Here is a 70,736-nt window from a genome sequence, read left to right as displayed (position 1 = left end):
ATGATTCAAAGGGACAGTGGCTTGTCCCAAATGGGAGCAATGGTGAAGTCAGGATGAATCCACATTTCAAGGTTTTCACATCCCTTCCTCACTGACTGAATCATGTCACCTTTCTGCACTCATGACTCCTGAAGTCTCCATTTGGCATCAGCAGAGACCCACAAATTGTCTATGCAAGGAGAGCAGAGGCTCCAAGCTCAAAGACTAATTTAAAAACAACAATAAATATAATTAAAAATAAAGAGGAGAAAGGGAAATGGCCATCAGACAAGTTCAAGCACAAGCCAGCCTAATCACAACTTGAAAGAAGATTGTTTATTTCACAGTTACTGTATTGGAAAAACATGTCAAGTCATTTTCACAGGAGTCTGAAACTCAATAACAATAAATGTGAAGCTCATAGAAACTTGAGAATTCCATTTTCTGGAAATTATGACATCCTCAGAAGAGATTTGTTTTACTGAAATGAAACAAAGCCAATTTTTGACATTTCTCACAAAATTTAATTGCCTGAAACATTCCTTAATTGTTTCAGCTCAATCAAGGCATTTCATTTTGTTTTGATGCATTGGAATATTTCTAGCTCATTTCACTACTGAAACTCAACATATATGTATAAAGAGAGAAAAATTGTCTTTTAAAATTAGGGTTTGGTTATATTTCTTAAATTAAAAATGTAAAAAGAAATTAGCATCCATTGCCTATTCTAAACAGGCACTTGGCACTCTACTGGTAATCAGGAGTTAGTCTGGTTGTCTTTGACAATCTGATCTCTCAGTGACCAGTTGTCCCCAGCTTCCTTACTGGTAATTGCAGAACTGAGCAATATTTATTTATCAGAAATCTGTGAGCAGTTTATCTGGATGATTGATTCCTGTTCATCTAATGCAATCAGGAGACAACATTTAGGTCAGGAACCCAAGTCCCAGGTAGGTCTCAGGCTGCTCAGGAAAGAGCTCCATTTAACCAGACTCTGCTAAAGCCATCGAGTTACAAGAGGAGTCACACAGGACTGGCTAAGAAAATTACAACCCGGAATAGCAACACTCAAGCTTTTCTAAAATCAGAAATTGAGCTGCTGAATTATTTCTAGGATGATCAATTTTTCATACTTTGAGAACAAAATATTGCCAAAATAATCAGTTAAAAAAAAAAAAGACATTTTGCAGGAAAAGCATATTCCATATGTGAATTTTAAAGACTTTTGCTGTCCAAGGGTGGGATTCAGCTCCATAATTCACCTGGGCCAATAAAATGGGGTGGAATGTCTACTAAAATTTCTTACTACTTAGTGTAAGATTTAAGAGCATCAGAATACCGAGGGGGGGTGGGGGGTTGGGACAAAGGAAGGGGAAGAGGGAAAAAAAGAAGCTATTATATTTCTGCTCTATCAGTAGTGATCAGTGGTTTAGGAAACCTGACATGCAGGGGAAGAAAACAGGAACTGACCTTTCTGTCAAAGAAGGAGAAATGAAAGAGGCAGAATGTATCACTCTGCATTCTGACTTAGGTGAGAAACAAGGGTTTGGACTGAAATAGGGAATTTAGGCTTGGTACTGGGAAAAAATAATTTAGACAACCCACAAACAAATAAGAAACACCCCACAAAAAGCCCCCTTACTGAAAGGAGCATAGGATAGACAGCACAGAAATGGGCCATTCTCGCTACATGTCCAAAAACATTTCATGCTCTCAAAAACAGTCCAAACAACCATCACAGAATAATACAGAACAGTTGATCCTGTATATTTTCTTAGTGCCCTCCATCTCTCTTTTCTCTTATGGTCGGGAAGACACAGAAAGGGAAAGACATGAATTGAGATCATACAAATTTTACAGGGATTAGCCTTGATTAAGAAGCAAAGAAGTAAAGGTATTTTCTAGAAGGGTTCCCATCCGGGGAACCACATTCCTTTGGATATCTCAATTCCCTGGGTGGCTTATCATGTCCCTGGATTTTTCACACCAGATCCTGGCAGCGATTTGGCAAGAGCAAATCATTTCTGCCCAGTATTTCTATCAGTACCTCCCACAAAACTTCCTTTGATGCTTCTGATCTCTCTGAAGGAGAGAAGAAAGAAATCCAATCCTGATGAGCCTCAGCTTGCCAACTTTGTTGCTGAACCAATGCATTATTCATGTGTTTGTGACAGAGAGTGGTGAGTTTAATGTGCAGCAATGAGCCTGGAGAGCTGAGGGGTTGTTACATGCTCTGCCTGGCTGTGCAGTGATTTCTGCTGGTTGCTGCTGCTGTGCCAGTACTCCTGTGTAAAATGTAATCCCGCCATGTCAGGACTGTTAGAGCCTCTTGTTTGCACTGCTTTTTGGGTTGTAGATCCTGTCATCACTCCATGTTCATGATATTTGCCAGTTGTAATTGTGAAACCTTAATGAGCTGAAAAAAATGTTGTCTAATCTCATTTCAAATCCCTCTGGAAAAGTAAATGCAGAAGCACAGAATTACAGAATGAAAGGAACCTTAAAGACCATCCAGTTCCAACCCCCTGCCATGGGCAGGGACACCCTCCACTATCCCAGGTTGCCCCAAGCCCTGTCCAACCTGGCCTTGGATGCTTCCAGGGATGGGGCAGCTACAGCTTCTCTGCCAATATTTCACATTGTCCATCAAGTTGTTAGAATCAAGACAACAGAGCCCAGAATAGGCTGAAGTATTTTAATTTAGATGACAGTGAAAATATAGACATAGATTTGATACCATGGTATAAGACCATGAAGAAATTTGGGATACAAGAAAAAAGCACAGGATCATCAGACTAGAGACACTGAAGAGGCTGAAAGATCCTTCTCATTGCCAGTGTGCAGGGAAAAGGGAGAATTATTTTAACAAACCAGGGAGTCATTTGTCAAAATAATAACAAAACCCTGCAATTAGGCACCAAAAACATGTAAGAAGGATGAAAACTCCTCAAATTGCTGGGAGGAGTTATCATGAGAAAGGTATTCTGCAGCTTTAACCAGTTAAGGCTGGGCAAGATTGAGTATTTCAGGGTTTTTATTTAAAATGCCACTGCACTGCCCTTCGTCACATCTGCTGGAGTACAAACCAAATAAAAACCTCTTCATACTATTATTCCTTATATTAACACAAAACAAAGGTAATATTTCTTCACCCAGCATTATTTTGACCTGCTGCATCAACTTCCACTAGGACTGTTTGAAGACCTTCCCCACAGTTCATAAAAGTTGAGCTACTGTTTTACAGGACAGTTTCTTATGCAACATGTGGTGCCACTTAAAGTCATTAATTTCCAGAGGAATAAGTGATGCTTAGTCTAACTTGCAATTCTCTGCAATATATTTCTCCATGCTGTAGCTGTAAAGGCTAATAAGGACCTTGATTGTGCAAATCGGAATAGATTAGGGTGGTGTGTTAAGACTATTTCCCTTTTGTTTAGTTCTAATAGCCCCTAGTGCAAGAAGGAGCATTACAAATCATAGGAAGTTCAAAACATGATATAATGGCACAAAATGAACCTTTGCATGAAAAACAGAAAGAGCTCGATCTCTTTAGTTCAGCCAAAAAAAAAGTTAATGGAACCATAATGAGATTATAAATTTCTATGAAGGGAAAATACACTGTATAGCAGGTGCTTTCAGTTTAGCAAAACTCTGAGTACAAATTTTAAAATGTTTGTACCAGGCACCCAAAGAATCATTTGGTTTCCTATATCTTGGAAAAGTGTCTATCTAATAAAGAGGAGGTTAATGTTGGCAAGTGCAGAGGGAAATGAAGTTAAGGCTTTTAATTGCAAGGGTAGTGAAGCACCAAAACTTATTAAAGTCACAGTAGATTCTCCATTACTGAGCAGGGGGAAGAAGTTTCCTTAAATTTCAAGGTATTGTTCAAATTATCATGAACTCCAGGAAAACTCCTGATTTCTCTGCTATGGGAAATCAAGTTAGGTAACTTCAGTTGTTCCTTCTGACCACGTGAAGTTGTCATTGGTGTATAGAACAGACTGATCAGGATCTTTCAGCCTTTGCACTGCTGTGTCTTCCATCAAAACTGCAAAAAGGAAAGAGGAAAAGTGCCACGAGACATTTGGATATTGCTGAACTGACAGCTCAGCTTCCTCCAGAGACAGGCAAATAAAAACAAATTAACCTAAACAGACTCCACAGAATCACAGAAAAGATTGGAAAAGACCCCTAAGATTGAATCCAACCATTTATCCAGCACTGCCAAGCCCACCCACTAAACCATGTCCCTAAGCAACACAGCTACATGTTTTTGGGAACACTTCCAGCATGTTCCAGCGTTATATCTAGGACTGCTAAATCTGAGAAAACAAATGCAGGCACTGAGCTCCAGGTTCCCAAAACTGGAAGAACCACCTGCTTCATCTCCTACCCATCCAGGATCACTCTCAACAGCACAGCAGTTGATTTATTCAGGGATGGGGTATATTTATTGCCAAGCATCTTTTATCGTGTGCAGAGGTTTCACTCAGCCAAAAAATCCAAATAATCATTTCCAATCACAACAGTATAATGCCCATTAAATTGTCCAGTATTTGTCAAAATAAAATTCATCCTGATGAGTTAATGTATAATATTAGGGTGATCACCGTCTTTATGCTGTCATTGTTGCTGTTCAGTGCTCAGTAAACTCAACTTTTGCTCTAAAAGCACATTTGTAAATAAACAATCCCATGCTTCTAAGGCTCCCTGAGCACCACAGCAAGCATTAAATAAGGTTGTTATTAAGGTGGGCTCCAGCACTTCTGGTGATGAAGCTGAGAATCTCCAGGCTGCGGGAGGATGAAAGCAGAAAAGATGTCACTGTGCTTTAGCCAATAGTGGTACAGACCAGCTGGTTTTGACCAGGGTAACATGAATCAGTGTTTGCCTCACCTGCCCTATGAATAACGTTTTTCCTTATACTTATAGAAATTTCCTGTATTTCTCTTCATGCCTATTTATTCTTACCATGGTCATGGGACACCACTGAGAAGAGTCTGACTGCATCTTCTTATACACTGAAGAGGTGTTTGTCCTTTCTGTGGGCAAAAATGTCTGGCCAGTTCAGAGATCAGAAGAATGAAATAGGGGGTCTTGACATCTGTGGAGTGGTTTCGTGTCAGTCAAAATAAAGATTTAGATAATTTCTCCTATGTTTGAATTACATCAGACTCTTTGAGATAATGCAGCTTCTCTGTCACTCTGAAAGGTAAAAGTGGTGGCAAGGATGAGAGTCCAGCCCTTCACCCAGTGTCTGGGCTGCTGCATTTATTCCATTTCTACGACAGCTGATGGATTTCAAAAAGCAGTCTCCAAGTTAAGAAAAGCCAGGAAAAAAAAAAAAAAACAAACTATCAGATACTGCTGTTTAACACAGATTTTACTGTTCTCCCACCTTGGAAATCAGATTTTTCATTTTTATCCAGGTGATGACACCTCCCCTTGCTCAAGTCCTGGCATTATGAGCTAAGTGTATCACTCCAAAAATTTGGCAGGTCCAGTCTTAGATCCTAAAATGGATAATAATGAGCAGCCCTGCAGATCCCCCTGGGCCAGGCACAGACAGCAAACCCTCCTTTCACCAGCCCAGCACAAGGAGCCCACTTTGCAAATCCTATAAAGGCAGATCTCCCAAAACTTTGCAGATGTACCTAGTTAAGATGTTTCTGTGGCCGCATGATAGAGCCAGTCTGAAAATCATGGCTTTTTCTTCATGCTCTCAGGACTTAACATTAACTAAGTTCTGCTCTTAATCCAACTGCTTCCTGCTTGACATTTATCTGTGGCTTTGGCTGGAAAAGTCAGCTTGCACCGTCTGTTCTGTTTTCCTGCAGGGAGATCACCATCTGTATTTGCCATTGTTTGATGATTAGCTACAAGTAGCACCACACTCTGCTTTTTCAGGTGTTTGCTCTGGAGAGAGATTCACCTCTTTCAGTGGTTTGACTTATTATAGGTTCACATTCTCATTAATCCAAAACTTTCAGGTTTAAAGAGCCTGTTTTGTCCTAGTGGTGATGGTTTCCACCCATGGGGTACCACTATCAGGAGCGACTGCGAAAATCATGTTGAGGTCCATGGAGCTGGCAAAAGTCAAAGCCCAGACCACAAACCCCTGTTTGCAAAAGATGCAATCCATTATCCTTGCCTCATATTTGTTAACTGCTCTTGGTACTAAAAAACATCAAAAATGCATATGGAAAGAAATAATAGGGGAATTCCATGCTGAGAAAAAAAATATTTCAAAAGTGTATGTCACTGTAACGCCCATGTGGCTGCTTTTAGTGTCTCTGTAGAAGAAGAAGGAAGCAAGATATGCCTGGTGAAAGAAGGTCTTGCTCAAGAGAAATGCCTTGGAAAATTAATTTTAAAAAATTAAAAGCACCAAAGTAATAAGGATCTTTGTTTTCCTTTCCTGGCAGGAAACCCCTGACTATTAAGGAATTCTTTTTGGATGAAGCTATTAAAATGTAATACAACACTCTTTTTGCACAGAAGCTACAAAACTTGCTGGCCAAGTTCTCCCTTGAAATAGTGAGAATTCTGTGCTGGTGGAATAAGGAAATATACCAGAGAATTGAAAAACAACTTTGTTAAATGTACGAAAAACAGTTTAGTGAGGTTATAACAAGAACTTCAGTACATGTTAACATATTTTGCATGTTCTGCACTTACCAGCCATGGCCCAAAGACTGAGGAAACCTTTTCAGCTCAGAGTATGAACAGCAAGAGTCTCAAATCCAAAAGCAGGTTTAGACTGAGATCCAGAACTTCTTTTCAGAAGAAAACAAAGACTATTTACAGGAGCATGTAGTGACAGGAAAAGGGGAAATGGCTTTAAACTGGAAGAAAATAAGTTTAGATTGCTTATTCGAAAAAAAAAAAAAAATTCACTGTGAGGGTGGGGAGGCCCTGGAACAGATTGCCCAGAGAAGCTGTGGCTGCCCCATCCCTGGAAGTGTCCAAGGCCAGGTTGGATGGGGCCTGGAGCAACCTGGGATAGTGCAAAGTGTCCCTCCCATGGCAGGAGGTTGGAACTCTTTGATCTTTGAGGTCCCTTCTAACCCAAACCATTCCCTTTTCCTGTGAAGAGCTGTCATCACCCTGAAGGAATGACTGGGTAAGGATTTGAGTCCTTCTGCACATCACTGGTGAGAACTGCAGGGAATTTTTTTTTTGTCTGTGCCACCATTGTCATTTCTCTCCTCCCACTCTTTGTTTCTCCTTCTTGCCAGAGTCACCAAACCAGCTCAGTAATAGACTTCTCATTTGCATATTCATTACTCAGGTGAATAGAAATGCAATGTACCGATGTTCAGGGAGCAGCAGACGATGTTCAGGGAGCAGCAGAGGGTTGTGTACCAACACCCAGCAGTGCAGAGTCCCCAGCACCCTTTAAACACAGCACCCACGTTAAGGAATTGTCGCTATCAGACACAAAATGAGTACACAGAAGATTGGTAAGTTCAAAGGAGAAAAAAATAAAGTTTTATTCGAGCATCTGGTATTTATAGAATTCCAGAGGTGACCGTGGATTGGAGGATGGCATTACCACCTCTCCAACCACACTGGTCTAAGGATCACTCAATCATTTCTCTCTACCCACAGAGAAGAATGCAAAACAATCATTATTTACATGAACAGTGCATGAGAACTCCAGTAGAAATATGTAAACATTATCAGAAGGCTAACGAAGTTTTTTATGAGAACTTTAAAACTTTCAAAAGAACTATAAAAGAAAATTTAACACTTTTAAAAATTAGGGCGACAAGGAATCTTTATTCTGCATTCGCAGCTTGGTTCCCCTCTTCTTGATGTGATGTATTCACCAGGCAGGTACCACGTGCTTACCTGGTAAACCCAGGGCTGTAGCAGCCTGAAAATTACCTCTGCACTGTGTTAATAAGGTGGAAGCATCCTGAATGTGCTAAGCATGGTCTCCTGTGAACACTGCCTGTGTCTTCACTCTCACCGTTACACTCCAACCCTTTGAGCCATTTGAGATGTGGGACACACCTGCCCAGCACTGACAGCTGGGGCAGAAAACCTCCTGGTGATGCCAAAGCTTCTGCAGAAGCACCTGGAGGCCACGAGACATCCTCAAAAGCATCTGAAAGGGCATGAGAGAGCTGTGTGTGGAGCCTGAAATATTAATTTACAGTCAACCAGGCACAGTCTTCATGGAACCATGCTGACCATATTTATATTAAGAGAGAAAATATGGGGTTTGAATTTACCTTGCATTTGTTTATGTTTGCAGGCTCCCCTACAACCTCAAAGGACATGAGACAAAGTGATCAGAGGCATGAGGGATAACCAGAGGCATTAGGAATCCACAGCTTAACAACAAAAGACCCCATAGTGGGTTTGTCAAAACTGCCACTGTTAGAACACTTCTCAGTGCAACAAAAAATCAGAGCACAGCAAAAAGCAAATGAAACTAATAAAATGAAAAATATGGGTAAGCACATAAAGGAATTTTAAAAAATGGAAATTACATGAGATTTTATGTAATCTATTTTTTTTTTAATATCTAAATCTCATCTGCCTAGAAAAGAACACGTCATCCCCATGGTTTATATTTCTCTAAGAAAAGTTATTAATCTGTTTAAACTGCTCCAGACTATAATTACCACCCTTTTCTGTGAAACCAAAGCTTGAAAATTTTTGATCTTTGGTATTATTTACTGAAGCTGTCCCTGTCTCAACAGCACTCTCATAATAAAAACGGTAATCAATATCTTATTATGGAATTTTTTTTGAGGTAAATTAGCTTTTATTCCACAGACACCTTTACATTTTCTTGTTTTCGTGAGCCTTTTCTCACTGGCTACCCACTCCCTTTTCATTTAATCTCAAGTCAAAAACCAGATCTCACAATTTATTTTGAAAGGAAGCAAAACAAATGGAATTTTCAGATGAAGAGGAATGTCTGTACAGTGGAAGCAAGAGGGACCCAGGAGACCCGAATGCTCTCATCTGGCTGTGATTTGAGAGATCTGAGACTTCATTTCAAGCTGTAGTCACCTCTTCTCTTCCAGCCATGGATGTACTGTGAAAAACCCTTAGAAACTCTGAAAAAGTCAATATCCAGAGCAGACTTCTTGCTATCAACCTGGTTTTCCTGAGTCATTATTTTCAATTAGTATTAAAAAAAAAAAAAATCTTTTTTTCTTTCTTATTTTGGTAAAGCTGTAATGAAAGAACTGCAATGTGCAACCCAAATGAATGACCAATATTTAGGACTGAACCTGTAGCAAAAATCAAGACATTTTTATTATTCTAGTTGCTGGGCAATAATGTTACAGTAAGGATACTTCAAAATTTTCAAAGAAGTCTTTATCGTGACTTTCATTTAAAAAAAAAAAGTGCAGTTTGAAACAGTCAACAAATTATGTTCATATTATTATGTAATGTGTTAAAATAATAGAAATTAAATTGAGAGTCTTCCAGCAGTAATGCAAGACTGAACTGAAATGTGATGGATGGGTTCGGAGATATGAAATTCATTGGAATAAAAGAGGTAAAAGGATGAAATGACAAGAAGAAACTGTTCAGAACCACAAATGAGCTTGATGGAAAAAGAAAATGGGAAAAGTAGCAGTCTGAAACTGCAGAGCAGGAGGCATCGTTACTGTCATGTTGCTGCTGCCTCAATCTGATGTCCAAGTTCACATGGTCTGTCAGTCTCTGGGTGCTCCAGGGCTCCTTTAAGCCAGGGAAATCAAATACAAAGAAATCAATGTCCTTATTTTGTACCCCATGGTTTTTTTCATGCAGAGGACTGAGACAGACCTGCTTTCCACCAACCTCCTGTTTCTGACTCTCTGTACCCAGGAGCCCCAAGGAAGCCAAATTCACCCCAGCACAGCACTCATGGGTGATACAGCCCAAGCATATCTTTATCCTGCACCAAAATTTCCTTCTTCTCCAGAGGCTTTTCCAAGGTTTCCCACATCACCAACTGAGCAGACAGATAAATTCAGCACCCCACTTTCACTTCTCATTCCACTTGCAAGGTGAGGCAGTCAGGAGCTAAACCCCTCCCTGCTATACCTCTACAAACTCACAACTCAATTGTTTATTGCTATAAGGGGTGTAAGACTTCTATATTTTTTTTTTTTTCACAGGGGTAGATGGTATTTATGGTATGTTTAGGAGCTGTGGGGGAAAAGGGACAGAAAATTTATGCTAACCTTCCCATCCTGCAGTGTCCAGGACATTTTCAGTGTGTGGAAATGCTCAGCTCTTTGGAGGAAGGATCTCTGAGCGATCTCAGTGCAGCAGCCAACATTTGCTTAACGTCCCATTAATATTTAAACAACAAATCTGTCAACAGATTAATTGGCACTGCCACTTTCCAGCAGTTTTATGGGCATTTCAAACCACCAGCGGTCTACTGCTAAAAAGAAGCATGTAGCATTTAAATATGTATGCATACAAGACAATACTGATATTAAGCACCCTGAAGAAAAAGCAGAATTGTAATCATGCTGTTCTTGTGCTGAATTCCCAATGCTTCCTGCTCTCCCTAGAGAAGTGTTGACAGAAAGAGGTCATCAAAAATATTTAGGAATTACTTGGGCACTTTTTCCCATGGCAAAGAAGACAGTGATATCAAGAACCAAACATAAACTGGAACGAGCAAGGAGGGAGAGAAGATTTTAGATAATGTAAGAAGCCATTTTGTGGAATCATAGAATCATTAAGGTTGGAAAAGACCTCTGAGATCATCGAGTGCAACTGATAACTTAGCATCAGCCCTCTCTGGAGGCTCTCCTATCCCTTTCCCAGCTGCTACTGAGGGAACCTGGACAGTTTAGGATTCAACTGATGCTTAAAAGCTGAAGTTTGGTGAAGGGAACTTTACCTCTGGTACAGAGCACCACTCAAGCCTCATTTATTAAATTCAATGGCTTTCCCAGCTCTATTTTGACAGGCACATCACAGTTAATTACAAGAATTATTCAGTGAAGTGGGCATAGATTAATGCATGTGCTTGCTCAGATCCATGCCAATAGATCTGGGAAAAAAATTGCAAGAGTGACAGACACTACAGTGCATAATTCCCCTGCTTCATTCATTAGCCATGCATATACCAGTTTCAGGAGCAGTGATCCAACCTTATTTGCTCTGCAGAGAGATAAAATCCACAAACGAGTGGGAAAGTGAGGAAAATGGGCACAGAGATAGAGACTGTAGCCCCTAATTGATCCTTCACAAAATGTATTTACTTTGTTTTCTTTCCCTGGTGAATTCATTAGCTCTCACTTAGCACCATTCTTTGGTCAAATGCTCAGGGAGGAAATAAATTGAAGCAATTTATTCTAGGACTCATAAAATCCTGGTTTATTTCCACCTTTTGACTATGCAAGCCATGAAAGCAGTTACTCTTTGGAAGAGCAATAATTCTCCTCCTGGCCTCCAGAGGTTTTTTGAAAGAAACTCACACAAACGTGTGTCTGTGTGTGGGCACACTCACGGCAAATTTCATAACAATTTCATGGTGTCACTTCCAACAGCTTAGGAACAAAGCACAATCAAGGCACTTGAAGTTTTCTGCCAACCCTCCAAGCTTTTTTCTGGAGCCCTTCTCACTGGCACTGCAGATTAGAGGCGTTAATCACACCCTCTTGTGCTCCATCAGATTTCCTTTCTCAGCCAGAGGGTGAGTGAATGAGACAGAGCTACATTTCATGTTTATAAAGACTCACAGCTCTTAATTTTACTTTTAATTTTAACCAATCAAGTAATACTTGTGCTCATTCAGCAGCTGTTCTGTGCCTCTTTGGTGAAGCAGGTACCTGCCCATTTGGGAGCTCAGACCATATTTCTGCAACATCTAAACAAAAAGGATTTTGAGATTTACCACTGGGAAAACTTCTTAAAGTTTACCAACTTACCCTACCAAGCCATCACTCTTTGTTTAATTACTTTTTTCTGGCTGCATCTCAGATCAACATTTCACTTCAAACAATACAATTATTTGGCTTTACACCTGGTGTTTGAACTGAAAACAGAATTTAAAAAAAAATACATATTTTGAGATATTTGCTGCTCACTTTTATTTCCTTTGCTGGGCTGCTGAAGAATATGCACTCCTTTGTCCTGTAGTGCAATGTTCCAAATACCAGTAGCTTCAGCTGAGTTTGAACTTCAGAAATGGGCAATTTCTGAACTTCCAAGAGTTCTTGATCCTCTAGAAGCTCATTAAAGTTGCTCCTGAATACAACAGTCTATTTCTGCAATCACTTTGCCAATTAATGTTTAAAAAAAAAAAAAAAGTCACCGATTAGTAAATGTGTGAGAGGCCATGACTTGATTATTTGGAATAAGAGGCTATTCCTGGTTTTAACAAAGGAGCTACATCAACAAGGAGCTACATCAACAGAGCTTTGATAAGATTCTGTTATATGGCTGCAAATAAACTGGCTCTGCACTGATGCCTGGAGACACTACAACAGAGGCTAGGCAGTGTTAAAGGAATAAAGCAGGTATTTATTAAAAAGGCCTTCAAAGAACACACCTTGGGCAGAACAAGAGCATGGCCATGGCTCCACCCAAAATGGACCCCGAGTCAGGAGTTTTCACTTTTTTATAAGTTTTGGTCTATTTGCATATTGGGGTTAATTGTCCAATTACAGCTTCAGGTTATGCAGTCCCACCCTCCCAGTTTGCTCTCCTCAATTCGCTGTTGGTTGCTCCTTTTGGGCCTGAAGCTGCAATGGTGTCCTTGGTTCTCAGGCTGGAAAAGGATTGTTTTGTCTGACTGAACTGTGAAGAGAACTTGCTAACACTTTATATGAAGTTCAGAATTACACACTAATGCAGTACAGAATCTGGAAAACATGAAAGCTAAAACTTAAGGCATCTGCAGCATGTAAATTATTTAGTGGCAAAAGAGACAAATTCTCTCAAAGAGCCCCCCCTCGGCTGGAAAGCTGGCATCATTGTTCCTTTGCCAGAGTCTTTGCAATGGAAGAGAGGAATATTATTTCCAGGTTTTTTTTTTTTAATTATTATTGGTAGTGGTGGTGGTGTTTTAAGTTACCATTCCATTACAATTTTTCTTCCCTCTGCACATGAGGGAATGAGAACATCAATAATGTGGGGATTTCTGTTTTCAAGAAAAGATATCAATGTTTGATGAAGAGATATAATTCCAAGGAAACCCAGGCATGGTTGTAATTAACACCTCCAAGTGTGTCCATTCTCCTTTCTTTCTAAGCTGTGTTACAGCTTTAAGTATTAGCAGAAGTCAGATGAGAATTTACAGCTTGGAGGCTCAAACAGAAACAGCTTCTCCTAAACTGCACCAGAGCTTAAAATGCAATTATAAATAATGTATTTAATTACACTGCAATCTCTCTGTATACACAGAATATTCCAGTTAGCATAATCAATACGAAAGACAGAGAAAGCAGCAGTGTGAACTCTGAAATCTCAGATATAACAGGTAATTTACCCAACACAAGCACCAAAGCCAAAACAGCGCTCCTCAAATCTCAGTTGCAGAAACAAACTCCTGGAGAAGCATTTTGCCTTCAGGATACTTTTCACTTGGTTTTGAAATTTGTAGTTCAGAAAGAAATGAGAGGAAATGGTCTGTTTGCAGTGTCCATCCATGCAGATACTTGAAACCCAACAGGACACAGTCCTTTGCAGTCTGCTTTCACCAGACCTGCTCGAGAGGGTTGATCCATCCCTGTATCATCCTTTCCATGACTTTGTCAAATTAGGGATAGTTATCCCAGGACAACATAAAAAACAACTATCAGCCAAAAATAATTTAATGGCTTATATTTCTAAGCACCTAAATTTCCTAACAGCACCTGTCTTGTACCAACACACAAGGAAAAGATCAGGAATCAGGTTCTAGGAGAATGACACCAATAAAACAATCTCAAATACCCTTAAGAAGAACTTTAAGAAAGAGTAAGCATATGCATAGAAGTAGTTTTTAGGTTTTGGGGGTAATTCCAAAGGCAAATTTAGCAGAACTGGATGGAGATTTTCAGAATATTGCTTTACCAGGAAAGCAGTTATTCTAGTACAAACAGGTAGGACAAAGCAAGACAAAAGAAAAAAATCAGTTAAATGACAAAAGAATTAACCTTAATTTACTCTAATTAACATAGAGATTAATTGGTCTTTGCCACTATATTCTGCCATCACGCTATGGTTTTTATAAGTTATTTTTATTGGCCAATCCATCTTCAATTCGACTTTCCTTCTTAAGTCTTCATTACTATTCCAGAGCTCAATAGCCTTTTTTTTCCACTGGACATGTTAAATGGGGGAAAAATAAAATGGATCAATATAGCAACTCAATTAATTCCTCATCTTAAATTCTAATAAAATCAATTTGGAGAAGTGCCGTATCGTTAAGCTTACATCATAATGCAGTAATTAGAAACAACTTTCATCTTGCTTGTTCCTTTGAAGATTTTAATGGCAATCAATTAAACATGCTTTGTTTCTCCATTAAAGACTTCCAAAATGAAAATTGGATGAGAAGTTAAAGATAAGGTGGCTGATTGCACAGTCCTCCCATCCACCCCCATTTCAAATATTCCCCCCAAAATGTGCAGACTCCATTAAAAAGTTAGTATGAGCATAGTGACCAGCAATAAGATTTCCGTGAATAGATCATGTTCTAATAGAGTGCTGCAGCACTTTGGGATTTGCATATTTACCAAGCAGAAATTTTGGTGAGGCTCAATGAGCTCAGATCTCTTTTCAGGTTTACATCCAGACACCTTTAGGAGTTTAGCTATTTTTTAATTAAAAGGATGCAAAATAAGCTTCTCTGTATACCTTTTAAATTAAAATGTTTCTGCAGGTCTTAGAGAGAAAAGGATAAATTTACATGCTGTTTGCCTAATAGTAATAACTGCATCTTAGCAGTGATCCCCCTATACCAGGTGCTGCACAAAAATAAAAAAAAAATGAAAGAGGGCAGACCCAAGTTCAATTTTCCTACAATTTAAGCATAAGCCACCAGGTACCTCCACTAATTTTTCTCCTGCTAGGGCTTTATGCCCAGAGGAATTTGCATTCACAAAGAAAACATGCACACCCAGTCAATGGCTTAACATCCAACTAGCTGCTTCTCTCTGACATCAGAGAAATCCAAATTCCTTAATTGCTTGTGTTCCAACTTATTATTCCAACAGCATCTCTCCAGAAGTCAGAACTGCACACACTGGCCCTGGTGGAGTCCCAACATGAACCCCACTTCTTCACACCATCCTCCCCCTTGTTATCACCCCATGGTGCCTGAAATGGCACTCAGGGGGGTTTTTTCAGCTTTTCTGGATTGTTCATAACTTGTGTATTAACACTTACACAAATTATAGAATCACAGAACGGTTTGGATTGGAAAAGGACCCTGAAGATCATCTCATTCCATTCCCCCTGCCATGGGCAGGGACACCTTCTACTAAATCACATTGTTCAGAACCCCATCCAGCTTGACCTTTAACACTTCTGGGAATGGGGCATCCACAGCTTCTCTGGGCAACCTGTGCCAGGGCCTCACCATCCTCACAGAGAAGAATCTTTTCCAAATATCTGATCTAAACCTACTTTCCTTCAGTTTGAAGCCATTCTCCCTTGTTCTGTCACTCCATGCTCTTGTGAAAAGTCCCTCTCCATCTTTCTTTTAGCTTCTTTCATCAGAGGCAGATCAGAGTTATTGCAATTGAGATCATCACAGCACAATAGAGGGTTTGGATTAACTCCAAACCATGAATACCATTTATTCTCCAGGTCTCTCTATTGTCTCTTGTTATTTTTTTTATCCATTTAACTCTCTGTCCTTTCTACAGTCAAAGAAAAGACTAACATTTAAGTAAAAAGCTCTTCCAAGAATTGAACAACTTGTTCTTTAGTCAATGTCATTGGAATTTTATAGATAAAACTATTTCTGGATATGTCAGTAAAAGAGACCTCATTGTGCCAACATCTGCAATCAGACTGAGTATTGATGAAAATATGAAATGGTATAATTAGAGTTCATTGTTATAATTAGAGTTCATCGCTCTTCAGTTCATTAAAAGTTAGCATTTTCTTGAAAATGTAAGATCAGCTTTAGTTGAACAATTTTTTAAAATTCTTCCTTGGACATCTTATGAAATATTAGCATGTGAAAGCAATTCTATGCTTAATTTTTCCTGAATTTTCTTATGCTTTGAATAGAAAGTGCAGAAAAAGTTAGGAAACTGCTTTAAGAGGGATGTAATGCAGTCATAGCTGGAGAAAAATTTAAAAGGAGGAACAAGAACCAAAGAAAAAAGGACAAACCAAAAGTGGAAGAGGGGGAAATTTTTTTTTTTTTTAATGACACCTCAGAGAAAGCACCTCAGATTAAAAATTATTGATTTACAACATTTCTAAATAAAATTACATTCTTCAGTCACACAAACCTTGTGTGATTTGGGTTCATCTCATCAAAAGGCCTAAAGGTCTACACCTGAACTAGAAATGAATGTGCTTTCAGAGTCAATGAGAAAAATAATAGCTCATCTTGGGGTATAACTCAGATGTTGATAATCAGTCAGATGGATAATGCCTGTTCCTTTGCAGTGCCTGCAAGGTGAGCCTGGTGTTCCCAGCACTGAGCAAGGCACCACCTAAGGGAGGTGACATTAATGCCACCTCTGGATTTTCAGCCCTGACAATGTCACAGGAAATCTTGTTTAGAAGGAAAAGAGGCACAGGATCAAACATTGAAGAACCCAAAGGCAGGTGGAAGCTGTGACAGGATGGGTTTGTTGGTTTTGTGAAAATCACAAAATCACAGAATGGTTTGGGTTGGAATGGATCTCAAAACTGATTTCATTCCATGGGCAGGGATACTTTCCACTATCCCAGCTTGCTCCAAGCCCCATCCAGCCTGGGTTTGCACACTCCCAGGCACGGGGCAGCCACAGCTTCTCTGGGCAATACCTCAGAGTTTCCCATGGCTGCATAACAGCACGACTGGAACCATCCTCAGGTCACTCTTCAAAAAACTGGTTTTGGCAATAACTTAACCTGGACTTCACTTGGAGTTTACCAATACCCCGAGTTTTTGCATCAAAAGATCAAATGGTTGAAAAATCACTTTTTACATTGCTCAAGTGGTCTTTGCACTCAGGAGAACATTGTGCTTTTACTTCATAAAATTGCTCCAGACATCCACAGGTTTAAAGGAAAGCATGCTAAAGAAGGGTGATGAAAATATCTGACAAACTAATTCCACATCAGTGTCAATGCCTGAACTTGACTTTGAACAGGTTACCAGAACTGAGACATTTTCAAAACAGAAAATGTGAGACGCACTCGTGGATATTTCACAGAAAGCCTCAGCCACTGTCAGTGCTGCTACTGGGTTAAATAGAGATACAAGGGCACTGGTCCTTGGAGCCTGGTAAAACAGAGGTCCAAGAGAACTCCCACACATCTCTAGAGAGATCAGCATTGCTTTAAAAATTATCAACCCACAGCAAGTCCATCACTGAGTTTGTGTTTTCAGGACAGAGGATAGGGAGCTGCTAGCTCAGAAAATTTGTGGAAAAAACTTAAACTGAACTCGTTTCCATTAACCCTGGCCCAGGATCTGTCCTCAGGGACAGCAATCACAGGGTGTATTTGTCAGCCACAAAGCCCTGGAGAAAGTGTTTGCTTGCAGAAGTCAGATCACAGTTCAGGAGTTGGATGTACAAAACCAAACCTTACAAACAGCTCTCTGGCTGAGCAATAAATTGCATTTAAACTTGTCCAGACTGCTGAGCTGGATGTGAATTCCCCCACAAAACAACGTTGTAGATCCTTTCTTACAAACCCTTCCCACAGCTCTGCCTTGCTAATGCTTTTTTGGCACAGATAATACCTGTGGAAGCCATTCCTGGAAGTGTTCAAAGCCAAGCTGGAAGGGCTTGGAGCAACCTGGTCTAGTGGGAGGTGTCCCTGCCCATGGCAGGGGGTTGGATCTAGGTCATCTTTAGGGTCCTTTCCAGCACAAATTGCTCTGTGGTTTTATGATTTTATGATGTGTTTTATTCATCTATTCAAGAAGTGTAATCCAAGCAACTGTAATGGTACCATGGGTCATTGCAGATGCTGGGAGAGAAGGCAGGATAAGGCTGAGTCAAAACATTGAGCCAAAAACACCTGAGCAATGCCCTCCTTACAAATACCCACCATAGGATATTCACCAAAGTCAGAATTCATACCAACATCCCATGAGAACTCCATGATGGGGCTCCTGAGCTGCAAAAGGCTGTCCTTTTATTGTGCGATGAGAACTCCATGATGGGGCTCCTGAGCTGCAAAAGGCTGTCCTTTTATTGTGCTCTGGAGAGAAATCAAGTATGAAGGAAAGATTATTTGAAACTAGAAAGAAATGCCAGTATTTCTTGCTAGGTGATTTAAATTCTGATGGAGTGTCACAGTACTCTGTTAATCTGTTCCATTCCCATCCAGTTATCTGAGATTTCACTAATCAAGAAGTGCAACACATCTTCTACCATTCCTTAGCAACACAAGGCTCTCCAGATTTTGGAACAGAAGTTTTGCAGACAATTAACTGTCTAATGTCTAAAAGTCCCCCAGGTGTTTTTTTGCAGTATTAACCTAAAAGAATATGACAATCTCTATTAGAAGATTAATTTTCCTGTAATGAACTGATAAAAGTCTTAATTAAAAAACTTTTAAAAAAGGTCTTTTTGACTGTTTCTATTTTTAGGTAAACATACTAGTCTTCTAAAGGAGATCACATCACATAATTACATTAGCTACGTATAGCCACAGCTGGAATCTGGTCTTCTGCAGAAACAACAATACAGACAAAACAGAAAAACTGAAGAAAATTAAAAAAAAAAAAAAAAAAAAAAAAAAAAAGGGAATGGATTGCTTAAGAGAGACACTGAAAATTCTTAAATAATTTAATTTTACAAACAAATTAGGAAAAGAAAGCAAAAGCCTACAGAATTTAAAGGGGGAAGCTGCAAATTTTCCATCAGCAGAGATAATTAAGGAAAGGTTAGACTAGTATGGTTTGAACTGAAGTCAATACCCTCTTGAGGAAATGGCTTGACCAGGGATCTTTTCTAGCCCATCATTTTCTACAGCATTCTCACCCTCTTCAGCTCTTCTATGCCAATTACAAAAGCTGAAGCTGCACAATGGGAATTTTGCACACCTGATTTCAAGCAGAGCAGGGGTTTCTCCATGTCAGACCTGCAGGAACCTGCAGAGTATGTTTTCTGTGGCTTCAATTTCTGTTTCCATTGCCCAGATCCTCAAGCTGCTCTGACTGCCACTCTCACAGCCTGGATAGATGGCTGTACCTTAACCCTTGGGTCATCCAAAATTTCTTATCCATAACCACGAACTTCTGAGTTAGATGCCACAGAGGCACTTTCCTATAGGGAAAGGATTTGCATTCAGGCTGTAAAATGAGATTTTTGCTTTGCTCTTCATGTAAGAGTTCAAGGATAAAGACCAGGTTTCAATTTTCTTGTAAACAAAGTGGATCGTGTTCTTTGTGTTATTTTCTGCACATGGAGGAACTCTTGTGTCAGGGAATGGCCTAAACAACAACCAGACAGAGAGCAACAAACTTTAAACATATTAAATATTATAAATTGCTTTAATTTATGTGTCCTGTACTGCTATTCATCAAGCAGCATCTCTTTCTCCTATCTCTTTCTCCTCCCTGCCCCTGAAGCTACCCCATAATTAAGAAGAGGTCACCTGGCTGTCCATGTTTACTGGGTTAGATCCTGACCTGAGACATTTACACTCAAAACCAGGTGTGCAGTGACTTTCAAGTGTTTAATCAGGCCCTAAATTAAAAGACAATACTGTGTTCAAGCTCCTTGTTCTTATAAGGGGTGGCCTGTAAACATCCCACTTCACCTTCAACATGGTCTATTTAGAAATTAAACTATTTAAGCAACTGTTCATCAATATTGTTATTGTTAATATTATCTCTTCATTTCTATGAAATCATGTTTGTGTATAATTTTCATTCTTATGAAGCCTTGGTAGACCTTCACAAGGATTTGGCTGAGGCTAAGCTGCACAAGTGGCTTTATCTGTCCCTAATGGGCAGTTTTCCTCCTTTACTCACATCTTCTCTCTCACTGGTTTCAGATGCTGTTCCACAATCCTTATCCACGAGACTGAGAGCTCTGCTATTTTTTATTCCTACAGATCCCCACCAAACGGAGTCCTGACCCTCTCATGAGAATCCCTGGTGCTGCAGTGATGCAAATTCCTCACACAAGACTCGAGAGCTCCTCTCCTGCCGGGCAGATTTGCATTAGCATTCATAATTTCCAGGAGTGCTCCAGTACAGCAGGAAAAACTTGGAAATGAGAAGCAGGCACGAAAAAAGCTCTGAAGTGTGGAGGGCACGACCTGCTGCCCAGCAGGGTTTGCTGTAGGCATCTCAGCTGGGAGCTCTGCTTACTCATCATCAAACCCCTGGTTTGCTTTCAGGGCCTGGTCTCCAAACCTTTGCCCATCTGAGGACTGGCCCAGCCTCTGTGGCAGTGGTCATTTCTGCTCAGGAAAAAAGAAATACAGCTGGGAAAGAGCACCCCCAGAGTGGGACGTGGTCCTTGGAAGTGTTCAAAAGGTGGGTGTGGATCAGGCACTTGGGATCATGGCTGAGGGGGGTGGGCCTGGAAGTGCTGGGTTCACAGTTGAACCTGATGGTTTTAGTCATTTACAGCGTAAATGACTCTATGGTCCACTTTCTTCGCAAAGAAAACATCTGTGAAGTGTCTGTCCATGGGGCTGTGATGTGCCTTAGACCCTGGTGGCAATCAGGACTTCAGGAGAGTCTGGAGTTTTCCCAAAATTACAAAATATTATGTAGAATAGAGTCAAAACACAACCCATCTTTCCTGCTGCCACCATGCTGGTGTCACTGTGCTCTCCTGAGGCTTGCCTTACAGAGCTTGGGAATAAAACGGGAAGTTGTTATGGAGCTGTTTCATAATTATTTATATATCATTCAACACATAGAGATTAAGGAAAATATAGATTTTTGTCAGCATCTGCCTCACAAACCAAAACAGCCACAGGAATTTTGCTACTTCCCAAGATGACAGGAAAAATCAGAGACATCTCATTGTGCATGAGTCTGTTCTACTGTACATTTCAATTACTCTTGCCATTGAAAACATCTTATCATGCATTTACTAAAGAATCAACATCTCTGCTTGCCTGATGCCAAATTTCTCTTTCCTATCCTTAATCAGTACAGCTGGCAGAGACAGTCTTGATTATTTTCCACAAGATCTGATATTGATTTGAATAAAATGCCTGTCTGAGGAGGAGCTGAATTCAGAGAGTGAAAATCAGTACCAGATAGGAATTACATCCCTTTTCTATTGCACACAGAAATGTGCAGAGAAGGAGGTTGAAACAGTGGAGGAATCAGAAGAATGAAATTTGTATTTTTCTACAATATAGAGGCTAAAACCCTGAGCAGTTACCAGAGACATTCAATCTCATCTTTCAAAACACCTTTGCCAGGAAAAAAGTTCTACTTTAAGTAGAGAGAGGTAATTACACTAAATTGTGCAGAGGTAAATGAGAGTCAGTCATGCATGAGGGTCTTAGGAGAAGAAAATGGGGCAGATTCTGTGGTTTCCACAGGATTAGTCTTCCTGTCAATCAATTTGATCTGAAAAGCTGGGCTGAGCAGTCTTTCTGGCTTTTATTATTATAGCATCAGGAAATTGCAGTGACTTGAGAGGCTATCCACAAACCAAAAAAACACTTTTACAATTCTCAGACAGTTTTGCAGCCTTTCAACAAAATTTAGGGATTTAAAGTGCCTGCCTTTTGGTGTGCTGTACATTTTCTGAATTTTGTTGTGAGTGCCACCAATTGATTAAATGAGCTGCTTTTATTTATTTTTGTGTTCAAGTCCTGCCTTTTTACCACCATCAATACCTGAATTTTTTTGAGAGTTAAGGTAGGAAAGTGAAGGCATCTTCTCTATCACTTGCAGTTTGTGGTCCAAAGGGGGATGAAACACTAATGGATCTCCTGAGGAGCAGAGAATGAGGGATTGTGCTGTACCACAGCAAGTAGAAGAAAACATCATAAAGGATAAGAAAGTCATAAAATGACCAAATTCATGTGCAACAGTAAAGGGTTATTGAAATCAATGCTGGTGGGACAGTAGAGACAGGAACCAGAGGAGTGGAAGGGTTATTTTTTCTGAGTGCTTGCCTCTTGTCCATGCTGTTATTTCTTTAAATGAATCCATATGTAAACAAATACATCCCTAAATCATTAATTTGAGTAGGAGAGGGTTCTGATCTCTGTGCATGTGCAAACACAAGCACATGGATTAACCATTTTATTCCAGGCACTGTTGGGGCATCAGAAGGAGGTGAACAAGTGAGGAAAGATTACAGGAGGTCATGACAGCACAAGAGCCCATAATGCTTCTTTGGACAGAGCTGTAACACAGAGAAGTGTGGAAACTCTTTAGGAAAGTCAAAGGCAGGCCTGAGTAAAATCTGTGCCTCTCATATTTCCAGAGAGCTGGAAGTCAATTGAAATAACCTCTCAGTGTCAGTTTACATACCTTCAGGAATACAAAAATTCCTGAATTTGTGAGAGCTAAAACACTTGCAGGAACCTGGAGAGATACAGAATCTCAGCAAACATAAGCATGGGAGAACCCTCTGAACTTGGCTCTGGAATTTGCCTCTGGAGAACACCTTGGGAGAGGTGCAAGACATTATGCTCTATGGTTTCCTCTGTAAGCCAGGACTGAGTGAAAAAAAACTAGCTGGTGTCCTAGAATCATGCAAGACATCTCCCCATCCAACCTCATAAAATCTCAGATGGGCATCAGGACAGTTTTTTTTCTACATGTTACCACAATTGGTCTCTTTTCTTGTCCCCTTATCTGGATGTGGCTGGGCTCAGATGAGTAATTCAGGCTCTCCTCTGTCTATCTGCAAAGCTTTCTGCATCACAGCCTTTGCCTGGTCTTTGAAGCTGCTAAATTTAAGCAAGAGCTGCTGTTTTTCAAGCTCTCTTGTGTCTATTACCTCTCTGCAGGCTCACAGCTCTCAGACTCCCCTGAACCTTTATTGCAAAAACAAACACCAGTCCCTGTGACTTTCATCCATGGCATTCTGCAAATGAAGGCAAAATGTGTTACATGAAAACAGATTTGGTCTGGAAACCTGAAAAGGGGAAAAAAAGGTCTAATTAAGAGTAAGGCGAAGTTATTTTCATTCCTTTTTTTTGAGCTTAATGAAGTCCATGGGAAAGAGGAACTACACAAGTACAAAGCAACCTACTTTAGCTGTCTCTGACCACAACAGGAGGTTGGAACTAGATGAGCTTTAATGTCCCTTCCATCTCAAACCAGTCTGTGTTTCTACAACAGCTCAGTCATGACTGAATGCAACGCTACCAGGAAAAAAAAAAAAATAAATGAGACACAGGTCTGAGTTACTGCAGCTCCACAAGCTGTAGGTCACTCACTGACAAAAAAAATGGAGGAAGTTTACATTGACAAAATTCTCCTCACTTGCTATATGTCAAAAGAAGTTCCTGTGAGTGATAACCTATGCAGCCAGTGCAAGGTGAGCTCACTTTGCCTTGCTAACTCCACTTCCTGAGGGGGCCTCTGGAATGACCATTCTAGCAAACTATTTAAAATACTGACACAATGAAATTTGGCTCCAAAGTAATTTCCTGAAAGTCATAGAAGAAAGGGTAACAACATCAAAATTTTATCACAAGCCCACTGTCTATTTTTTTATTTCTCTTAAGGACCAAGTGGGAACCCAGAAGAAAAATATGATGCAAAAAGGTCTGTCTGGATGCTGCTGGTACTGCAGGTTTTTTTCCCGTAAGCTGTTCTATTTTCCTGACAGACTGCAAATGCTCTCTGCCTTTCTCAGAGCCTTAATGCATCACATATCTGCAGCATCAGAGTTTCCCTGGGATAGGTTCCCTTGCTTGGCTCTACAGCTCAGGTTGGACATTGTTTTAGATTAATGGAGCCTGTCACTTCTACAGTAACAGCTGTTCCTCACAAAATTGGACATTTTCCAGCTAACCACTGCTCTGAACAGAAGAGTAAATAGAGACCATTTAGCAGAGGCAAGAAGCTCAGCACTGCTGGAGGATCAGGACTGTCACAGGTGACAGGTGTCCTCTGAGAGTGGAGTAAGGTCAGGCAGCAGCAGAGTCCCCCCATCTGCTGCTTCTTCAACACTAATTGTCAGCCTTATGCTTTACATTGGTGATTGCCTCAGGTTAAATCAAGCCCTGATGTCTCTTGTCTGGAATAAGCCTGCAGAAAAGAGAATAGAAATTTTTGAAAGATGTTTGCAAGCTGTTTATCCAAGCAGACAGACGCTGGAGGAGCTCACCTAGGGAAAGGTTTAAGCCCTCCCTAAAAGAGCTTTCAAAAATAGGTTCAATGAGCTGCTGTAAGGTGACAGCTCTGTTTGTTAACATTTCCATGGAACAAGGAGATAGCTTCAATATTCCTCTGTTTCTTGTGAAACACTGAGATGCTAAAAATTGCTGAACTGACCTGCTATTGAAATGGTTAAAAAAAATCAATGGTCCAACCATATGTTTATCTGAGTAGATTATGTTTAAATAATCACAAAAAAAATCATTAAATCATTAAATCATGGAATGGATTGGGTTGGAAGGGACCTTGAAGATCATCCAGTTCCAATCTCCTGCCATGGACAGGGACACCTTCCACTCAACCAGGCTGCCCCAAGCCTCTTCCAACCTGTCCTCAAACAACTCCAGGGATGAGGCATGCACATAATAATAACAATAAAATAATAATAAATAATAATCAAATATTCTTCCAATATCAACATGAGGGTCTAGAACTGACCTGCTGTGAAAGACATTACTCACTTTAGAACATTTTCTGTCAGGCACATCACAACAGAACAACTCTGGAAACATTCCCCAGGAAAGTCTGGAGATGAGAGGTGATGGCAGTGCTCTTGTTCCAGCATAAACAATGGATTTGTGGCAGAAATTGCCAACTCAGCAACTGTGCCCAGAATCCCAGGATCATCTCATTCCAACCCCCTGCCATTGTCAGGGACACCTTCTACTAGACCAGGTGCTCCAAGCCCCATCCAGCCTGGCCTTGAACACTTCCAGGACTAGGGCAGCCACAACTTCTCTGGGTGACCTGTGCCAGTGCCTCAACACCCTCACAATAAAGAATTTCTTCCTGATATCCAGCCTGAACCTGCCCTCCATCATCTCAAGGCCATTGTCCCCTGTCCTCTGACTACATGCCCTTGCCAAAAGTTTCTCTCCACCTCCCTTTATGTACTCCCAAGATCCCAAAATATCAGTGCATACTGCAGAGACCATCCCTGGCCAAGAGCTTGTCCCAAACTGAATTTTTACATGAGCTATTATCATGTCCTTCATGAGAAGATATTAGAAGAACATGAGAAGAAATAAGAAGAACATGAGAAGAAATATCTATGAGCTCCATTTTAAAAGGACACAGTACCCTCAAGCAATGTTCAGGTCTGGGCTTTGTTTTTAAAAGTATTGAATGAAAGGCAGTGCCTGTGGGAAAGGGAATGCTGATGCATTTTTTTATTTATCAGACAATTCAAGGCTTAAAAAAGCTTAATTATTCTCATATCTACTATATATCCAACTTCTCGTGAATCAGGTCCAGCAAATGCATAGAATTTCATCATCATAATTCTTGGTATTTTCTATTGAGTAGTGAGGCATGACCAAAAAGCCCTAAAATCAGATACTAATTTCAAAATGTTGATGCTGACAGAATTTTCTCACAGGCTTGCACTGAGATAAACACCCCAGAAGGCTGCTGACATCTGATCTTCAAGGCACTCCCTGGCAAACAAACCTCTTTCCCTCTCTCATGAGGGTTTGTTTGAGTGCCTCCCAAGAGAGGTCAGAACTGATGTGTGAAGGGTGCACCCACATCACACACCCAGGGAGTGACCTGCTGTGCTTTCTCAGCTCCCTGCCTGCGAGTGCCAGAGCTCTGTTCTCTCACACAGCACATTCCCTTCTGCTTTATTAGCTGAAACTCAGCCCTGTGTGAAACACAAAGAAATGAACTCCCAGGCCTTTTTTTTTCCTTCTCCTTTTTCAGTGCCTGTACTCTCATGCCAGCTAATTTAGAGGGGAAAATGTGCTGTGAGGAAAGGGAGCAAAATGAGTGATTCTCCTTTCACTTCAGATCACTTCCAATTTTTCAATTTAAACTGCATTTGCATTGAGCATCTCAGTGCAACCCCACAGGCACAAACAGGAGAGCCCCCCCAACACTCCTGCTCTATCATCACCATCCCCTCAATCAGAGATCAGCTCATCATTTGCTGAAAACGTGTTGGTTTTATGACTTTTCTGTGACCAGCCATACACTTTAGAGATCTTTATATCAAGCTATAGGCAGTGTCTTACACATAAATGTGTGGGTGGCAGTAAGATCTCCAGAGCCATAAGGAAAGCAACATAACAGACACTGTAGATGGAAATTCCTGTCATAGCCACATCCCAGAAAGTCTCTGATGCACCATCCACAGAGCTGTTTCCCAAGTCAGCAGACCTTGGCAAGTGCTTCTGCTGCCAGGTAAAGTAAAATGAGGCAATATCAGGCTGGAGAAGGCCATGGCAGCATGGTAACTCTGCCACAGAGCAGAGAGAGAGAGCAAGGAACAATCTGCCCTCCCTGCTGTCTCTGTCCTGCTGGTGCTGTGCTGCAGTGGTGAGCGATGACTCCACACTGGTATCCACACATTTGCTCCTGTTTAACTGCGTGATGACAAGCAGCTCTGGGGAAGAGTGGGAGAAGGGAGCAGCATGGGCAGGAAATGAGGGAGGAGGATTTGGAGAGGGGAAGAATGCTAATGTACAGCTGGAGAGGGATGTGGACATAATAAAACAATGACAGAGTGAAAAAAAAAATAACAACAGGAGGGAAAAAATCCAAAACTCCAATGCTTTCATCATTTAACCAAAGAGTCCTGAGGACACTGAAAGCAATGTTCTTTTCAGGTCAGTGTCCAGTAGGATCCCTTTAATAAAGCCTATCAGCAGCATTGCCATCTGCCCTGTTTCCACTGAATGTGTCACCAGAAATTTAAACCATTTTAAACTTGTAGCCTCTGCAAGGAGCTGCTGTCCATGAGTCTCATTGATGGCTTGAGCACAGTGGGGACAGAGGGGACACTGAGCTTGTTTCATCCATAGGTACATCCATGCCTTCACCTTTCTGCCTCTTGATCCCTTCATTCCTCTGTCCCTCTACCCCTTCATCCCTCCCAGGGAAAGCAATAGGGACAAGGCTTGGCTGGGCCTGCCCTTCTGCTGTGACTTGCTGGAGGAACACATCCTTCCTTAATCCCATCAGACACTTCTCTCACTGCTGCACTTTATTCTCTAATGGGAATAAGACAGAGAAAGAGGATAAGGATGGGCTTCAAATTCTCCCATGGAGCAAGTTCAAAGCAAAGTCAAGAGAGTTCATCATGAGGGTGGGGAACTCTTCAGCACAGGATGCTGTAGGTGCTGATAAGTGGTGAGTTTTCAGGGGTATGTGCACGTCAAGAAAGCCCCCAGTTTTACAAAATACACAGAAGCCACTCCAGCTCAGGAAATCTCTGAACACCAAGCGGTTGGATGCCAAAAGAATAATTTACTGAAATATGTTTACCTTGTTCTTATACCTCGTGTCACCCTGGGCACTGCCAGAGACAGGACATGAGGCTACCCAGCCAATACAGCCTCTCCCACGTCCTGTCATCCCAGGACCTGTTCCATACTCCATGGAAGCAATATCTCCCCTTCAGGAAACACACAACCCTTCCCTCCAACAGGCAGCTTATGGTTTTTAAGTATGACCAGCACCATCCCAACCCCTGATCTTTAACATCAGTGTTATTCCAGGCCCTCAAACTCTGCTTCCCAAATTGACCCCGTACTTCCAGCACCATTTCAATCACTCACAGTCTCCAGGGACTATGACACCAACTCTGCATTAATCCAAATAATGTTTTACTCCTTCTGCCTCAGGCCCCTCACCAAGAACCTCAGAGTCCAAAGTCAGGTTTGGGAGATGGAAGGAAGGTGTTAAAAGCAGGGAGAAGTGATTTGGGAAAGGAAAGGTTAAATAAATAGTTCAATAAATCCACAAAAACCAGAAAGATGTCTTCTTTTCTGCTACTTTTCTGCACTGTTTTTTTACTCCTTGCTTACACTTTTTTTTCTAGTCACCAGTGCCAACATACCCTCAGAAAAGATGTCTTTAAAGCTCCTTTTTGCTTGATAAAATGCTATTTTTGTTGTGAAGTGTGATAAGTACCTAAAAAAATCTCTTGTACCCCTGTCAAAGACAGAAAACTATCTAAGGAAAAGGTCTTTTCTTAGGAAACAGCACAAACTCAGTCCAAAATATGTCTATCACACATAATTGCTTCCAATAACTTGGACTGTCTTAGTCTTGGCAGCTGTTGGCTGAAAGCATCTTGTGTAAAGGGAAAAAGTACAATATTTACAGGGTGGCTTAGGGCATCTCATTTAACAGTTCACAAACTATTCGGGTTTTGCTTGCCCACAGATTTACCCCCCACTTCCTCAGACAAACGTGTCTGCAGGCAATACATGCACCAAGATTGACCAAATGCCATTGACTCAATTCTCATGCCAGAAGGGAGGTGTGATATACACCCAGTACCCATTCAAGCACAGAAATTTCATCAGTCCCACCCTGGGGTTGCAGCACCTTCCTGCAGACTCATAAGAAATTATTTGCTCTGATGATAAACATCACCACAGCAGCAAATCTGCCTTTTCATGCAGCATTGCTGGGCATGGCTCCCTTTTTTTTTTTTTTTTTTTTTTTTTTTTTTATATTTCTTTATTAGGTTTCTGTGATCCTGAAACTCCACCAGGGAAGCATGTGTGTTGGGAGAGAACAGGAGACAGGTAGGCCACCCTGATTAATAGGACAATGATGAATTGTGTCCATGACCTGATTCATTATTTGTGGTTTTTTTCACCTCGACCTGAGAGCTGCCTCAGCAGAGCAGCCAGTCAGTCAGGGCACTGCCAAGTCACAGGGCTCTGAGAGATGCACTTTCACATGCAGAAACAGTGGTTATTTTTTATTTGTGTCATATTTCAGGCCTCTGCGCTGTTCTCCCTAAGGCAGGAGAGGGAGGTGAGACCCTGCTGGCAGAGGTAAGGTCACACACAGCTCCATGCTCAGAATATTTATTTAACAGGACAAGAGTGAGGAGAGGGAGTACAGGACATGCAGCTCAAGTATCATCCACAGAGGTTGCAGAGGTTGTCATCACAAGCTTGACAACATGTTTAACAGCTTTCCTGGCATGCTCTGAATACAGAGGCATCCCTGTTCTGCATCCAAGCCTTTGGCCACTGTGGTCTGCACTGGAAAAGTAAGAAGCACTCAGGCTTGGGCACTGATTTATCACTGACTGGACTACTTCCATCTTGGAGCAAATTTCAAGCCTTTCAAGGAGGTCTTTCCCAGGCAATGTGTAAATATCATTCGAGGAGCAGCACAAGCCAGGGACTGCTCCCAAAGGGCAGAATGAAATGCCCTTTCCAAGTAAGGATGTTTAATCACGCACATGCCAACCTGCCATGTCCTCTGGACCAAGGAATGGACCTTGCCCCTTATTTGTCCATAAAACATTGTCATAGAAACCAGACTCTAGACACAGCTGAATTTATTTGAGGATGAATATTATATCCCAGTGGTATTTTGGAGATAAAATTAAGACCAAAAAAAAAAAAAAAAAAAAAAAACAACATAAGCAGATCTTCTTCCTCCGTACATCTAAAGACTTTTGTCCACTGTAGCAAACTGCAAAGAGACAGCCACTCATATGTGATCACTGAAGGCCACCCCGCACCAAATATACCTTCCAACTGGAATTAGGACCATGACAGGAACTTGAGATAAGATAAAGTGAATACTATTGTCCAATCATCCCAGGTCTGGGGAGAAGAAAGTGCCCACCACTGACACTTGAAGAGACACTGGAATGCTCATGGTTCCAACATTCAGGGGGAAGCTGCCGATGTGCAAAATACCTGCCCAGGTGCCCACCTCAGGCCACAGTGTGGTGTTGAACAAGATAAGGAAAAAGGCAAAAAAACAATCAGCTGAAACTCCCTGACTCACGGGAGGTACCTGGGCATTCCCACCTGAATCTGAGTGGATATAAATCCAATAGAGTTGGTGTTCCTGGGATTTCTCCCAATACTTGATGAGTCTGGTCTGTGATCATCACTTTGATCAACAGACATTGAAACTGGAACAACCAAGTTTTACTGTGAGCCCTACAGGTGGTGACATCTTTCTACTTCTATCTTTTCCTTCTCTTTCTTATGTTTATATAAGTGGTATCTTTATGCTTTTATATTGTCATTTTACTATAGATAACAACCAAAATGGGTCCATACCCATTTTTCTGTGCAAATTGTTCTACAATAAACCCTACATGTGTATATTTGCAAAAACTCATCATTCAGTGTTGTTTCACTCTAATCTCTCCCAAGGGATTTATAACCAAGAACCTGGGTTATCCTGGCCTTCTAGGAGAGGTCATAACATGTGTCCAACACTCCCACAGATACCCAGTGTTTTCTTTCTGTGTTTCTTCTGCTGCACAAGCAAGCAGAATAAAAAAAACAGGATAACAACTGTTCACTAATTACATGCCAAGGATTTGGCTAGTTTGGTGAGCCATCACTGCTTTCTAGAGAGAAAAAATGTTGGACTTTTTTGGCTTTATGTTTATATCTTCATTGAAATTTTAATTTTCCAAATGAACCACAGCCAGTATGAACTCATGGTTTCTACAGGGTTTTGAGTCCAGGAGGGAACACAGATTTCAGTACACTGCCTCTGCTTCACTGCAGTGGCTGGAATTAAACTCCTCAGTTCTTCAAATGGAAGGCTCTGGAATATTCAAGGGATAACTGCTTCATCAAGAACATTTGCTTATATGAATTAATTAGAGCTTTAGGACGTGAAATTCCAACTTGGAAAAGAAAGAAATCCAGCCCGGGAAGAGTTAATGACTCTGACAAGGTCAGTCTGGGCTCCAGCCTTTGCTGGAGGTTTGCAGTGCCTGAGGGCAGTACAAGAAGGGTACCAAGAGAATGGGAATACTGACTTTGTCAACAAAAAAAAAATATTGTTTCTTGATTTCTTTATCAAGGGGGAGGTTTCTTTTGAACAGGTCAATACAGTCCTGCTCTGACTTTCCTGTATGTGTGAAGATGGGCTTTGCACCACTGCTGTAAATTTTATGAGATGAGATACATCATAAGTTACATGAAGCCATGTGAGTCAGCAGCTCTCTCCAGTCAAGCAACTTTCCAGCCAAGGAGCAGGAGCAGTTCACAGTAAAATCCATTGGCACTTGTCTCTTCAGCCAGATTGCGCCTGGCTCTCGGCGGCCACGCTTGAGGGCACGCACGTGGTCGCCCCCGAGTCTCTGCTGAGACTGTTGCGGGTGGCGGTGATTGCTGCGGCATGGGTAGCACAGCAGAGGCACAGAGCATGAGGAAACTGAGGCAAAGGAATAAGGGAGGGACACTTGTCTGAATCCCCAAACGTTTAATGTCGAAGTCGGGGCAGAGCAAGTGAACCAAATCTGAACCTGAAGGGGCTACTTTTATAGGGATGGGGGAACACGGGGAGGACACAACCTCTGACCAATAGGAGGGCATTAAGGGAGGGGTGCAGGGTAAAGGCTCCCCAATAGAAGCCAACACAGGGAGGGAGCAAACCTTACAACCCAATTCTGCATCGAGGAAGGGATGAGGGACAGGGAACTCTCCAGAACCAAAGGAGTGTGCTATCTTTGACAGACAGGGGTGAGACAAGGGAACAAGGGAGGTATACAGGTGGATTGACAGGTGGATTGACATACATTTCAGTGGGGAAAACTATGGTAAACAACTCAGGACTGAACCATTAGGGAAGCCAAATGGGGTACATAGAATAAAGCATTACAAACTTATAACAAGGAGTATCAAAACATACTACAGAAGAACCAACTGTAAAATAACAGACTACCATACCAGATCTGTGGTTTTTTTGCTTCTTTGCCTGTATTCACACTTACACCTGCCTAACACGATGCAGGAGAAGTTGTACTGACGGCACTTCAGTGGGATGACTTACACACCTGTTCCTACAAGGCTGGGATTTTCATTAGTAGGAATTCTAGATTTTTCAGTGGCCATATTCATCTAATAAATTAGACATTTCTGAACAGTGTTTAATTGTGGATCAAGCTTCCAAAAGAGATGCAAAAATTAACAAAATAGTCTGGAGCTCTAAAGGACGTAAAGGGAAGCTCTGAAGATGTGAAATCATGTCCACAAACAGAATTTCAGAAGGAGAAGTAAATAATTAATTCCTTTTCCCTCCAGGTGTAAGGAAACTGGTGGGAAATGATGCAGAGGCTTCAAAGGGAAAAATCATGAGGCTGTGGTCCTTAGGAAAAAGCAAGATCCATTCAGATGTGTCTCACTTGTTCATCAAACAAAGGCAACAAAAAATCTGGGTGAAATCCTGCTCTGTTGGATACAGCAGAGAATTCTTTGGGAATTCCCCCTTTCGCTTTCATCTAGGGTTTCTTGGGGTTTTTTTGCAGGAGACAGAGATGACCTTTCACCATCTCCGTTCCACATCAATGCTGTGAAGCTGAATGTGAACTGACACAAACTGGGTTTACCAAGCAGCTTTTCAACTCATTGCTGGGGACTCCTCTGGAGTCTGCCAGATGCTGCAAGTGACCATTTATCTTTATGGCAAAAAATACCCACAAGCAGAGCCTTTGCTGGCATAAATTACCAGATTGCAGCATCTGAGGACTTGCCTCTACTTTGGTCACTCAAAGGTGGCACTTCAATCTATTTCTGATGCACTGTGTCATCCTGGGAGGTGTGAGTAGCCATCTCGACTTCCTCTCTGTTCATAATTTAGAGGTGAACTTACAGTGTTTAGCAGGTCCATAGTTTGGGATATGGAAACCTCAGAGCAAAAAACTTTTTCCAAACATCTCAGACTCTCTCAGCTGAGGAAATGGAGGTTTTTACAGAGCAAGAAGTATTTCAGCCTAGGAATAGTAGTCTGAAATGCTGGTGAAAAAGGAATGTATAGCTCCTAAGTGCTCCAGATCTTGCTCACACAAGAAACTCAAGTTTCCAGGTTGATGAGGCACTAAACTCACACCTGCCTTCTTTCTTAGTAACTTGACTGGCTCAGAACTTGCTAGGGGAACCACGAATTTGACCTTCCATCAAATTAACTGCACAGAAAATCTTTCTCATCCCTCAGACTCTTCTGAGAACATCCAGTAGAAGCCAATTACTGTATCTGGTAGTGTGCAAAGCATTATTATGCACAAAACTTTCCCACATGCTGAGGGTTTAATATTTTCCTTAGTCATGGTGAGATTTCTTGTAGTCTTCTTAATTTCTAATTGTAAAAACGCATTTCTTTAAAGGGCACATGTCAGAGCAAATTCTCAATAAAAAGCATCTCTTTAGGAACCTGTATTCATTCCATACAGCATTGGCAGGGATAAGATCATCTCACACCTAAGAATATGTCTGGTACATTTAAGGCACAATAACTATTGATTCTCTTGCACAAATGGAAGAGTAAATATGACTGAGATGATTTCACTGCTTTAAAAATTCCAGAAAGGGAGAAAAATAAATAAATTCAAACCAGCCAGCATGTGTTTTGTCAGATGAAATCAGGAGGGAACAATATGTGCTTTCTGAAAATATAAGAGTCTTAAATGCAATGAAAAGATTCATTTGTTTGGTTTTAAACAAGAAGGAAACAATAAAAGCACAGTTGTATCCGCTAATATTCGCTCTCTGGGCAGATGTGGTTGGTAGCTTTCTCCAGTTATGTACAACACATTGAAAAGAAACTTAGGAAAAGTAAAACAGGCAGTTTAAGAAGAAAAGAACAAATAACTGAGTAGTCTGGAAGCAGTAGTGTCAGCAGCTATTGTCTTTCTGAGTGCCAGAAAGGCATCTGAAGGTCAGTAACACCAGGAGTGCAGCAGTTCTGTGTGAGCGCTGAATGGGTTGGGTTGGAAGGGACCTTGAAGATTCTCTAGTTCCAACCCCCTGCCATGGGCAGGGACACCTTCCACTAAACCAGGTTGCTTAAAGTTCCAACCTGGCCTTGAACACCTCCAGGGATGGAGCAGCCACAGCTTCTCTGGGCAGCCTGTGCCAGGGCCTCACCACCCTCCCAGGAAAGAATTTCTTCCTCAGAGCTAATCTAAATCTCTCCTCTTTCAGCTTAATGCCATTCTCCCTTGTCCTGTCACTCCATGCCCTTGTCAGAAACCTCTTTCCAGATTTCTTTTAGCCCCCCCCTCAGGTGTTGAAAGGCTGTGATCAGGTCACATTTTCAGGACAAATGCAGTAGCTGCAAGTTCTGGATTCAAAACAAAGGCTTCCTAACCCTGAGTTTGATTACAGATCAACTTCTTGAGTTGGACCTTGGTCTGGTGAGCTGGGGCAGCAGTTGCCTTGCAGGAGATACATTTATGTTCCAAGATGCACAATGAGTGGTCACTATCCACTTTACTCCAGGTCTGAGAAGGATCTCACACATCTACAGCCACAGGGAAAGTGAAAAGCAAGCTCCTGCTGTGCAGTCTCTGGGCCCAGGCTGTCCAGGGAGACCAAGAATTGAACTGGTTGATGGATTCAGGATGTGCTCATGCTCAATGATGTCTTCCTCCAGATACTTTCTCCCTAGGGCAACTGTACCTGTACTCCCATGTCAGCCCCATCTTGCCCTTTTAGGGCTGATAATCTTGTTCTTTCCCAAAGATACACTGCACTGTTTGTCCCCTGTCTGGCAGCTTCAGTGAAGCACTGAGGAAGCAGCCTGAATGAGTGCATTTGCTCACCACATAAATTCCTGAAAGAAAAGGTTATGCAAATATTTCATTTCCACAGCAGCAGGCTTTGACCGCAGGACAACCTCTGTGGCTGTGTTATCTCTGCTAAAGGCTTCCAACTATGCTCAGATCTGGCATGTGAGATAAATGGCCATGTAAAGGGGTTAGGGTTTGTGATGAAATATTGTTGAAAGGCATCACAGTGATTCCACTGACTCAAGAGAAAGGAGTCTTGCTATACAGCTCCAGTTTGGCCAGTGGGATGTTTTCATTCCAACTTCTTCAGGATTAAAAGTTCAGGCTCTTTCTGTAGTGCTCTGACATACAGCTGCTCCAAGGCAGCAGGTACCCAGTTCTCAGTACATAGATGTATAAGAGAAGCAACCATATTTATGTTACCAGACTCCTTGAAAGTCTGAGAGAAATGGGATTGTTGAGTCTGAAAAAAAAGAAGGCTCTGGGGAGACCTTGGAGCCCCTTCCAGTACCTGAAGTAGTCTCAAATTTAATCTGGAGAGAGAGACATTTTAGTGACAGGAAAAGGGGGGATTGATTTAAGCTGAAAGAGGGTAGATTTAGATTAGATATTAGGAAGAAACTCTTCCTTGTGAGGGTGGAGAGGCACTGGAACAGATTGCCAAAAGGTGCTGTGGATGCTGCAACCCTGGAAGTGTTCAAGGCCAGGCTGGATGGGGCTTTGAACAACCTGGTTTAATGGAAGGTGTCCCTGCCAATGGCAGGGGGTTGGAACTTGATGATCCTGGGATGCTGGGCACAGCTCCTCACTTGGCAATTTCTGCCACAAATTAATTGCTTGTGCTGGAACAAGAGCACTGCCATCACTTCTCATCTCTGGGCTTTCCTGGAGAATGTGTACAGAGTTGTACTGATGTGATGTGGCTGCCAGAAGGTGGTCTAAAATGAGTAATGCCTATTACAGTAGGTCAGTTCTAGACCCTTATATTAACCTATGTATTAAACACTTATGGGAACAAAAGTGGTGAGCAAACCTAGTGCAATCAGAGATCAGTTATTTGGCTCAGGGCCAGCACACAGCAACAATTCTCTAGCATTAGGGATTTACTCGGACAGAAGTGTGATTCTTACATTTAATGGCTTTTGATAGAATTTCCCCCCACACACACTTTTAATTTATCCATGTTTGTTTTACTGCCTCCAGACTTCTGGCATTCTCACTTACCTGTGGCAATAAATTAAAAATATTCTTTAAAAAAAAACAACATGAAGAAGTAAAATAAAACTATTATTTCATATGCAAACATTAAGATTTCTCTCTCTCTCTCTGTCACTTTATTCATCTGATTTTCTGTAGACTCTTCTCCTGCTGGACAAAGACTCTCTCCTGTGTCCCTCACTGTGGATATGTCCTTGTAGGTGGCTGTCCTTGGAGACAGGCCCTCACAGACATTTGAGCACATTTAGCTTTCCTCTCCAGCTTTGGTTTGTTTCCTATTAAGGTGACAGTCCTGCAATCCTTCTTCATTAAAACAGGCGATTGGAGAGGAAAGTGACTCCCTGCATATGTTATCTCCAGCACCTGACCAGCTAAATAACAACTTGTTGCCTCAGGAAAGGTCAACTCCTTCATTTCCCACAGCTCTGTGCATCACCCAGTGTGAAGTGCCTCTCCTGCTGGTCCCGGTGTTTAATGTGTCCTTATATCTGCAGGTGTCTGTACAAGCACACTGGATACGAATAATTACATGGTATATCAGTATTGCTCATTATGGTGTGTCACCTTCGAGTTTAACAAAGATTTCTGAACAACCTGGGAAAAGAATAGGTCATGGCTTACCTAAAAATGCTTTTTCCTATGAAGCTGCATTTTTGTTGTCCCTGCTGTCCTTCCCTGTACCTTCTGTAGCTCACCCTCTTTTAAGAAGGGTGCACACAGTTTTCAGAATGATAACAAAATTCAAGTCAGAAAGAGCCTCAAGAAATCCTCCTGTCCAAACCCCTGGTCAAAAAAGGCCTTTGAGATTAGATCTGATTCGTGGAGCCTTGTCTCAGAAATCTGATTAATATTTCCAAGGATGGAAACTCTACAGATTTTCTGGGTAACCTGTTTCACTATCTAGACTAGCACTGATAGAAAGGAAATCTTGGCATTATAATTTCCTCCCAGTTTTCTCTAACCAATGGGTTTCCACATTCTGGAATAATTTTTGGATGGGTACCTGCCAGCCTGGACTTGATTAGCATTGTATCTTTATGTGTAATTATCAACATCTCCAGCTAGTCCTCCTGCAGTTTTGGCTCCAGGGGCTGTGACTGCTTTCAGACTGATTGCCCATGGTCACTCCTTGTTCAGATCCAGTTTCAGAATATTTACTTTGGTTTCGTGGGCAGCATTCTGGAATTCACATCCTTCAGTCTTTCTGCCCATTGATGTAAACTTCTTAATACAACAGAAAAGTCAATGGATCAAACCAGCTGTCTGAAGACCCTCCCCACAAATTTTTCTAGCTGGAATAACTGGGAAAAAGAGAGACAGCTTTGTTACTTTCTTGCATTTTTTTTAATCTTTCTTTATCAAGACTTGAAAAACATCCTGTTTTCAGGTTTCCAGATGGCCCCAGCTCTATGATCATTTATTGTGTGGACATGAGGAGGCTGGTTAGCAATAAACAAAGGTCCACAAATTTTCAAAGGAATTAAAACCACTTGTTGAAAAACTAATTAAGTATCATACAGATCAGATGCATGCTACAGTGATTGCAAATGCTTTGTGTCTCAAGTGCTATCTTAGCACAGACATCAACTTCATAATTTTAATTTCCTTACACTCACCCTCTCTTCAGTTCCGCCCGAGTGATTTATTTGGGTTTTTCAAGTGGTATAAATTAGCATAAATTCAAATGTCAATATCAGGGAAGAAAAAGAAAAAAACCAACAACAATGAAAAAATAAAACACTGTAGGGAAAACCATGTGTCTTTTTTCAATTCCCTGAAACATCCATATTATTAACTAGGGAAGCATATCTACTTAAAAATGCTGTGACCACAAGTAGTTTAGTTTCTCTCATAAAGCAGAAAGGAGTGCTTCACAAATCACAAAAGACCTTTATTAATCTGTTGGTTTTATGCAAAACTCTAAGAACACTAACAACTTGGCTTTTGCACCTCTTCCATACGCAGATTTTAGGAGCAGATGAATCATTGTCACATCAAGTCCGACCAAAGCACAACCAAAATGCTGGTACCAAATACACACAGTTTTCACAAATACCATCACAGGTAGGCAGGTTCTGTTTAATACCTCTGTCAATTACCTGCATGAGGCACCCTCAGTCAGTTTGCAGCTGACACCAAGGTGGTGGCAGTGTCGATTTTCTGGAGGGTAGGAAGGCTCTACCGGCAGATGGGGCCAGGCTGGCAGGATGGATGTTGTGAGGCCAGAGGAGTAAGATTTAAGAAGAGCAAGGCCTGGCTCCTGCCCTTATGTGCCAAGAAGACCCTGCAGGACCTGCAGGCTGGGGCCAGAATGGCTGGAAAGCTGCCCAGCAGGAAAAATCCTCAGAGTGCTGGTTGACAGTGGCGAAATGTGAGCCAGCGTGTGGCCAAGTGGACAAGGAGGTCAGAGGCCTCCTGGCCTTCTGTGCAGCACTAGTGTGGCAGCAGGACGAGGGCAGTGACTGTCCCTCTGTGCAGGGCACTGGGGAGGCCACACCTCGAGTGCTGGCTGACCCTGTTAAGATGCAATCAGTGAGAGATGCCTATGCACGAACTAAGGTGCCAACAAGACCATCTATCAGAGTGAACAATGGGGGTTTTATTGAACAGTAAATCTGGGGTAGAGAGAAAGGGATGGGAAAGAGGATAATGAGAAGGAAAGAATGGGAAGAGCAAGGGTTGGGCTGGGCTGGGGTGAGGTGGGGAAGAACAAGAGTGGGATTGAGTGGGGAAGAGTGGGAGTGGGGAGGGGAAGATGTCAGACAGGGGAAAGTTCAAGACGCTGGTCACAAGCAGCGTCCCATTGCTCCTTCCCCAGTGGGAGCTTCTGCACTGGGGCCCTGGTGCTTCTTATGGAGTTGAGGACACCAGGTCATTCAGCCGGGGTTAACACCTTTCACCAGTCTATGTTGTTGCTGGTATCCAGGGAGGCATTTTCCTATCTGCCATGTGAAGAGAGAATGGGTTTGCCTTCATTTACATGCAGTGCTGAGGCGCAAGGAGCATTTCAGAGCTTCAAATGCAGCCTGGAGCAGAGTGGGCATGCACCCCCACAATGCAGCACTGTGGGATTATGCAATCATCAGCACTGTCACCCTTCCTCATCCAGCTCTCCCTGACCAGGCTGCCTTGCTGCTGGCATGGGGTGAGGGGCTGGGGTTGGCAGCAGGACCTACCCTTGGCAAGTGGTTGCCTTGGCCACCATCCACCCATCCATCCATGCATCCCGTCTTTGGATCACCCTGGTGCCGTTACCTCAGGGACCTGCCGCTGCCCCGGGGAGCTGGGCATCCTCAGGGCGAGCCGGCATCTTTGCTGAACGCCCTGGTGCTGGCCCGGGGCTCACTCCTCCGGCTGCCCCCTGAGGCAGCTGCAGGAGAAAAGGCGGCGCAGAGCCCGCCGGGCCCTCTTGGCCATGGAGCGCCATCGCCGTGGGGCCGGGGACTGCGGGACGGCTGCGCTGCCAGCGGGGCCGGCAGGAACGCTGCGGGCCAGGGGCTGGGCAGGCGCCGGGCAAGCTCCTGCCGGCGCTTCATCCCCGCAGGGCTTTTCCTGGGCAGGGGCGGCCTGGGCACGGCCAGCCTCCGTGCCTGCCGCGTCGGCCTCGTCCGCGGCATCGGCAGGCGCGGCGCAAACCGCAAACACCTTTGCCTCCTCGGGGAGAGGCTCGCTGTGCCCCTGGTCGCTCAGGTCGCTGTCCGGAGGAGTAGCTGCTGGCTCTAACTCTTCGTCTCGCGGCGGGATGGACAACGGGCTCTCTACTTCTCCGGCCCGCTCTCCTGCCGCTTCTTCTCGCTCCCACTTCTCCAGGAGCTCGTTCAGAAGAGTTTCCAGCGACGGCGAATCCTCAGAGTCAGACCCCAAGTCTGCCAACAGCTCACGAGACACAAGCTCCAAGTAGTTTTGTGCCTCTCCTCTGGCCTCTTCTGCCATGCTGCAAGCACTGAGTGGCACCGAGGGGTCTGCAGCTGCTTCCGGCGTGGCACCTGATGGATCCCTGAGATCACAGCTGGACGTCATGGCACTTTCTTCATTGCCCATGGAGAAGAAGATCTCTCCAAAGAGCTCTGCGTACATTCTGTCTTCCTCCACCTTCTCCAGCTCCTCTCGCTTTTCCTGCATAAGATTAAGCAAATGTTCAGGCCTCACCCACTGCTGCTTGTGAAGTGCAGTGTGTTCAGCTGGACAACGAGTTGCCCTCTCCTCACTGGGGCCTCCAGACAAAGGAGAAGCTGAGAAACCTGAGGTTTCCTCAGGCTCTGATGTGAGGAAGAGCTTGCCGTGGCCCTCATCCCATGGATCTCCAGCCAGGCCACAAGCTTATGCCTCTACCTCGTTCTCTTCCAACGGGGCAAGGGATGCGCTCTGCAGGTCTCGGTCCTGCTCTCCTGCAGCCTGTGTTTCTGGGTGCTCTTCCTCCTCCCGCTTTTCCTCCAGCTCCTTTACAGAAGTGGCACAGGGCTGTGGGTTTTCACAGACAGAGCACCACACAGGCTTCCAAGCCGGCTGCACCCCGGTGCGGAGCGGCGCGCCGCGTGCAGGTGTCACGGGTGGCAGGCGGTGGCCCTGCCTTGCTGCTGACCCATTCCAGAGCCCTCCGGTTCTGCTCCCCGGGGAAAGTGTTCCCTGGGCTCTGCCTGAAGCCAGAGTGCCCCATGGAGGAGGTGGCACATGCTTTCGCTGGCCCCAGGACATGGGGCCCACAGCACGTGCTGTGCCTCTGGGAGAGGATCCAGAGGCTGCTGCTGCTGCTGGCAGAGGGGGCAGCTTAACGCAGTCAGTGGATGCCCTTGAGCTTTGAGCACTGAGCTGCTGTGGGGGGGCCAGTGTCAACTGAGGGCCGTGGAGAGGCGGCAAGTCCGACACGGACAATCTCCGTGGCCCTGTGACACTGCTGCGGGGCACGGAGCGCCCGCCCCCCTGGTTGCCCCTGCGTGTGCGGGACCTGGTGGGGCTCCATGACGGGATGATTCTGGGGAACAGAGTGGGCCTGTCCCCAGGGATGGGTGTGATGGTTGTCCAGGTGACCTGAGGTGCTGCCTGTGGCTGCCTGGGGGTCACCTGTGGGAAGCAGGAGGAGGCACGGGATGGAGGCGGCTGTGTGAGCACAGTGTCCCCCACGTGCCTGCAAGCCCAGGCCTGGCCCCGAGGCAGGTGCTGGCCATAGCAGCCAGGCTGGGCCGGGCTCCCAGCTGGGCTCGCTGCCTCTGGGGCATTGCTGTGCCTGGGCCATCCCAGCACCAGCCCCTCCGCAGAGCATGGGCTGGTGCCAGGCCTGGCTGTCTCTGCCCCAGGGCTTCCCCCAGCTCCCACTGCAGGCTGTCCCTCCATCCCCGGCCCTCACCTGTTGCTGCCGCCGCCGGTACAGCAGTGGCTGCCCCTCACGGGGCTGGCTGTGAGCATTTAGTTCCTCCTTCCTTGACATTGTGGCAGTGCTCTAATGACCACTGGCCACAATCACCCAGGGGAGCTGCTGCCTCCAGAGAAGCTGCTGCCTCCTCAGAGAGCTGCTCTGCTGGGAGTGGCCACTGCAGAGTCTGGCAGCCCCAAGGGTCATGACGTGCACCCGCGTCACAATGGCCTCTGGGCACGATGTCACTGCAGGTCACAAAGGTCTGCTGGGCATGGCCACCCTTTCTCCCAGAGGCCTGGCGGTTTCCATGCTGATGGCCCTTGACACAAAGGCATTTTTAATGCCTTTGCCCCTCAACTTTGCCTATGCTTGTTCCTCTCCCAGTGACCCATAGCTCTCTCTTGTCTCACCTTCTGGTTCTCCCCTAAACATCCCCAAGGAAGCCCAGTGCCAAAGTGCCAGAGTGCTTTGCCCACCCACAGCACTATGTGTCCCAGCCCTTGACACTGACCTCAGGTACAGAGATCATCAGAAAGGCAAAAGTTCCATTTGAACTTAATCTGGTGGCTGCTGTGAAAGACTCTAAAAAGTGTGTTTGAAAAAAAAAAGATAAATACCAAAGCAGAGCCAAGGAAAATGTCCGTTCTTTATTTCGGCGAGGATGCAGAGGGGCGGGATTTTGGTCAGGTACATGCTAGTGACATCCTGGCAATCTGTGTCAGCTATACCAACCGACTCCTTGAGTGGTAGTCCAGTTATCTCTTGCCTCTTTGTCATAAATATATGACATATTCCAGATCAGAGGTAAGAGGATAGTTAATCGATAGGTTTTCTCATTTATGGGTCATAGTTAATGTAATAATATAACATCTCATGTAATGAGTTCATTGTATGTGGTTTACATGTTGGATGGATAGAATTTGGTTTTTCTTCTGACAGGATAAACAGGATGATTATAAACAGTAAACACTCTAAAGCCAAAACTAACAAAACTAACCAAAGCACAACCAAAATGCTGGTACCAAATACACACAGTTTTCACAAATACCATCACAGGTAGGCAGGTTCTGTTTAATACCTCTGTCAATTACCTGCATGAGGCACCCTCAGTCAGTTTGCAGCTGACACCAAGGTGGTGGCAGTGTCGATTTTCTGGAGGGTAGGAAGGCTCTACAGGCAGATGGGGCCAGGCTGGCTGGATGGATGTTGTGAGGCCAGAGGAGTAAGATTCAAGAAGAGCAAGGCCTGGCTCCTGCCCTTATGTCCCAAGAAGACCCTGCAGGACCTGCAGGCTGGGGCCAGAATGGCTGGAAAGCTGCCCAGCAGGAAAAATCCTCAGAGTGCTGGTTGACAGTGGCCAAATGTGAGCCAGCGTGTGGCCAAGTGGACAAGGAGGTTAGAGGCCTCCTGGCCTTCTGTGCAGCACTAGGTTGCCAGCAGGACGAGGGCAGTGACTGTCCCTCTGTGCAGGGCACTGCGGAGGCCACACCTCGAGTGCTGGCTGACCCTGTTAAGATGCAATCAGTGAGAGATGCCTATGCACGAACTAAGGTGCCAACAAGACCATCTATCAAAGTGAACAATGGGGGTTTTATTGAACAGTAAATGTGGGGCAGAGAGAAAGGGATGGGAAAGAGGATAATGAGAAGGAAAGAATGGGAAGAGCAAGGGTTAGGCTGGGCTGGGGTGAGGTGGGGAAGAACAAGAGTGGGATTGAGTGGGGAAGAGTGGGAGTGGGAAGGGGAAGATGTCAGACAGGGGAAAGTTTGAGACGCTGGTCACAAGCGGCGTCCCATTGCTCCTTCCCCAGTGGGAGCTTCTGCACTGGGGCCCTGGTGCTTCTTATGGAGTTGAGGACACCAGGTCATTCAGCCGGGGTTAACACCTTTCACCAGGCTATGTTGTTGCTGGTATCCAGGGAGGCATTTTCCTATCTGCCATGTGAAGAGAGAATGGGTTTGCCTTCATTTACATGCAGTGCTGAGGCGCAAGGAGCATTTCAGAGCTTCAAATGCAGCCTGGAGCAGAGTGGGCATGCACCCCCACAATGCAGCACTGTGGGATTATGCAATCATCAGCACTGTCACCCTTCCTCATCCAGCTCTCCCTGACCAGGCTGCCTTGCTGCTGGCATGGGGTGAGGGGCTGGGGTTGGCAGCAGGACCTACCCTTGGCAAGTGGTTGCCTTGGCCACCATCCACCCATCCATCCATGCATCCCGTCTTTGGATTACCCTGGTGCCGTTACCTCAGGGACCTGCCGCTGCCCCGGGGAGCTGGGCATCCTCAGGGCGAGCCGGCATCTTTGCTGAACGCCCTGGTGCTGGCCCGGGGCTCACTCCTCCGGCTGCCCCCTGAGGCAGCTGCAGGAGAAAAGGCGGCGCAGAGCCCGCCGGGCCCTCTTGGCCATGGAGCGCCATCGCCATGGGGCCGGGGACTGCGGGACGGCTGCGCTGCCAGCGGGGCCGGCAGGAACGCTGCGGGCCAGGGGCTGGGCAGGCGCCGGGCAAGCTCCTGCCGGCGCCTCATCCCCGCAGGGCTTTTCCTGGGCAGGGGCGGCCTGGGCACGGCCAGCCTCCGTGCCTGCCGCGTCGGCCTCGTCCGCGGCATCGGCAGGCGCGGCGCAAACCGCAAACCCCTTTGCCTCCTCGGGGAGAGGCTCGCTGTGCCCCTGGTCGCTCGGGTCGCTGTCCGGAGGAGTAGCTGCTGGCTCTAACTCTTCGTCTCGCGGCGGGATGGACAACGGGCTCTCTACTTCTCCGGCCCGCTCTCCTGCCGCTTCTTCTTGCTCCCACTTCTCCAGGAGCTCGTTCAGAAGAGTTTCCAGCGACGACGAATCCTCAGAGTCAGACCCCAAGTCTGCCAACAGCTCACGAGACACAAGCTCTAAGTAGTTTTGTGCCTCTCCTCTGGCCTCTTCTGCCATGCTGCAAGCACTGAGTGGCACCGAGGGGTCTGCAGCTGCTTCCGGCGTGGCACCTGATGGATCCCTGAGATCGCAGCTGGACGTCATGGCACTTTCTTCATTGCCCATGGAGAAGAAGATCTCTCCAAAGAGCTCTGCGTACATTCTGTCTTCCTCCACCTTCTCCAGCTCCTCTCGCTTTTCCTGCATAAGATTAAGCAAATGTTCAGGCCTCACCCACTGCTGCTTGTGAAGTGCAGTGTGTTCAGCTGGACAACGAGTTGCCCTCTCCTCACTGGGGCCTCCAGACAAAGGAGAAGCTGAGAAACCTGAGGTTTCCTCAGGCTCTGATGTGAGGAAGAGCTTGCCGTTGCCCTCATCCCATGGATCTCCAGCCAGGCCACAAGCTTATGCCTCTACCTCGTTCTCTTCCAATGGGGCAAGGGATGCCCTCTGCAGGTCTCGGTCCCGCTCTCCTGCAGCCTGTGTTTCTGGGTGCTCTTCCTCCTCTCGCTTTTCCTCCAGCTCCTTTACAGAAGTGACACAGGGCTGTGGGTTTTCACAGAGCGCCACACAGGCTTCCAAGCCGGCTGCACCCCGGTGCGGAGCGGCGCGCCGCGTGCAGGTGTCACGGGTGGCAGGCGGTGGCCCTGCCTTGCTGCTGACCCATTCCAGAGCCCTCCAGTTCTGCTCCCCAGGGAAAGTGTTCCCTGGGCTCTGCCTGAAGCCAGAGTGCCCCATGGAGGAGGTGGCACATGCTTTCGCTGGCCCCAGGACATGGGGCCCACAGCACGTGCTGTGCCTCTGGGAGAGGATCCAGAGGCTGCTGCTGCTGCTGGCAGAGGGGGCAGCTTAACGCAGTCAGTGGATGCCCTTGAGCTTTGAGCACTGAGCTGCTGTGGAGGGGCCAGTGTCAACTGAGGGCCGTGGAGAGGCGGCAAGTCCGACACGGACAATCTCCGTGGCCCTGTGACACTGCTGCGGGGCACGGAGCGCCCGCCCCCCTGGTTGCCCCTGCGTGTGCGGGACCTGGTGGGGCTCCATGACGGGATGGTTCTGGGGAACAGAGTGGGCCTGTCCCCAGGGATGGGTGTGATGGTTGTCCAGGTGACCTGAGGTGCTGCCTGTGGCTGCCTGGGGGTCACCTGTGGGAAGCAGGAGGAGGCACGGGATGGAGGCGGCTGTGTGAGCACAGTGTCCCCCACGTGCCTGCAAGCCCAGGCCTGGCCCCGAGGCAGGTGCTGGCCACAGCAGCCAGGCTGGGCCGGGCTCCCAGCTGGGCTCGCTGCCTCTGGGGCATTGCTGTGCCTGGGCCATCCCAGCACCAGCCCCTCCGCAGAGCATGGGCTGGTGCCAGGCCTGGCTGTCTCTGCCCCAGGGCTTCCCCCAGCTCCCACTGCAGGCTGTCCCTCCATCCCCGGCCCTCACCTGTTGCTGCCGCCGCCGGTACAGCAGTGGCTGCCCCTCACGGGGCTGGCTGTGAGCATTCACTTCCTCCTTCCTTAACATTGTGGCAGTGCTCTAATGACCACTGGCCACAATCACCCAGGGGAGCTGCTGCCTCCAGAGAAGCTGCTGCCTCCTCAGAGAGCTGCTCTGCTGGGAGTGGCCACTGCAGGGTTTGGCAGCCCCAAGGGTCATGACGTGCACCCGCGTCACAATGGCCTCTGGGCACGATGTCACTGCGGGTCACAAAGGCCTGCTGGGCATGGCCACCCTTTCTCCCAGAGGCCTGGCGGTTTCCATGCTGATGGCCCTGGACACAAAGGCCTTTTTAATGCCTTTGCCCCTCAACTTTGCCTATGCTTGTTCCTCTCCCAGTGACCCACAGCTCTCTCTTGTCTCACCTTCTGGTTCTCCCCTAAACATCCCCAAGGAAGCCCAGTGCCAAAGTGCCAGAGTGCTTTGCCCACCCACAGCACTATGTGTCCCAGCCCTTGACACTGACCTCAGGTACAGAGATCATCAGAAAGGCAAAAGTTCCATTTGAACTTAATCTGGTGGCTGCTGTGAAAGACTCTAAAAAGTGTGTTTGGAAAAAAAAAGATAAATACCAAAGCAGAGCCAAGGAAAATGTCCGTTCTTTATTTCGGCGAGGATGCAGAGGGGCGGGATTTTGGTCAGGTACATGCTAGTGACATCCTGGCATTCTGTGTCAGCTATAAGTGTGGCCAGCAGAACCAGGGCTGTGATTGTCCGTCTGTGCTGGGCACTGGGGAGATCACACCTCATATCCTGTGTCCAGCTTTGATTCCCTTCACTGCGTGGCTACATTTAAAACACATTACCAATTCCTTGAGTGGTAGTCCAGTTATCTCTTGCCTCTTTGTCATAAATATATGACATATTCCAGATCAGAGGTAAGAGGATAGTTAATCAATAGGTTTTCTCATTTATGGGTCATAGTTAATGTAATAATATAACATCTCATGTAATGAGTTCATTGTATGTGGTTTACATGTTGGATGGATAGAATTTGGTTTTTCTTCTGACAGGATAAACAGGATGATTATAAACAGTAAACACTCTAAAGCCAAAACTAACAAAACTAACCAAAGCACAACCAAAATGCTGGAACCGAATACACACAGTTTTCACATATGTCATCACAGGTAGGCAGGTTCTGTTTAATACCTCTGTCAATTACCTGGATGAGGCACCCTCAGTCAGTTTGCAGCTGACACCAAGGTGGTGGCAGTGTCGATTTTCTGGAGGGTAGGAAGGCTCTACCGGCAGATGGGGCCAGGCTGGCTGGATGGATGTTGTGAGGCCAGAGGAGTAAGATTCAAGAAGAGCAAGGCCTGGCTCCTGCCCATATGTCCCAAGAAGACCCTGCAGGACCTGCAGGCTGGGGCCAGAATGGCTGGAAAGCTGCCCAGCAGGAAAAATCCTCAGAGTGCTGGCTGACAGTGGCCAAATGTGAGCCAGCATGTGGCCAAGTGGACAACTAGGTCAGAGGCCTCCTGGCCTTTTGTGCAGCACTAGTGTGGCAGCAGGATGAGGGCAGTGACTGTCCCTCTGTGCAGGGCACTGCGGAGGCCACACCTCGAGTGCTGGCTGACCCTGTTAAGATGCAATCAGTGAGAGATGCCTATGCGCGAACTAAGGTGCCAACAAGACCATCTATCAAAGTGAACAAGGGGGGTTTTATTGAACAGTAAATGTGGGGCAGAGAGAAAGGGATGGGAAAGAGGATAATGAGAAGGAAAGAATGGGAAGAGCAAGGGTTGGGCTGGGCTGGGGTGAGGTGGGGAAGAACAAGAGTGGGATTGAGTGGGGAAGAGTGGGAGTGGGAAGGGGAAGATGTCAGACAGGGGAAAGTTTGAGACGCTGGTCACAAGCGGCGTCCCATTGCTCCTTCCCCAGTGGGAGCTTCTGCACTGGGGCCCTGGTGCTTCTTATGGAGTTGAGGACACCAGGTCATTCAGCCGGGGTTAACACCTTTCACCAGTCTATGTTGTTGCTGGTATCCAGGGAGGCATTTTCCTATCTGCCATGTGAAGAGAGAATGGGTTTGCCTTCATTTACCTGCAATGCTGAGGCGCAAGGAGCATTTCAGAGCTTCAAATGCAGCCTGGAGCAGAGTGGACATGCACCCCCACAATGCAGCACTGTGGGATTATGCAATCATCAGCACTGTCACCCTTCCTCATCCAGCTCTCCCTGACCAGGCTGCCTTGCTGCTGGCATGGGGTGAGGGGCTGGGGTTGGCAGCAGGACCTACCCTTGGCAAGTGGTTGCCTTGGCCACCATCCACCCATCCATCCATGCATCCCGTCTTTGGATCACCCTGGTGCCGTTACCTCAGGGACCTGCCGCTGCCCCGGGGAGCTGGGCATCCTCAGGGCGAGCCGGCATCTTTGCTGAACGCCCTGGTGCTGGCCCCGGGCTCACTCCTCCGGCTGCCCCCTGAGGCAGCTGCAGGAGAAAAGGCGGCGCAGAGCCCGCCGGGCCCTCTTGGCCGTGAAGCGCCATCGCCGTGGGGCCGGGGGCTGCGGGACGGCTGCGCTGCCAGCGGGGCCGGCAGGAACGCTGCGGGCCAGGGGCTGGGCAGGCGCCGGGCAAGCTCCTGCCGGCGCCTCATCCCCGCAGGGCTTTTCCTGGGCAGGGGCGGCCTGGGCACGGCCAGCCTCCGTGCCTGCCGCGTCGGCCTCGTCCGCGGCATCGGCAGGCGCGGCGCAAACCGCAAACCCCTTTGCCTCCTCGGGGAGAGGCTCGCTGTGCCCCTGGTCGCTGAGGTCGCTATCCGGAGGAGTAGCTGCTGGCTCTAACTCTTCGTCTCGCGGCGGGATGGACAACGGGCTCTCTGCTTCTCTGGCCCGCTCTCCTGCCGCTTCTTCTTGCTCCCACTTCTCCAGGAGCTCGTTCAGAAGAGTTTCCAGCGACGACGAATCCTCAGAGTCAGACCCCAAGTCTGCCAACAGCTCACGAGACACAAGCTCCAAGTAGTTTTGTGCCTCTCCTCTGGCCTCTTCTGCCATGCTGCAAGCACTGAGTGGCACCGAGGGGTCTGCAGCTGCTTCCGGCGTGGCACCTGATGGATCCCTGAGATCGCAGCTGGACGTCATGGCACTTTCTTCATTGCCCATGGAGAAGAAGATCTCTCCAAAGAGCTCTGCGTACATTCTGTCTTCCTCCACCTTCTCCAGCTCCTCTCGCTTTTCCTGCATAAGATTAAGCAAATGTTCAGGCCTCACCCACTGCTGCTTGTGAAGTGCAGTGTGTTCAGCTGGACAACGAGTTGCCCTCTCCTCACTGGGGCCTCCAGACAAAGGAGAAGCTGAGAAACCTGAGGTTTCCTCAGGCTCTGATGTGAGGAAGAGCTTGCCGTGGCCCTCATCCCATGGATCTCCAGCCAGGCCACAAGCTTATGCCTCTACCTCGTTCTCTTCCAACGGGGCAAGGGATGCGCTCTGCAGGTCTCGGTCCTGCTCTCCTGCAGCCTGTGTTTCTGGGTGCTCTTCCTCCTCCCGCTTTTCCTCCAGCTCCTTTACAGAAGTGGCACAGGGCTGTGGGTTTTCACAGACAGAGCACCACACAGGCTTCCAAGCCGGCTGCACCCCGGTGCGGAGCGGCGCGCCGCGTGCAGGTGTCACGGGTGGCAGGCGGTGGCCCTGCCTTGCTGCTGACCCATTCCAGAGCCCTCCGGTTCTGCTCCCCAGGGAAAGTGTTCCCTGGGCTCTGCCTGAAGCCAGAGTGCCCCATGGAGGAGGTGGCACATGCTTTCGCTGGCCCCAGGACATGGGGCCCACAGCACGTGCTGTGCCTCTGGGAGAGGATCCAGAGGCTGCTGCTGCTGCTGGCAGAGGGGGCAGCTTAACGCAGTCAGTGGATGCCCTTGAGCTTTGAGCACTGAGCTGCTGTGGGGGGGCCAGTGTCAACTGAGGGCCGTGGAGAGGCGGCAAGTCCGACACGGACAATCTCCGTGGCCCTGTGACACTGCTGCGGGGCACGGAGCGCCCGCCCCCCTGGTTGCCCCTGCGTGTGCGGGACCTGGTGGGGCTCCATGACGGGATGATTCTGGGGAACAGAGTGGGCCTGTCCCCAGGGATGGGTGTGATGGTTGTCCAGGTGACCTGAGGTGCTGCCTGTGGCTGCCTGGGGGTCACCTGTGGGAAGCAGGAGGAGGCACGGGATGGAGGCGGCTGTGTGAGCACAGTGTCCCCCACGTGCCTGCAAGCCCAGGCCTGGCCCCGAGGCAGGTGCTGGCCACAGCAGCCAGGCTGGGCCGGGCTCCCAGCTGGGCTCGCTGCCTCTGGGGCATTGCTGTGCCTGGGCCATCCCAGCACCAGCCCCTCCGCAGAGCATGGGCTGGTGCCAGGCCTGGCTGTCTCTGCCCCAGGGCTTCCCCCAGCTCCCACTGCAGGCTGTCCCTCCATCCCCGGCCCTCACCTGTTGCCGCCGCCGCCGGTACAGCAGTGGCTGCCCCTCACGGGGCTGGCTGTGAGCATTCACTTCCTCCTTCCTTAACATTGTGGCAGTGCTCTAATGACCACTGGCCACAATCACCCAGGGGAGCTGCTGCCTCCAGAGAAGCTGCTGCCTCCTCAGAGAGCTGCTCTGCTGGGAGTGGCCACTGCAGAGTCTGGCAGCCCCAAGGGTCATGACGTGCACCCGCATCACAATGGCCTCTGGGCACGGTGTCACTGCGGGTCACAAAGGTCTGCTGGGCATGGCTGCCCTTTCTCCCAGAGGCCTGGCGGTTTCCATGCTCATGCCCCTTGACACAAAGGCCTTTTTAATGCCTTTGCCCCTCAACTTTGCCTATGCTTGTTCCTCTCCCAGTGACCCACAGCTCTCTCATCTCTCACCTTTTGGTTCTCCCCTAAACATCCCCAAGGAAGCCCTGTGCCAAAGCGCCAGAGTGCTTTGTCCACCCACAGCACTATGTGTCCCAGCCCTTGACACTGACCTCAGGTACAGAGATCATCAGAAAGGCAAAAGTTCCATTTGAACTTAATCTGGTGGCTGCTGTGAAAGACTCTAAAAAGTGTGTTTGAAAAAAAAAGATAAATACCAAAGCAGAGCCAAGGAAAATGTCCGTTCTTTATTTCAGCGAGGGTGCAGAGGGGTGTGGGATCTTGGTCAGGATATGCCGGGGCATGTTGGCATTCTGTGTCAGCCATGGTGTGGCCAGCAGAACCAGGGCTGTGATTACCCCTGTATTCCTGGCACTAGGGAGGCCACACCTCATATCCTGTGTCCAGCTTTGAGTCCCTTCACCCTGTGGCTTCATTTAATACACATTACCAAATGAATTCTTGCCGTTCCTGTCTAGTCAGACATCAACATTCATAGCTGGCCATTTGCTCCCATTTGGGGCTCATACTTGTTTGTTCTAACAGATAGAGGACAGTTCCTTTGTGATTTAATCAACACAATAATTGGGTATAAGGCAGATGCTGAAGCACCAAACACAGTTAAAAGAAAAGCTGTGGCTTTACCATCAATGGGGTAATATGTGTCATTAACAAGATGTCACCAAGACTGGAAACACTTTCAGAGTGAGCGTCATAATCCCAAATTACCTTTTGTTTATCAGTGGTCCAGGTGCCCTCATCACCTTCCCTTTTAATTGCTATTGCAGCAAATTGCAACCACAGCTGAGGAAGACATGTGGTGGATGGTGTAGCATTTACCTATAGTTACCATCTCAATTAGCAGAAATAAAGAAGCAAGGGTCTTCACCCTGTGGGTCAAGCTGCGTTGATGTGTATGTTGTGTTCTTCTTTGAGAAGGATGAGCAATCCTCCAATGGATAACCTGATCTCCAGAGGTGTGTGCTATGATTCCTGATATCACAGAATCACAGAATCATTAATGTAGGAAAAGACCTCAAAGATCATCAAGTCCAACCTTTGATTGATCACCATGTCAATTAAACCACAGCACTGAGGGCCATGTCCTGACTTATCTTGAACACCTCCAGGCATGGTGACTCCACCACCTCCTTGGGCAGCCCATTCCAATGGGCTTAACCACCTTTTCAGTGAAGAAATACTTACGCATGGCCAACCCAAACCTCCCCTGCTGCACTCTGAGACCATTTCCACAGCTTTTGTTGCCTGGGATAAACATCCAACCCCCACCTTGCTGCAACCATCCTGTCAGGGAGTTGTAGAGAGTGTTAAAGTGTCCACTGAGCCTCCTTTTCTCCAGACTAAACATCCACAGATGCTTCAGCCACTCCTCATATGTCTTACTCTCCCAACCCTTCACAAGCTTTGTTGCCGTGTCATTCCTAGAAAGGCAAAAACAACACAAGTCTCATTGGAGTTTTACAGGCAGGTCTCCCCTTCGTGGCTCAACTTGTCTAACTGCTCATATTAAAGACAGAAGCCCCTTCTCCCACTTGGAATGTCTCTGTTCTGTCTCTTTGAATTCAGCCGTGTAAACATTAAAGGCCTCATTGTAAGAACCACACACTGCCATCTGGCAGGCACCTGTTTCATGTGTCAAAACATCAAACCCCAAAATATTTTCATTGTGCTTCTTAATCACAAAGTGAGTAGATGAATGTGCTTCTGGCCTGGGTGCCATAACTTAACTTTCATGGTTTGCTGAACTTGCTCCATTTTCTCTGGTGACTTTAACTCTCCACAACCCAGGTCACATATCCTGTTTCTTGGCAGCCTATCAAGTTAGTGCTGAAATTTGTGCTCCCAATCCTATTAGAAATTTCAGCTGATATTGTCAAGGACCAACTGGAATCAGATTCATTCTATTTTAATGATGGGTATTGTCTCATATTCAGAGGAACCTGAGGAAAACAACTGGTCATCATTTCCCTCATCACAATCATCATGATCACCCCAAATATCACCATCCCAATCTTCTGGGGACCGTTAGTTTCCGAATTTGCATGGGGTTAGGTGAATGTGGGGCCCACATGGACATCATCTAGATCTTTTCTTCCAAATTTTGTGTTTTCTCCTTTTCTTCCTGCAATTACTTCTGTAACTGTTCAATTTGCATGTACAGTTGTAACTCAGCTGCCTCCTTGCCTTCTATTCCCTCTCTCATATCTCTCAGATCTACATTATGCTTTTTCCTGTCCTCACAGGTGTCTTCTAGGCAGCTGCCTAACATCTTACAAATATTTCCTTTTCCTCTACCATTTTCAATATTTCCTCTTGCTAATTTAATTTGCTTTGTCATTACACTCCAGTCATATCAGTGGTGGTGGGCCCATTTTTCTGAGGATTTGGGACTCAGACTTATTCCATGCTGCCATAAGCAATCAGGGATACTACACCCCATCATGACAACTACACCAATATATTGTGAATGGATGATTTAGATCACTTAAAGAACCCCTGTCAAAGCTATCAGCAAAAGGTCGTTTTAATACAAAGTTGCAAAATTGTGACTTAACAAAGTTTGAGGTCAAGAGTCACTCTGTTACTGATTTGAACAGTCGTTTGAACATTGATTCTAAACTGCCACCTGACAAGTTAAAGTTGCCAAACTACAAGGTTATGCACGGTATCAGTCAATTACCAAAGATCTGCTACGGGTAAAAAAGTCTCTCTGATTTCAGAATCATTCCAGCTCAAAGGGAAATTGCAGCAGAGTGAGGCAGCTCAGCTCGGAGTGGTGCCAGTCACCCCCTCCTGGCACAAGATCCTCTGCCTGCAAGGGTAATCAGAACACATCACAATCTTAAAGGCAGCAATGAATATATTAGAGATGAAGCACAAAGATGGTAAAACTGCTGAATGTTGTTTTTGACAACCTATGAGCTCTCCAGTTGCTCAACTGTAGAACTGCAGTAGCGTTTAGGGCAAGAGACACTTCATTGCTTATTAATTTATCTTTCCAGCTCTTTTTAGAAAGAGAAGGATTCCCATTTCCTGAGGCAAACTGTTAAATATCTCTGTGTCTATGCCTATTTTTATGGAGCCGGATGTGCTAGTTTATGTGCCTGTACAAGTAAAACTTCTCAAAATAGGAAACCCATTCATTTTTCAAACTCGCAAAAGAGAAAGCCGCCTCTCTGAACCACTTTTCTGCATGTTGGTGACAATAAGCCCAAAGAGCTCATTCTCATCTCAGTTAAATTGGTATCAACCTTCTCATTTTCCATCATTGCCCAGTTAACTTCCAGTTTCCAGGTGCAATACTGATACCTTTTGACTTGAGGAAAAAGATGACAAGACTTATTTTCATTTCTATTTTGGAAAAAGAACTTTTCTGATGACTGCAACCTTTTGCTCTGCCAGAAGCTTTCGGTTTAAGAATTTTCTTATTTGTACAAAGATCTAGATATTAATTTCTATCTGAAAGTCAACAAAGTTTGAAATGGAAATGAGATACTTATTTTAACAGAGAATAAGTAAATATTGGAGCCGATTATGATGGGTTAAAGGGAAATCTCCACTGTTTAACCTCCTTAATCAAAGTTAGATATTCTTCTAAAAAGAGTTGTGATAGATCATTAACCATCAATCTGAATGAGATTATAAAATCATGTGGAATGTCCATGTTTCTCCACACTCCAAGCCTTTGAATCAGTTTGTTCTTTTGATGGATCTAACATTCAAAGCACTGATCCATCACACCATCCAAGCTTATCAAAGAAGTGAACCTTTACAAGTGTTAGCTTAAAACAAAATTTGTTATATAGTATCAGTGCCAATCTGAAGGCTTTTAAAAAGACTTCTACAGACAGGTGTGTGTTTTTCATTTAAGAAAAAATTCAGAAATCAGCAGGATATAACCAAGCTGCAGCATAGAAAGGGATAAATGCTCCCAGTGTAACATTATCCCTTCCATTCTTCTGTCAGTCTTTTCCCACTGTCAAAAGACCAGATGCTTCATTGCAGCATCTCAGGGAGAAATGGCCTAAGAATCTGTTTGCTGGACAGACAAAGGGGGAAGTCCCTCTTCAAGCAAAGAAAGCTTTAGAGGGATTTTTCTAAAGCATCCTTAGAAGTTGGGGTAAAACTGCTGTTGATGTTGAAGGAATTCCTTTCCCTTTCTCTTCCTGTTCAGATACATTAACCCAAGATATGATCTTCAGGAAAATGGAATCAATCTTCACCTCCTAGGATCGTACTGGGGTTTACAGGCCAGGCACTTCAGGACCTGAGGCAGTGTAAACTTCCTTGATCTTTCCTGCTTTCTTTTGACAATCTCACCCTTCCCTAGGTTTTGGTTTCTGGTTTTATTGTTTTGGTTTTGTGGGGGGTTTTTTTGTTGCTTTTTTTTTTTTTTTTTTTTTTTTTTTCATTAAAAGCATAGAATTTGTGAGAAGATGGCAGGCAACTCTCACCTCATTTCAGACCCAGCTTTCCATTCTGTGGCTGGAGCAGCTGCTGGACACAGTGATTTCATGGACCACTATTGAGCTCTGTTAAGCAAAGGTCTAAGAAAGACAAATCAATACCATGGGAGACTTAAATTTTCCAAAAAGCAGACCAGTTGCAGGTCAGAGTGAAACCTCAGTGTTTCTTCCCCAGAGGAGGATAGAAAGCTGGTTTTCTGGCTGACATTGCTCAGCCATCAGCACTGGATATTCCAGAGGCTGTGAGTTCCTGGAAGGTAGAGTACATCCAGGATGCTGCTGGTACAGTGCTGGCAGGCAAAACCCAAGTAGAGCAGACTTGTGAGCAGTTTGCTGAAGAGAAAGAAAAACCATACTAAAACCTTCCTCAGGATGTTGCAAATGACACAGATCAGCAATTCTGGTAGCAGGTGTGTTTTTCTCAGCATTTTCCCCGCCACTTCTCCTTACAAGTTTGGTATTTCCTGCTGTATTTCTTGGTTCCCAGAGACTCATTGCTGCCCATCAGGCAGAAGGATGTTTCAAGCTATATCCTGCCCTGATGCAGGAAAAATCCTCATGCTGGTTTTGGCTAACTTAAATTTCCTTTGAGGATTGTACTCCCAGGTGCTCGTTTTAGTAACTACATGATTTTCTGGACGATACTATGTTTTACAAATAGCAAAAATTATCTTTTAACAGAGAATGAATAAGGAGAATGCTACTCTTGACTGCCTGAGAATTGCAGCCTTTAGCAAGCAGTTAAAATTTAGAGATGCTGCTTTGAAGGAAGGACTTGGAACAGGGCCTATCTTCCTTCTGCAAAGCAAAGACCCATTGCAGCATAGGAGCAACACTCAATAATGTGCTAATTAATCAACTTTCCTTAGAAAGATATCAGAGAGAATAATTCCCAGACAATTCAGCTGGACAAATGTTTCTGAGCCTCAAGAATCAGATGTGATTGAGTGGTTTAAAGGAGCAAAAGGGCAGCAGCACACATGGTTCCTGCAGATTTACCCTTCCTGTTTCAAAACACTGCCCTAAAATACCGCTCTGGGGCAGATTTGCTTGATGGGGAGAGATTTAGGGTAGCACTTTCCCACAGCACATCCCCATTTCACTCCAAAGTAGCTCCAGTTCTGAGCAGCAATAAAAAGTAAATTACATTTATTAAATCCCTTGATCCCACCTTTAAGGACTGCCAGTAACAGCATTTTCATAAAAGGAAATGTCTCTCTCAGGCTCCAAATCTTTCCATTTCTGCTGTAATTTAAAGTGGGGAATAATTTCTTCAGAAAAGATTTCTGCCAATGCCTGACATCCATGTTAGGCATATTTAATGTTTAATAAAATGTTGAACACACCATGCTGTATTTCAAAGTCATCAAAGCTAGATACTAGATGAATATCATGTGAGTGAGATTTCAGCTTCATGGAACAGTTTGGGTTGGAAGGGAGCATGAAGATCATCTCATTCCATGATCTTCCACTACACCAACTTGCTTAATTACCAACCTGGCCTAATTACCAACAGTTCATTGTCACTGCTTCACATACTCTCAGTTTCCAAATCCCTTTGCGTTTTGGGGAGATTTTTGGATGGATTCCCATCTATTTAGATGGATTCCCATGATGTTGGATAAAGTTCCTCTTGGAAGCAGGAGGGTTGGGAGGCCAGACTGTCACGATCCGCTTATTGCGGGGTGTCGTGATGGTTCTTTTCACCGATCCCAAAAGTGCAACAAAGGCAAACAACAAGGGACTATCAGTTAATCACAACAAATGCACCTTTATTAGGGGCCAAAACAGTAAATGCGATAGTGGGGATCAGAAGGGAGATAGAAGGATAGAGAGAGAGAGAGGAGAGGTATGGGAATAGCTACCAACACAGGCGAGACCCTCAGTGGTCCGGACGATGGGGATCCGTCTGTCGTGTCGGGGGAGTCTCCGAAGTTCTGGTCGAGTCGGGGGTCCAGTTATAGTCCACAGAGGAAAGAGGGAGGAACAAGTGTAACAATGAAAGTCCATTGTAATCGCCACGCGGGAACAGGTGAGTCCACAGAAACCACCAAAGCAAGACGAATACAATGAAGAATAAGTCCATTAAAATTACTGAAGGGAAACAGGTCATGTCATTAGTGGTCAGACCACCAATTTCCCCTCCTCCCTGTAGTAGGGGTCTCAGTCTCAGTCCTTGGGAGGAGGGTTCTCATTCTTTGTTTGTCACAGTGGTAACGAGGCAGATGAGGGGTCTTCAATGAAGGACCGCAAGAGTCACCCCAAAAGTTCATTTGACTTAAGAACGGAGATTAGAAGCAGGCCGCGCATCAGGCTGTCCCGTGCTGGGTCCATGTCAGGTCTTTGCCAAGTCCTTGCCAACTCCTTGCCAAGTTCTTGCCAGGCCTTGTTCGGAACAGCCAGCATGACGGTTCAGTGGTTCCACCTGCACTGTGTCCTGTTCTAAGCCGGAACTGCGGTGGGGGAAGGGATTCTTTCTCGTGGCAATAGGAAGGCAGAATGGAAAATGAGGGGCTTCAGACGGACTCTTACACAGACACAAAACACAAATGCTGCATATTGACTTCAGGACCCCTAGGCCATTTATTTATAACCTTGAAAGGTCTCTAGAACTTGGAGATAACTAATGAGATGAGCCTCTGTAGAGGCCAAGATGAGAGCTCCTGGTGTCCTACCCCAGGGTGTGGCAAGTACAGGGAGTCATAGAGGGGTATAAGGACAGATTATATAAGAAAATAGCTCTTCTCTGATACACTCCTACCATCATCTGGTTTGGTGACTTCACTGATTTTAGGAACTTTCCTACTTGAGGACAGGACCCCAGGCATTTTTTACATGCCCCATACGTTTAATAACAGAAAATCCAAGAAATCCATGGGCTTGCTGGATGAGTGTTGCTAGCACAGAAATCCTATTGGAAGCAGTGGATAAAAGTGGGAGTATGGCACACAGGAAAGCTCTTTTGTTCCTCCCTGTTCTCTGCTCCAGGCGAAGGTATCATCAGTTCCTCATTTCGTCAGTTTATCATTTCATGGCAACCAGATCTACTTTATGATAGTCAGAAAATAAGCCCATAAGACCATGGGTTTTCCTAGAGCAGATGAAATCAAGGGGATCCTCCTCTCTTGCAAATGGGAAGGGCACTCTCAGTGACCACCCCACTGCAGCTTCTCTTCTCCTCCAGGTGGAGGGAAAACTTTGTGATTGCACCCACAGCTCCCCATGAAGCAGCTTCCAGGAGTTGTGCTCAATCTCCAGCCCATTTGGGTTGATAAAATCCCACCTTCCGGCTGAAAAAAATACATCTGTTGAGACCAGCTCCCACCACTGCTTTCTGTTCATTCCTGGTATCACCAATGCTTATTCTGGTTTTAGACTCCCACCATCATCTTTAAAGCCCTTAGAAAAAATGAAATGGGCCTCCTCAGTGAGCTCATTTCTCTACTGCAGGGATGCAACAGCTGTGGTCAACAAAGATGTGAGAAGGTTTTGAGACCCTGAGACTTTGCCAGGGTGATGGATGGTTATTGAACTCAATAATTCCCTGGAAGTAGTTGTGTGATGCAATTCAAGCCTAGCAAGGGCAGTACATTTACCAACAGGGATGGCAGGAGACTTAGGCTCCAAATTTATCTGGGAAAAATTCTGTTGTCACAGAGAAATAAATCCAGGTTATCAAAAAAAAAAAGGAGGAGAAAAAATAACAGTCCTTCATCCTCCATATGTTGCCACAACACTGTAATGATCAAGGAATGTATTATTAACAATACACGCAAAAGCAGAAAACCTGCATCCACTTCTTAAATCTTACCTATTTTTAAATAAAATCACTAACTAGAATAAGATCCTCCAAACAAAGAGAAGTGTTACTTTTTTGGACACTTACAAAGACATTTAAATAAGAATATAAATATAAAGCCTTGCAGAGAAGGAAGGATACAATCAGCTGTGGGGATTTTTGTTTATTTACTGGTGAAAAGACTTCAAAATCTTTTTCAGGTCTCTTCCAAAATAGTCCAGGCTGAAAGGCAGAGCCCATGTTTACTCAGTGTGGCACTGATTTAGATGTGACTCCGGGAGAAGAGTCCTGCAGGGGCTGAAGGGTTGTGGCTGCCTCGGATTTACAGAAGGAAAAGCCTCTGGATCATTTATCTCTGTAGATGAAGTGCCTTCTATTCACTGTACACAAGGGGATAACAAGAGTATCATTATATAACTCTGGTCCTAACCTAATTAATATTTGACTAAGAAAGAAAAAGAGAAAGAATAAAGCTTTTAGAAGTTCAAGAGTATTAGATAAAACCTTAGACTTAACAGTCTTCCTCTTTTCATTTCCCTGCTTTAATCTTCAGGTATAAAGAGACTAGTTTGAAATAATTTAGGATGTTTTTATGGGAAGATCACAGAATTGTTGAGTTTAGAACAGAAAACACCTACTCCAACCCTCTTATCAAAACAGGGTCAGAAAGAGTAGCTTGCTTGGCTGAGTTTTGAACATCTTCAAGGAGGGAGACATAACATCTCTGGGCAAACTGCTCTACTGTTTGTCCACCTTCAAAACAAAATAAAGAAAGGAAAATAAAAGAAAAAAATATTTTATCATGTCTACATGAAATCATAGAAGCATAGAATGGGTTGAGTTTGAAGAGATCTTAAAGATCATCCAGTCCCACCCCCCTGCTATGGACAGGGACACCTTCTACTCAACCAGATTGCTCAGAGCCTCATCCAACCTGGCCTTGAACACTTCCAGAGCTGAGGCAGCCCCAGCTTCTCTGGGCAATCTGTGCCAGGGCCTCACCACCCCAACAGGGAAGAATTTCTTTCTAATATTTAATATAAACCTTCCCTCCATCGTAAGGCCCTTCCCCCTTGTCCTATCACTGGATACCTGTGTGAACATCTCAGTTGGGAAGGGACCTACCAGGATCATCAAGTCCAATGTCTAACCCAAGCCTGCGGAGTCTGTGGTCAGCATGGAAAAGGTGGAAAAGAGGAGACTGAAGGAGAAATAGGCACCCTGCAGAGTGTCTCCAAGAAGAGTGAAATAGTTGACAGGATTCAGGCAAGGATCGGGTGTTAAAAGTGCTGGTGAAGCACTGCTGGTGTTCAGTATGACAGCAAGAAAAATTAAATTTAAAAAAAAAGGTGTAAAGTAATAGGGCTTATACATTAAGGGATTCCTCCAGGAGGAATGGCAGCAGACTTGAGCTCACTAATGCCTAACAGCTTCACAGCACAAAAACTTCTCTCCCCTGGATGTCTGCTTTTCTCACAGAGCCTGACGTGTTTTTACCTCTTGAGCTGCCTGTCCTGCCTTCAGCCCTGAGAGAAAACAGCCCACACTCAATAAAGGTCTGGCATTCCCTCTGGAAAACACAGAGGTAAATTCTCAAAATAGTGTGGTGGAACCTTAAACTATCTAAATACAAGTACCATTTCCAGGACTCTCAGATTAAATTATTTCATAGCATTCAGATGGATGAATGCTTCTCTTCCACCTTTTTTTTCATTTCTGCTTTGTTTTGGTTTTTTTTTAAATAAATATCCATTTTTTGTACAATATCCAATATTCTTTTAGATACCCAGATTATTTCCAGGTCGTTCACATCATCATTCTACATTTGTTTTCTCACTAACAACTCAACAAATGATGTTTGGTGTTCCTGTCAAACTTCCCTCTCTACCTGTTGAGAAAAAAAGTCTCTGCCATTTAAATATGGAGGATTCCTTTTTCTTTTGGATATCTCTATGACTTTTCTATTCCCACCACAAGTTCAGTGCTTCCAAAATAATTTTAAATAATCTGAAGTATAATAAATGAAACAAGATGGGCAAGGCACAAGTCTATTGGGGAGAATCTAAGTTGAAGTCCTTGTGCAAAATTTTTTTACAGAATCTGTTGCTGATGAAGGTTCCTGGCTCTAGTGACTGCAGATGCCATGGATTTGGGAAAAGCTGTTTGTCAGAGTTTTCAAGAAAACAGGTTCTTCAAGGAAAATAGGTTCTCCAGGCATTGGTACCTGAGTTTTAATATCAAAAAGCATTTTGTAATATTCCTCTCTGCAATAATTTTGGAGTTCCTTCTTCTGAGAAATAATGAGAGAAAGCTCTGAATTTATTTCCATTTTCTTGAAGACAAATTAAGGGAAAAATGGGGCAAGTTTCTGGTCACCTCTTTTCTGACCACCTTCCTAATTGTAGGGCCATCATCTGCTTTTTAATAACCACAGTTTTGCAGAGGTGACCTGGTAGAAAATCCAGCCTCATTCCTATGGTTTTAATTAACAAAAAGAGCTAAGAGACCCTGAGACTGTTTATTTTTGCTCCTTAGATGAGCAAAAACATTGACTGGCACAACAATATTTGTCTTCTTTTGCATCCCTGGTTTAAAATGATAGCAAAATACATCAAAACACAATGTGAGGGTATGAGATATCTGTTACTGCAATTACACATGGCAGCCACATTAATTAGTCATCCCAGCATAGATGGTGGGGAGGGGAGATGATAAATTTAAACAGCTTGGGTCACAACAATAACAAAGTCAGAATATAAGCCAAAAAGACTTGTGGGAAAGAGATAATATTTTAACTATCTCTATTTTGGAAATGTTCATCAATTGTGAAATGCCATAGGAGTTAAGAAAACATTTTATCTATTAAAACTGATTGAGTGTTGTTTCTCTGTAGAGAGGAAATTCTTGCCTGTTTCTATTTTTTGTTTCTTCAGAAAAATTTTGTCTCCAGAGACTATACCAGGATTCAAGCCCTCTTGAACCATTGCTACTAGCCATAAGCTTGAATATTTTGTTTTGTTTGTTAAGGAATAAGCTTGTAATTTTGTCCCAGTAGTTAAATTAACTTTGCTTTCTGCACAGTTCCCCAAGCCCAGAAGAAAACAAAATATCAGCACTCATTTATGAGAGAAAAAATATCAGAACTGGAAGCTGGATTTTGTTGGGTTTTTAGCAAGACATTTTCTTGCTCCTGCTGAAATAAAAGGAAGAAAACTAATTTACCTACACCCTGCATTTTGGGTTCCAGGAACCTCAATTATGAACAGTTCAAGAACATTTACCTTCATCATGGATCAAGGATGAACAACCTAAGGTACCACGATATGATTCCTTTGTCCTGTAAGAATCCATCACCCTTTCAACAGCTCAAAAGTTCTGAGTTTTTTAAACTGTGATCCTGGAAGATGTGAACAATTTTATTTCATTTCCTGCGTACACATCAAAAACATGGCTTTTGAGAATTTCTCAGTAATAGGATTTGCAGCAATGTTGTCCTCCTCTGCTTTCCAAGCTCCTGCTTTTCTTATAGAATCATAAAATCATGAATATTCAAAAAGCCCTCAGAGATCATTGAATCTAACAGTTAACCCAGCACTGCCAGGTCCACCACTAAACCCTGTCCCCATGTGACACATCCTTTGGTGAGCCCACCACCTCCCTGGGCAGTCTGCTCAACTGACTGACCACCCTTTCCGTGAAAAAAATGTTCCTATTATCCAATCTAGACCTCCTCAGGTACAACTTGAGGCCATTTCCTCTCATCCTGTCACCTGGGAGAAGAATCTGCCCCCACCTGGCTACACCGTCCTGGTCAGGGAGTTTTAGAGAGCAATAACATCCCTCCAAAGCCTCCTTTTCTCCAGGCTGAGCCCCCTCAGCTCCCTTAGCCACTCATCAGATGTGCTCCAGAGCCTTCCCCAGCTCCGTTGCCCTTTTCTGGACACACAGAAGTGTCCCCTCTCCTTCACCACCCCAAACAAGGGTGCTTGTCCCCACACACCACCTGTGACATCCCCACAGCTCTGCTGTGGAAAAAAGGGTATCTGTTACAACTGAGAGAAGGCTCAGAACTCTGGAAGTTTCTCAGGATAAATCCAAATGCTTCACTGCTGTGGTGGTGTAGCAAGTTCATCTCTTCACAGCTTTCCATCCCAAATCTCCTGCAAATTTCCATCTCAAATCTGCTGCACAATGCAAGACTTTCTTGCTCTTCTTCTCCCATAGAAGGAGCAGCTCAGCTCCTGACACTGATCAATTCTGCCTCTTGCAAAGAAGCCTTGAGCCATTTTAAATGCCAAAATAGCATTGAAAGGACTTTGAGACTCTATCAAAACTAATAAACCACTGACCAGAGTCATGAAGGACTGCAGAGGGGATGTGATTGTGAGTCCTGCCATGTTTTCCAACACTGGAAATGAAGGGGGTTGGTGGGAAAGGCACCTGGGAGGCCTCAATAATCCCATATATACAGCCAGAGTGAATTCCTTCAGCTGGAAGCAGATCTGCAGCCTTCAGCAGCAGAATGATGTTTGCCAAAGGGAGGATGGATTTGTGCAGCCTCAACACATGCAGACCCCATTTCCAGCAGCCACTCACCTCCATGTATCTCCTGCATCTCTGGGGCTCTGCTTGCCTCCAGCTTTAAACCTGAGATTTATGTAACCTAAAAAAGGCAGAAAAATAATCAAGAATCATCCATTTCAATTTGCACTTTTTGCTGTTGGGGGAGCAGGGGGGTACAGGGGAATTGGCTGGTGGTGATATTATTTTGGTCAAGATAAAAAATGTTCCAAATATGAATGTAGAAAATAATTAATTATGGAGTAACCACTCCTACTTCTTCCTTCTTGCAGATGCTTGAAGAATATTTCTTTCTAAAGGGAAGGACAGCTGCAGAGAGATACATTTTTGCAGGAAATGCAGCTCTGATGAATACCAGTTGCTGAATTTCCCCTCTGTCCACCCTGAAACATTTCACTTGTTCATCTAATGGCTTTTTTGGAGCAGCAGGGCTGATTTGTCCCTACCACAGAGTGAACTGGCTTTTAACATCATGGATTTATCCTAACTGCATTTTACAAGAGGCTCAGTCCTCTTTTCCAGATCAAGTCCCTGTGTCACATAAAACCCAGATGTTCTGGGACATGGGGAACAAAAGAACATCCAGGAAAACTATCAGTGACCTGTGGGACCACAGCAGCCTGGATTTACCTGGCTTTCCTAGGAAAATGAATTCATGTTTCCTAGAGCAAAAAAAAAAAAAACTGATAGTACAACAACCAAGAAGCTGCAAAGTAAGGAGACACTCTGGTGTGTGAAATTCCCCTACCTCCAAAGGACTTTATTTTAGGTAGCCTCAATTCCGTGTAGGAAGGCAGAAATGGATAAGAGACAGGAATGTAAAAAAGGATTTGATATGGAAGCTCCCAAGATAAAAATCTTGCCCCAAAATTCATTGTGTAAATTGAACCTCTCAATGTGTGCAGGGTCATCACGTGAGTTGAACAAATGGGGATGTGAGCATGGGTTTTATTTGGTTTTCTGGATTTAAATTTTTTGTAAGAACTTTGTGCTGCATACAGAAAACACGCAGAGATTCTGGCTGTGCCACAGGCTGGACTTACAAGAATTTAACTGAGGGGATAGAAATTTCAAAGAGTTCAGACTGGTTTGAGCTCATTTGGCTACAGCTGGAGGAGAATGCACACAAGTAGTTCTCAATAATTTTGTGTTAGGTTTAAAAAAATCCCCATTGAACACTTTGTTTGTTGTATTAACATTTTTTCTATTGCTATTCCATAAAAGTAAGCAGACTTCTGCAATTCCATCTTCGAGATTTCCACAAGCGTGATAACCCAGAGACTGACTCCTGAGACAGTAGCTAACCATTTCAGTAGGAATTTCATATGAATAACATGTCCCAGTGAAGAACTGGATTTCAAGTTGCTTTCTGTGGTAAGGCTTGGGCAGACAGGCAATCTAAGGGAGTATCATTGAAACCCTCTACAAAACATCAAACTCACATGAGACAGCCAATCACCTTGGTCTCAACGAGCCAAAATTTCACTAACTTTTTTGGCCAGTTTTATTCATAATCATAGCTAATCATAATTGTTTCCCCCTTCTATAAATTCAGAGCCATAAAAAAAATCCTCTTGGTCTCCCTTATTTCCTCTTGTTGGTGTAGATAAAGGCTGCTTTACAAAACACTCCATGCCTGTTTATTTACATATAGCTTAACATAATGAGCCACTAATCTTATTTGAGGCCTCCGAGCAGTATTGAAATATAGATTGTTACTAATAACCATAGCACTTCCATGTTACTGGTGCTGAAATGGCAATCCTTCCCCATGGAGCAGAAGAGAATGTTTGCTGAATTTCCAATGGGCATGTCAGGAAAACAGCATCAACCACAGCAGAAAATCCCCGCTTTACTGAACGTGTTCCTTCTTTGAGTGAGTTCTTGTGATGGTTTCCTAAACTAAAAAAAAAAAAAAAGAAAAACAAAACTAAAGTTGTCCAACTCTGTTTGCCACAAAGATGCCATTTTTCAGGTGTGCTTCCAACTTTACAATAAGTTGGAAGCATCTGTTACACAACAATTTTCCACCTGTAAACAACATTTCTTGGAAACAGAGACACTGTGTTGAAATACTTTGATTTTGGTGAAATATCTGACAGGAAATTTGGATTGTTTTGACTTCTTCATTTCACTCTGGTGTTGAAGTGTTTTGTTTCAGTAAAGCAGAGAGGGTTTGTTTTGACTTTCTTACTCTGTTTTACTTCACCCTAATTTTATATTACCATCCTTCCAATACTGTGTTTATGTATTTGCCTGTTATAGTAACAGTTCCTTTGGCCATCTGAAAATATGCTGAGATGAAAGAAAATGAGTATATTTCATCTTTTCTCTGAGTAGTATTGATTATTTCACAACATAATGTTTGCACAATCACTGATGTTTTGGATGTTTTTTTTTCTTTTCTCATTTCACTGAAGTTCCATTTTGCTGCAAAAGCAATTTTCAAAATGGCACCTTTTCCCACAGATAGGCATATTTATTTACCATCAAAACTAATGTGCTAACTAACAGTGTCGAATCACATTCAGCTGCCATGACAATTGATTTCCCACTGCCTGGCCATGGCAGCCCTTTTTCCTCCTGATTTACAGGCCTCCTTATACAACCTTCCCCTTGCATTGGAATAAGTTATTTGGCCCCCTTGCTGGGGAACTAAGGTGCTATTTCAGCTACAGTGGTCTACTGGGAGGTGTCCTTGCCCATGGAAGGGTGTTGGAACTAGGTGACTGTTTAGGTCCCTTACAACCCAAACCAACCTATGATTCTGTAATCCTCTACAAAAGTGTCCACAAAAAGGCAGTTTTTGACTCCTGATTCAAGGCAGTGGAAAACTATGGCAGCAATCAAGTTAAGTTGCATATTAATCCTTGTGAGGGTGCGCAGAAAACCAAAGAATAACTCCAGAGAGTTGGGAACCTTGGTTCTGAACAGCATCCTTGGGATGTTAATGGACGGTGGCAGAGTATCTCTACCAGCCATACCCTCAGAGTGTTGCCTCATGTCAACTTTTAATCCAAACAAATCCCAGGAATTACAGCTAGGGAAGATCTGTGCAGTCAGTGAGGTGGGAGTAGGATCTTTGCTGAAGATTTGTCTCCATCTGGAAGTTTAATAACTAAATTACTAAGCTCAAAGCCAGGTCTGTGTACAACACTGTGTCCCATTCTATACCCCCACAAAACCCTGGGAACTCCTGTTAATTCCTACCACTGTCCCAATGCAATAAACCCTTTTCCTGTTCTTTGTAGCCCAACTCGCGCTTCCTAATGCTCTGAGATGTGACTCCAGGATGCTCCAGTATCCATTTGATCTCTCCTGTGCTTTCAGATTTATAACCATTTTCCGCCACGTACCTCTTAATATTCTGAGTACCCACCATGCATGTTCTATTCAGGGGCAGTTGTCTCTGGCCATACTTCTGCCAATTTAAATACCAGCAGCATAACAATGCTGTTCCATAGCTTCAGCTTTAATTCTCTGACAATAATTTTATCGCTCCAGAGTTTGGCTCACGTATTTGTATTTCTCGATGCTTTCCTTGTTCTCACTTCTATTTCCACCTCTGTACAGCTGTTATCTATTATTACCAGGTTGCCACAGTAACTGCATTCCTCAACACTCGTTATTTGTTCCACACCAATTGTTATATGGACTGTGTTTGTTCCCATCATTGCCAAGATCTTGATCCTTTATTTGTTGTTGTTGAAATTTTGTCCTTTTCCGTGATTTGGAAGCTTTTGGCTGCACATCATGGGGCAAGAAAGAAGAGAGGTAACTCCTCCTCCAAGGCTCCACATTCACAGTTCTCACTGAAAATATTCCTGTTCTCTGAGGCAGTTGGCTCTCACACATCATTCTCTGCAGGTCATCAAGTTTTCCACCTCTCTGACCATCCAAGGAGGAGGAATTCTCCCTGTTCAGCCTGGTGCTCTCTGCAGGACTGCTCTGGGTGTGAGCTACAGCAAACTGCCCACTCCAGCAAACTTGTCCAGGCTGCAGAAACATTCCCATGGACAGCACTGGAAAACCCCAAATCCCACTCCACACCAGTGCACCCTTCCCGAAACTGCGATATGAACTCCCGCATGCTCAGCGAGGGGATTTCTTCCCCTCTCTCTCTCAACCTCTATGTTTTGCTGCCCTCTCCTGCTCAGCCAGGAAACCTCTCAAACCTCCCAAACCGGAGACTGCAGAGCCCACCTGGAAATTTGAGGCTCCCTCATATGTATCATATGTATGACAAGTCTTGCCAGAGCAGAGCATCCCTGATGGAAGCAAAGTGGCAGAGGCAGCAAGGAGGTACAGGGTATCAGTGGATACCAAGATTAACCCTTCCTGAGTATCTGTTCTGGAAAGAAAAAAAGAAAAAAAACACAAACAAATAAAAAACAAACAAACAAACAAACACACACAAAAAAAAAAAAAAAAGGACAAAAACAAAAAACAAGAGCTGTGAGGAAATTGCTCTACAAAAAATAGCATTACTCGTATGCTTCTACAGCTTAACCCAAGCACTAAAGGGGGCGTTATCCCCTTCTTCCTTAACTCTCAGGAGCTCAGGACGTGGCTGTGGGAGGAAGTCAGAGAAGTCATTGCAGCATTGCAGCCACTGCTGTATTGGAGCCTCTGAGCTGACAGTTTGGAGATTCCAAATGGCCCCTCCATGTCCTTCACTCCCGCAGCAGCAGCAGCAAAGGTCAGTGACTGTGACCACCTAAAACAGCAAAGGGCAGTGCTGCCACCCCCTTCACACAAACCCTGTCCCTGAGAAGCACCTCACTGCCAATGTTCCAGTCTCAGCTATGTTATTGCCTACAAAAATTCTCCATTTCAGGCATCACTGGTGATTTCATGGTGCTTTTACTGATTTGTTGATTAATGACCTTGCTGTGCTGCACAACAAAAACTTTCTTGGGGCTGAAACAGAAGCTCAGCATCAAGGGTATTAACTGCTACACTGCCATCCAAGCACCAGGAATGGAGCTGATTTCTCCCACTAAACACTACCAGAGGTAAGAGCAGATTTGGGCTGATTTTAGTGGGTTCACTCTCTTTACTCCTGAAGGGAAGGCAAATGGTTTCTTGTAACTCACTCCTTGTGGTGGGGGGTTCCAGGCCATCCCATGATAATGCAGCCAGCCAAGCCATAAATCACTGAATCATGGACTATTCTGGGTTAGAAGGGACCTTTAAAGGTCACCAAGTCCAACCCTCCTCCTATGATCAGGGACACCTTTAACCAGATCAAGTTGCTCAGAGCCCTGTCCAACCTAAATCTGAAAGTTTCCAGGGATGGAGCAGCCACCACCTGTCTTCTCTTCCTTCACTGCTCTCAAATGACAGTTGTACATGTTATTGAACCCTTGGCTTGCTTTAGACATCAAATTGTTTTCCCCACCTGAAAACAGATTGGCAAAAGTTTATGCATTGCAATAAGTGTTTTACATGCACAACTTCCTTGTATTCTTCATAACTTATTTTCTCTACGAAGCCATTGTAAAAATATTGAGAAAGTTAATAGGGACAGCAAAAGATAGAATTTAATTACAAGAAGAATTTATTTACAAGAAGGCAGGGACTTTTTACTACCCCTTCCCATAGTAACAGTACAAGGGGTAATGGTCAAGGAGAGGGGGTTTAGACTAGATATTAGGAAGAAATTCTTCCCTGTAAGGGTGGTGAGGCCCTGGAACAGGTTGCCCAGAGAAGCTGTGTCTGCCCCATCCTGGGAGGTGTCCAAGGCCAGGTTGGATGGGGCTTGGAGCAACCTGGGATAGTGGAAAGTGTCCCTGCCCATGGCAGAGGGGTTGGACCAGGATAATACTGAAGGTCCCTTCCAACCCAAGCCATTCTAGGATTCTCTGGATAAATTCCCAGCTGACTAACACAGCCACCAGCTGATCCTCATTCCACAGAAGCAGAGAGGAGAGACCAGGCCAGGGTGGTGCTACAGATGCTGCACAAACATGGACATGGGCATAAATGTGACAACAAAAAAGTCACAGAGAAGAGAAGCTGAGAGAAGGTGACCTTGACAAATCAACTAATGCAATATTTATTTGCTTTTGAAAGAGGGGTTTATTGAGCAAGAAAGAATGACATCAGCCAGCAGAGGATGAAAACAAGCACCTGATAAGAGTTGGCTTAAAGCTCTATCCAAGCATAGGTGGAGGAATATAAAGCAGGAAGAGGGATATATACAAGACAGGGCTGGTGGATATGTTGTCCACATGCTCAGTGCTCAGGGAAGTGATGCAGGTGAACTGGAGTAATCAGTATCCTGGAAAGGACATTGTACAGCCAGCTTGTCACCAAATTACCCCCAGTCTTTACCAAGAACAGAGTCCCTTGTGATGATGTCAATATATGGAGTTTCCAATCCTATGTAACTACCTGGGGGAGAAACAAAAACAAAACCAAAAAATCCAAAACCCATAAAACCTGGCATCAATTAGAAAGTGCATACATGCCTGGAAAAACTGGAAAAAAACCCACCAGTTTTATTTTAAATTCAGATACTAACATTTACACTGAAATGTCAAGCCATAAGAGAATGGAATCAACTGAGCCTGTAAAAGCAAAATAGGCCACATTATTAGACAGCACTTTTAAAATTAGTTTTGATGTTCACTTAATAATATCCCCTTGGCTGAGTCAGAAAAACAGAACCTTGCCTTATTATTACCATTTCACATAGTTATGAAGGTCTTTGATTGGGTTCAGTAGATGATCTCAATGGGATCTGTCAAACAATAGGATAATCTTAATTTCTGTGAAAAAGCTCTCTCTCCAAAGGCACATTTTTTTGATAAATGGCTCTTTCAGGTAGACACAAGCCTAGCAAGACATTGAATCATGTGTTCAAAATATAATGGCTTAGATGATTAACAAAAAGTTAACATGGGAAATGTATAATGTACTTAAGAAAAATCTCTTTATTCCCATGAAGGAAAAGAAAGATGGGGTAGAAAAGTGCTATTTACTGCCAGCTCCACAGCAAGTACATCCACGTACAGTATAATTATTCAAATTCCACTGCCCTCCAGTAAGGTGGGGTTGCAGGGAACTTAAGACAATAGATCACCTGGAGTTGCCTAAAAATGTAACTCTATTGGAAGGAAACTCTTTGATAAGTTTATC

General features: G+C 44.6%; 3 protein-coding genes across 4 annotated transcripts; all 3 read right to left on the bottom strand.

Moving 5' to 3' along the window:
• Positions 1 to 39,512: 39,512 nt before the first annotated feature.
• On the bottom strand, positions 39,513 to 41,747 carry LOC128810034 (fibrous sheath CABYR-binding protein-like). Its single transcript, XM_053982592.1, has 3 exons — positions 41,515 to 41,747; positions 40,503 to 41,231; positions 39,513 to 40,286 (listed from the first exon to the last, which is right to left on the bottom strand). Exons 1-3 carry the CDS (start codon positions 41,593 to 41,595, stop codon positions 39,513 to 39,515), a joined length of 1,584 nt encoding a protein of 527 aa, XP_053838567.1. The 5' UTR covers positions 41,596 to 41,747.
• A 3,210-nt stretch (positions 41,748 to 44,957) lies between these two features.
• On the bottom strand, positions 44,958 to 46,010 carry LOC128809978 (uncharacterized). Its single transcript, XM_053982477.1, has 2 exons — positions 45,856 to 46,010; positions 44,958 to 45,572 (listed from the first exon to the last, which is right to left on the bottom strand). Exons 1-2 carry the CDS (start codon positions 45,934 to 45,936, stop codon positions 44,958 to 44,960), a joined length of 696 nt encoding a protein of 231 aa, XP_053838452.1. The 5' UTR covers positions 45,937 to 46,010.
• Positions 46,011 to 47,553: 1,543 nt separating this feature from the next.
• Positions 47,554 to 50,511, bottom strand: LOC128810918 (uncharacterized). 2 transcript variants are annotated; one of them, XR_008438177.1, is made up of 3 exons: positions 49,308 to 50,386; positions 48,152 to 49,091; positions 47,554 to 47,917 (listed from the first exon to the last, which is right to left on the bottom strand). XR_008438177.1 is itself a non-coding variant. In XM_053984094.1 (3 exons), exons 1-3 carry the CDS (start codon positions 50,398 to 50,400, stop codon positions 48,318 to 48,320), a joined length of 1,584 nt encoding a protein of 527 aa, XP_053840069.1. In that variant the 5' UTR covers positions 50,401 to 50,511; the 3' UTR covers positions 47,554 to 48,317. The 2 variants fall into 2 exon arrangements, 1 of the variants encoding a protein (XP_053840069.1); XM_053984094.1 differs by having other exon boundaries at positions 47,554 to 49,091; positions 49,308 to 50,036; positions 50,320 to 50,511.
• Positions 50,512 to 70,736: the final 20,225 nt, after the last annotated feature.

This window comes from Vidua macroura, chromosome 1 (genome assembly GCF_024509145.1).
Source record: "Vidua macroura isolate BioBank_ID:100142 chromosome 1, ASM2450914v1, whole genome shotgun sequence".
Taxonomy (NCBI): Eukaryota; Metazoa; Chordata; class Aves; order Passeriformes; family Viduidae; genus Vidua; species Vidua macroura.
This window is presented reverse-complemented; position numbering and strand designations above follow the sequence as displayed.

Bases quoted from the DNA above. Each gene is read 5' to 3' on its own strand.
- LOC128810918 (XM_053984094.1), bottom strand. From the start codon at position 50,400: ATGTTAAGGAAGGAGGAAGTGAATGCTCACAGCCAGCCCCGTGAGGGG. The intron at 50,037-50,319 runs GTGAGGGCCGGG...TGCTTCCCACAG, and splicing joins ACCGGCGGCGGCGGCAACAG to GTGACCCCCAGGCAGCCACA. The intron at 49,092-49,307 runs GTAGAGGCATAA...AATCTTATGCAG, and splicing joins CCCCGTTGGAAGAGAACGAG to GAAAAGCGAGAGGAGCTGGA.
- LOC128810034 (XM_053982592.1), bottom strand. From the start codon at position 41,595: ATGTCAAGGAAGGAGGAACTAAATGCTCACAGCCAGCCCCGTGAGGGG. The intron at 41,232-41,514 runs GTGAGGGCCGGG...TGCTTCCCACAG, and splicing joins ACCGGCGGCGGCAGCAACAG to GTGACCCCCAGGCAGCCACA. The intron at 40,287-40,502 runs GTAGAGGCATAA...AATCTTATGCAG, and splicing joins CCCCGTTGGAAGAGAACGAG to GAAAAGCGAGAGGAGCTGGA.
- LOC128809978 (XM_053982477.1), bottom strand. From the start codon at position 45,936: ATGTTAAGGAAGGAGGAAGTGAATGCTCACAGCCAGCCCCGTGAGGGG. The intron at 45,573-45,855 runs GTGAGGGCCGGG...TGCTTCCCACAG, and splicing joins ACCGGCGGCGGCAGCAACAG to GTGACCCCCAGGCAGCCACA.